The following is a 71,721-nucleotide window of genomic DNA, read 5'->3' as shown; positions in this document are numbered from 1 at the left end:
GGTTTTTTGCAGGGTACTATGATTCAGAAGAATGAGGAGGCTGAAAGAAGAAATATTTATATTTGCAACCATTGTGTTAAGCTTTGGAAGTTTAGTAGAGGTGTAAAACTATACTTAGGAAAAAAATGGTGGGCAGATAAACTGAAAGCCTGACTTTACTGAGAAGATTGCAATTTATTGCATGGATTGCTTTATTTAAAACAAAACCTTGAAGGATTTATTCTTTCCTTTAGGAATTCCTTGAGAGTCTGGTAGCCATTACTGTGGCTCCCTTTTTTTAGTTCCTTCTTTTCCCTTCTCTGTGCTTTCTCCCCCTTCCTCTGTTGCCTCCCCCCAATCTACATTCCTTTGTGTTAGCAGTGATGATGGCAGTTCTAGTCACCTCCTGTGGTTTGATAGATTATTCCCTTTAGAATCATGGTGTACTTAAAACTTTCCAAACACAATTCTTTCCTTGCTCCTCCACTTTTTTGATGCTGGCTTTGAGTTTTGTTCTAAAAATTTGTCCTCTGTGGTTCTGCTTTGAGTTGCCTTAAAAACAAGTAAGAAGCCTTTAGTGGAAAATATTAGTATTTATGTTATGATTTACATTTCTTTTTGTGTTTGTTGATGGTCATAATATAAACAGAAATTTGTGTTTTGGCAACAGGGAGCTTCTCTCTCCCCTGCAAGCTCACAAGTTCTCTGCTTTCTTTTTAGACAAAACTTTGCTTGCTTTAAACTGTAAGTTTTATTTTTGTTAAATAACCTTCTTGGACTTTTTTATTACTACATTCTTGAGATCTGGTAGTTACCAGATGTTGCAGGTACTCTGTTTTTAAATGTGAGATATTCTTGTCCACTGTGCAATTATCCCCAACTTTTACTTTAGATATTGTAAGTAACAAAACCTTATGGGGGGGGTGAAACTACTCACAAAAACCTGTGGAGGGCTTTATGAGCGCTCCTGAAGGAAGGGTTCATCAGCACAAGGAAGCCCTGTTCAATTCTAGGGAAGAAGTTCATGGCTGGAAATGCAGGCGCTTGAAGTCAGTGCAGTGTCTGATACTTTCTTGATAGGTAAATTTTAATCTCTTGACTCTGCACGCCTGTGAGGGAGTCCCTTACATGGGCAATGTGCTTTTTGGTTGTCATAAAGTTTGTGTCCTTAAAGAGGTCTTAGCACTGAAATACTGCAGCCCAGTGATGAGTCTTAAAAAAAAAAATCACCTTCACTTTGTTGGTTTCTCTTAATTGTAAACAGTCTGTTAGGGGAATTGAGACAGTCATATTTTCAGAAAATGGTTTTCTTTAAGGATTTTCTTCTCACTCAAGAGGAGGCCTGTAAAAAAAAAGGGGGTGTGGCATATTTTTAACTCCTTTCTAGGCTGCTCTACATTTTTTTTGTGATGATCCAGCTGGATATTTTGGTACTGTTAAGTATAGAGAAACCTGAAATCAAGGTAACTGTCAACTCTTAACATAGCCCTTTCTACATTTGGTGCTGTTTTGGCTTTTTAGATTGTTTTGGGGAATAATATCATTAGCAAGCTGGCAAGAAGCTGCTCAGCTAACTGCTAATGCTTTGCAGTGGGTGTAAATAACTTCTGAAGGCCACGTTGCTGCTAATTTTTAGGTTGAGGGGAGGAAGTAGGCAGGGTTGTTACTAAATACATTATCTGGGTTATGGCTCTCAGTTTACTGACAGCACTTTTTTTAAGCAAGCAGTTGAATATTGTGCTTTAAGGTAATAGGAGATGTTTCAATTAGGATATTTACTGAGTTATGAAAACAAAATTGATATAATTGGCTTTCTTCTGCTTGCATTTGTGTGTATTCTGGTAAAATGCAACTGCCTTGTTTTGCAGGTTGGGTGTTAACAGTAAGATTAAGGGTTCTGATCAGCTGGAGTTCACATCATTGCTCTGAACCCGATATGACAAAATTGTTCTAGGTTTCTGTGAGAATTAAACTGTAGGAAAGCACTGGGGAGAATTGTCAGTGATGTATCAGGCCCAGAGCTTGGGACATCCAGTGCCAGTGATGGCATCTGCTCTCCAGTGTGTGTGTGGGTCTGTGCAGAGAGCCAAGGGTGTGAAATCTGACTGGATTTGGCCTGGAGCTTTCATTACAAGTGTCATTTGCAAAACTGATTCTGTGTACCAAGGCCTACATGTCATTGTGGGGAGGGCATTTGAGCTGCAAGAAAGCTGTTTCTGCATTTGCTGAGCTTCAGAATTGAAACACCCACCTGGTACAGGAAATAGTTGAGGAAATAACTGCAGCATCACTGTCTATACCTTTACTTTTGTGCTTTAGCCTGAGATCTATGATGCTGGAAGACAGGATCTGAATTCCATTTTTTTAAAGGAATATCTGTTTCTCCTTAAGATTCCCCTCATCCAGCCACCCTTGTCAACCAACTTGCTGTTTATTTGTTAAATCACTCCAGTTTTCTTGGGTTATGAAAGATCACATTTTTAACTTGCCCAGTTCTGCATTAAAGTGAAGGTATTAAAAATTAAGGAAAATGTGTGATGTCATAATAAGACCTAATATAACAGGGCTATGGCTTTTCTTCTACTGTCACCTCCCCTTTAGCCATTAATAGGAATAATAGAAACTTCTGTTGGTGTTATATTAACTTTAGGTCCCTAATTTGCATCTCAAATAACATTGTGAACAGCATTAATGCCTTTGAGGGCTTTGGGAGGTTTTTTAATTTGTAGGGTAAATGTATTTTTTAACCTAATTGGGCAGTTCAGATTATTATTGCAGTGTGTTTAATTTTTGCTCTGCACAGCTTGTGTTGGTGTCAGTGGCTCTAAATCATTCCTTCAGTGCTATGCACATGTGTTATGTTTCACCTTCTTAATTGTGGCTTCAGATTTTGTCTTGGTAAAGTATTCATCCATCTCATACAGTTACTGCTAGATGCTGTATGATATTTTTCTTCTTTATTCTACCCTCAAAAGTTTGTTTAGAATGAAAATTCTTCTTTTAAAGGTTTTTTCCCTTTAACTCCCCCTGGTTCCCCAATGAAAAATGCACTTCTCTGTCTTCCTTCAAGGTTTCTGTTGATCTGACCTCTGGTTTTAGAGGGATGAAAATTTATCGTATTTAAGGGGGCAAGTGACAAAAGCTGTGTGTCAAACCCTGTGGCATTATCAGCTGCCACTTTCCAAAAGTACACAGAATATGGAAGAGGTTAAAGTTTGGAGCCTCAGGTGTGATGTAGGTTACGAAACAGAATTGTGGGAACATAGCTGAGACAGGATGAGGGGTCTGGATCTGGGGGTTCTGCCTTCTGCAGCTTAGCATTTCCTAGTCAATGTGTAAATGGCTATTGAGGTTGTAGGTGCTTTTTGTATCATGTGATGTTTTCATAACATAGGAAACTTCTGATCTGTGGGCTGTTTGAGTGTGTGATGTATTGATTTTTTTAAGTGCTGGTCTCCATTTAGATACCTGAGACCTATTTGTATGTTTGTACAGTGTTTTTGATGAACTGGCAGTTAAAGTTCCAATCCTAGTTTCAAAAAAAAAAGAAACTTCTTTGCCCAATTATCCCAGTGTTATAGTAGTGGCAAATAATTCATTGCTGTCTGTTGGAATGGAGAGTAGTGGTGTGTGAGCATGCCTCCAGACTACTAGTGCTTCAGAGTGTCATTTGATGCAGTATTTAGTAAATGGGAGGAGAGAGGGGTAATGAAAACATCATTCAAGAACTACTTACATGAATTGAATAAAGTACAGCATGTGTTTCTTGTAGTGGGAAGGGGGTAAGGAACAAGAACCCAGCACTTCATGTTTTCATTTCTTGAAAATGGAACATGAAATGAAACAACAGAGTTGAACCTTGATGAATTGGAGATGTGCAAGTAACTTGGAGGCTAAACTGGAGTGCTGCTGCCTGTTGTAAGTGGTTACCAGAGAGGCTACCAAAGGTTGAGAGACAACAGGGGCGTTGCTGGTTTGGAGATTGTGCTGGCACTGGAACGTGAGCCAGCATGTTCCAGTGCCAGCCTGGTACTTGGCCTGTTCCCTTCTCAGGAGGCACACTAGTCTGCTTGAGCTTGGCTGCATATGTGCCTGCTGACTTCATCCTTTTCTTCCATTAGCACCCCATCTTGACCAGACTTTTCTGGTTCAATATTTGGATAAGAAATTGCTGAACTGCAGGAGGGTAAGGTGGACTGCTCTTCTGTTTCCATGCTTCACAAATCAGAAGAATGTCCTTTAATAAAGCAAGAAAGTACCTGGGTAAATACTTGTAGTACCAAACTATTGCAGAGGATGAAAAAGGATAGTACTTAGTCTTGTTTTATGCTTTTTAGGTGGCCTGTTTATGCTTGAGCTCTTAAGAGTTAATTCCTCTGTGCTTTAGTGACTTTGGATTTTGCAGTTTCAATGTGAACTCTGGCTGTAGCTAATGCTCTTTGCTTCAACTCCCCATCTGTAAAAAGCTGCATATCTTAATTTTTGTTTGGGAGTATTTGTCTGCTTTGTGCAGCATTTTCCATCCTCAGGAAGTCCTAACCCAGCCTGAGGCAGTGGGTGTAAAAGGTGCATGCACATGTTTGTGTGACAGTGCCTTGACACCACATCAGTGAAAGTCATTACATCACCCTGCTGGCTTGTTAGAAGGCAAAGCACGCCTGTCTTTCTGAAGTAATAGGCTTCTGACTTCTCTTGGTCACAAGAAAGATGCAGCAGGGTACTGCAATATTGCTGAAACTTGCATGCTGCCAGAGGAGGGGATTTATTTCTGTGTGGGGCAGGTGTGACTTTCCTTGGTAATAATACAATAACCTGATTGTGCAAATCCTGGAGTTTTAATTTGAAAAATCAGAAAAGTAGCTTCTAGTTCATTGAAACTCAAAAAACGTTGTAGGAGGATAAGCAAAAACATTACAGGGGCTTGAAACTGAGTTTGTCATTTAAAAAAAGAGTAGGCCTGTGAAAGGTGTAGGCTGGTAGTGAGTCTCCTGCCCCATACTACAATTGCACATCTAATGTGATTCATAACAGAAGCCTGAGCAACTCTTCTTTCTCCTTAGTCCAGTGCTTTGCTGTCCTCAGTATTAAAACTTGTTCTGAATATGAAACCAGACATCTTCCTTACTGCAGGTCAAGCTTATTGCCTAATTCCCTGGACATAAGGGACGGCTATTCCTTCCCCTGTAGTAAGTAATCTTTAAAAAATATTTGAACTGTTCTTTGCAATGTTCCCGTTTCCTTGTGTCTTGCCCTCCACCCTTGTGATACTTTTGTCCTAAATAAAAGTAGTGTATTCAGGTCTTCCTGAGAGGTCATGATTTTTCAGCTCTGATCATTCCTGTTGTTCTCTCAAGTTAGCTCACGTTGTGTTTCAAGTGTGGTGCTCAAAACCTAAGTCTGTAGTGCAGCTGAGACTTTCTGTGTTGAGTGGAGTGAAAAAATGGCTCCATGTGCCCTGGAGCTGATATTCCTGTTTATGCATCCCCATACACTGGACTTTTTGACACCAACTTAACACTCATTTCAAGGTCTGCCTGTTGATCCCACCTAGCTCACAGATTTCTTCTAAAGAACTTGCCTTTCTGTTTGTTCATTTAATCCTGCCTGAGCATGCCTTTCAGAACTCACTTGTATCCTATTATTACTTGCAGAACAGTTTTCAAACTTGTCAAAGTTATGCAGGATTTTAAGGCTGTCTTGCAGTCCTTCCTGCTGTTCTCCTACATATAACAAGGCTCCTGTGCCAGCAGCAGATCATGGGAAGCACAGGAATGGAACTGAGCGGGGTTCCTGCTCTGTGTTCTCCCATGCACCACTGGCAGCTGCTCTCTGGCTGATTGTCCCCAAGGACTGCCTTTGCTTACCTTCCAGCAGCACGAGGCTGTAAAATGTAGGTGTGTGAGCTCGCAGGTTCTTCCCTGTCCCTAAACCCTGTTACACTGATGTCCCAGTGAACCAGGTGGGTGCTGCACACCTGTAGTGCTTAAGAAAGATTCCCACTCTTCCCAGAGGTTGTACTTAAATATGGGGGAATTAAAGACTCATGACATGAATTTTGACCTTTTTTCTTAATGCAGGCATAGAATGAAGACAGGCCTAACCTCAAACCGATGTCCAAACCCTTGCTTGTTTGTTTTGTTGGAAGAAAACCCCAACCATGTCCTGGTTCTGTCTGTATTTAAATATATCACATAACAGCCTGAATCTAGTACCTTGCAAATAATTTCAGTTGTTGCAGAGTCACTGAAGTCATCTGTAGTGAGAGTTCTTTGAAGCTCTCCATTCTTGAGATGAAATTGCTCTTTCATTGCAAGCTGTATGTTGAAGGGTAAGCTCCACTACTTGGAACAGCTTTTCTTTAGAGTATTTCTCTTGGATTTGTATTGGTATTTTTGACATCTCTATGCAATTTTCTCTGTTTGAAATCTTAGTTCTCATATTATCTCCCCTGTCAAACTTGATGCACATAATAAATCTTGTGCTGCATAGAAATGGATTTTTCTGAGCCCTGTCTGTTGGGGTTGTTTGACACAGTTCTGTAAGTGCTGTTTGTTGTTTTTTCCCCAGCACCCCTTTCTCTAAGCTTTCTTTACATCTCTGTCATTCAGTAATTCCTTTAGACTTGCTCTTATCATTGCCTTATTTATAGTCCCTGCATGTGTAGCAGTTTATTCTCATCACACAGATGTATTTGAGTGTAGTTAGAAGTTTTATTGTGCCTGGCTACAGGCTGGAATAATGAGTCTTCCAGCAGTTCTTTCCACTGGATGCTCTAAGGAGATGGACAGATACACTTTGAAACCATGCTGCAGTGTTCAACTGAGCAGATGTTTAGAAAGTCTGATGGCCCTATGCTAAAGATATTGAATGTTTGTTAGATGGGATTACCTCAGTGACCCCTCTGCACCCACAAAATGTTACCAGAGCAGTAAGGCAGCATCACCTGGTGTTGGGAAGTTAAAAGCAATGTGGATGGTGAAATTTGTGCAGAGTGTACTTTAGGTTAATAGTTGTTTTATAAGTATTACAGACCTTAAACAGGATTATGGGACAGCTATGTTCAGAAAAGCTCTTTCAAGGTGTGTTCATGGCTGTGGCAGGTTTTTCTGTATAAAGTGTGATACTCCAATTTTACTAACATAGTTGACTGCAAAATTCCATGTGTTCTTGAGATTAAACTTTATAGGCCTGTTAAATAATACAGTCTTAAACTGTGGAACTAGTTTGGGGGTACTTTCCCTTTGTCCTTTTCTCACTGCTGAGCACAAGCTGATCAAATAATACCAAACCTGTTTCTGAATTCTAAACTGGCTGTTGAGCTGAGCCAAACTGCCATGAAGTAAATGCCCGTTGCACCTGCAGAAAAGGCTGCAGCTGTCAGAAGCTTGTTTATCACTTCAGTACTTCTTGAGTCCAGGTGCTCAGCCAGTGACTTCCCCTAACACAGTTGTTTGTTTCAGATCTTCAGCAGAAAAGATGTTACTGCTTTATGCATATCATAGTGTGCTTAACCTTTGCATGTGTGAAGATACCAGGAACCCAGGTGTAATTTCAGAGGTTTATTTTAAAGGAAGCTTAGATGGGTTACGCTTTTTGTTAGCATTGAAAGGTCATTTGAAAGACTGCATCTCTTACTGTTGACTTCATCAGATAAATCTTTGCTGTTTTGTGCTTCAGCTTGGTTACCAAAGTTGGTCTTGTCAGAATTCTGTCATCTGTAAAGGTACCTGCCCAACTGGGAGGTCCCATTTCTCTTCCAACACTCTTGGTCCTGTCCTCGTTTGCACAGCTACTGTCTGTGAATGTTATGTGCTCGACTTGCCAGGTGACTTACCTGCTGCCATTCAAAGCTGCTAAATTTCTGTCCCAGTCAGGGAAGATTAAAAGTGAAGGCCTTCCTCAACACTCGTTTTTCTACTGGCATTTTTGTGCTCAAATAAAATAGTTATTTTGGTTTATACTGACTGAAGTATGGTCTATAGTATTTGTGTACTAATTGGCACCTTGTACCTGTTTGCTTCCTGTACCAGGGGCATGGTTTTACATTAAGGCTTCATAGCCCATCCTCTGTGAGTGAACTTTGTAATTTGGAGTTCTGGTGACTTCTGTGAATCCCCTTTAACAAGCAGATCTTTCTGTAGAATTTGCTTGTAGAAGTAACGAGCTGTTTGTTGAACATCAGGTAGTGTTGAGGTAGTACACAGAAAATACCGAGCTTCTCCGTCAAGCAAAGGTGACCTTCCAGTATTTAAAGAAAAAACAATCATACTAATGTAGCTAAAATAGTTCACTTTTTTTCCTTCTGACATGGTGTAACTTTGTCTCATGAAATTTCATTAGTTGATGTAATTGTTACAAACTCTTTTTCTAAGTACCTACTGGGATGTCTTGACCTTGATTTGTGTCTTGACCTGTAACACAGTGTTTCCTGAATCCAGCTGTTCAGTGTGCTGCTCAAGGCTGACTGCGTTGAGACAAAGTAGTTACCTGGCTTTTCAAATAGTCTAGTCAACTAGTAAGAGCTGCATAGCTCAACTGAACTAATTTTTATTGAAGTACCTTTAATAGGTCTGGAAAGAGGGATGTCCCTGGTGACACTTGAAGTAATGTCTGAATTGAATGCTGAAAGCACACACAGTATTGATGTGTACTGCCTTTGTCTTTGTATTTCATTCCATTATTTTAATGGGCTTTAATTTGTGGTCTGCTCATACTTGGGTCATTTGTGGACTCAGAGCTCACATGTAGAGCAGATTATACATAGTGCAGATCCCTTCAGAGACTTCACCATTCAAAAGCTCGTGGTATGTGCAAAACACAAGTTGAAAACCAACTATTAAGTTGATAGAAGCTATAGTTTAGCAAAGTAAAGAGCAACAACAATAAATTCTTTAAACTACCACTCAGTTTTGCTATTTGTAGTGTGATACCAAGACCTCTTTATTTAAAAGAAAATTTTTGCTATTTGAAAGCTGTGTGGTACCTGGGTTCTATTTTCTGGATTCTAATGGATCTAGTAACTAGATGGGTGTTGTAGAACTTGGCATCTTTGTGTGCCCCCTCTTGAGGTGGTATCTCCTGCCACACGAATTAGGGTTTCTTCAGTGACAAGTTGCAGATGGTGAGCCATGATAGAGAACAAGTTTGGGCTGTGAGATGGAACTTGGTTGTCAGCTACACACCATATTTCCTATCTGTTCAATGCATTTCCATGCTCTTTCCACACAGATAATGTAGCAGCAAGCTTTAACTATTTTGTGCAAGCCTGCATAGTCTTTTACTGTTGTGTAAACTCTTCCTGTAATTTGCTTTCTTTATACTTTAAGGTTTTATATGAAAATATGTAAACAGTGTACTTGTGAACTGCTAAAATAGGGGTACACACATCCATATGCTCACTCAGTATAGTTGCACAGTGATCTTCTTCCAATGTTGAGACAAAGACATGCTTTTGTTAAACTGCTAAATTGGGCTTAGTACTTTGTCATGAGAAGGAAATATTACTCATACTATGAAAAATAAGTACAGTGAGGCTTGGAGAAATGTGCTTCGTGTTGCTGTAAGCATTGAGATGTATGGGTATTTACGGAATACTGCTCAGAACTTGAGCAGTTCTAAATTTAGTGCTATCTGCAGTTCACCAGCTGTACTATTTACTGAAGAATATTTGGACTACCATAGGTTCCTCATTTTTAATTTCCACAGTTGTATGCAAGCTAATGAAGGGAGACTTCCCTGTGTGCAGATTATATAGCTCATTAGATCCCTGAAATGCCATGAAGTAGCATCTTAGCGTAAGTGTTTTTCACCTGGCCTGAGGCCTCCAGCAAGAACATTTCACACTTGGGATCATAAAAACAAACTTACTAGTTGGGCTTTTTATTTTAAACAAGCCAACCAGATGTCTGGAACTCCTCAGAATGAACCTGAAGGCAAACAGGAGGAGGTTTATTAGCTGTGTGTGTTTTGGGAGCAGGATGTATGGAAGAGATCTGTATAATCCCTCAGCTCCAAGCCCATAGGCTTTGGTAATAGAGCAGTACTTCAGTGCTGGTGTTATTCCATTCTTTCACAGGGAAGCAGGATGTGTGTGGGGTAATCATTGTCACTGCCATACAAGTTAAGGGTCAGTGCTATGTTTTTTTCTGCCCTGGGTATTTTTAAAGTCTACTCATGTGTCTGTTTTACTTCTCAGTTTTAAGGGCAAACACTAAGCAAAAGTAGGTGATACTAATTTTTCCCCCCTCTGGCTTTTCTAACTGCTGGAATGAAGCAAATATATTGGTAGTAGGGCCAGTTGATCTATTTTTTTCATTCTTCAAGCCTTATTAAAGAAAAAAATCTCATGGGTCTTGTACAGTCTAGATCACTTGCTTAGTGAAAGTCTGGTAGATTTCTCCAAAAACTAATATTATCAGTTTAAATTACTATTTGATCTGAATTTTGTGTCTTACTGGAGTCTTAGTTTATGAAGTAAATACTTCCATTGGTTTTAAATAGCATATTTATAAAAGCAGTATGTGGCGGTGGAAGTAATTCATGTAGGACCTGAGCTTTGAGCTTTTAGTAGTATTCACTGAAAGTTACAGTAAAAAGGTGGAGATTTCCTACTAGGTTCTGTTCTGAATTGCCCAAACAGGCAATAGCTCTTGGTTTGAGTAGTGTAGTCTTGAAATAATGACTGTTAGCTCATTTAGTTCATAATTACTGCAAAAGCCAAGGGCTTGGTGTTCATGTGTTCAAGCCTCAGTAGATCAGAGTTCTGGTCCTCAACATTGCATCATAGCCTTGGGCTTTCTGCAGTAGGGCTGAGGAGAAAGAGTCCAAATCTCACATTGCAGGGAGATGACTGGTCATGGGCCAGCACTGATAGCTCATTCGAATGGAACTCCAGAGTAGATGTAAATATTCTTCAGCAAAAATAATGAAAACCTTGCCTTGTCACTGTGGTGAATTATTTTAGGAAAGAGCATAAGTAACATAAGCATCTTGGAACAGCATCTTTGTACAGCATCAGACACAAGGCACAGCTCATCTGTTGTCCTGTCTGACAAAGATACTTTAAAAGATGCAGGATGACTTGTCTGCGATATGAGTATTTGGTCTGAAAGACAGGTTTAAACCTGAGAGTCTGACTTCTTACTGATATGAGTTGGCAACAAAAAATGCTTTAACCTCTGGCTGAGTTGAGTTCTTAGCCCTAGTTTTCTGTAGTGATATATTCCCTGCTTTAATTAGGTATGACCTGTAAAAGGTCTCTTGAGCTTACTTCACCACTTCTGTTGCTTTGAGAAGTGTACTTTATAAACTGTGACAAAGGTTTAACATTGCCTATCTCCACCATTCTTTTTCCTTTCTGGAAGGTGACTCTCATCTGGTTTTAAATGAAACCCAAACTACTGACAGTAACTTGAGAAGTAAAAGGAGGTATAATTATTACAGACAATAGTTCATCGTATAAAATAATTTGGTTCTAAATCAAAATGTATTAAATTATTTTAGGTTTTTGTTTTGTATGTGTTCTTCAGCCAAGCTGGGTGAATTGCATAGCTAAGGATGGGAAACCGTCCTTAATTTTGGTAATACCAAAGTATTGCCTTTGACCTCTTTCCAGCATATCACCTGTCTTTTTAAAGTAAAGTGGAATCCAGAGGCTGTGGGTGATGGTTGAGGCTTCCCTTCCTTCTCATAGGAGCTCTTGGATCTGAAGTGTGGGAGATGGAGTAGAAGTGAGTGTGTAGGATGCAGCTTTATTTTAGTAGCAGTTTATATTTTGTCTCAGCTGCCTCAGTGACCATTTGGTGTTAGTGATGATGGTTTAGGGTCAAAACAGTGAAATTCTGGGCTCAGTAGTGATTTTCTGCATTTGAGGTAAGCGGATCTAATATTTAGTCTCATCTGTCTCTGGAGGCATTAACAGCCCAAACCCTAATTTTTAACCTCAGAGTGGTGGTGATCTGTAGTCCTGCCTTGTACATTAGGTGATGTGTATTCTTCAGCTGACAGTTTTAAGCTCTTGATATTCCTTGTGCTTCCAGAGCCTGTGGAATATGTGAAATCTGTCTCCAGTGGCCATAAGTTGATGTAAAGGATGTCTTCTAGCCTATTCTTCTTGTTCCTTCTTGGCATTCTGTGCTGGAGTTGTGTCAACCTGAATCCAAGCTTGAACACTTCACAATACTGAAGTTTCCTTCTAATGAAAACTGGTTTATGAAAGCACTGCGTGGAGAAAGAGAAGAGGTTCTATAACTCATGAAATCTGCTTTCAGTCCTTTTAGAGAAACTCTAAATTGCAAATGTTGAAACTGGGTTCTTTGGTTTGTTTGTTCAGAGTTCTAGAATGTGTAGAGTGTGGTGTTAAGGCTTTGTTTTGTCACCTCTGGACTCTTCAGAGAGAACCGCTACAATTTAAACAGAATTTAGATGGTTGTGAACCAGTTTCTACAGAATACAAGCTAGGATTATAAACACTCCTCTTTGTCCCTTTTGGTCAGAAACAGTTATTCTAATGCACTGTTAAAAACCTCTTGGTAAAGAACCTCAGAAAATAAAGGGGTGCTAATTAATGGCATTGAGAGGACTCCTGAAATATAATATGTTGGAAATTGAGGTGTCCCCTTTTAGTACCAATTCCCTAAAATGTGGATTGATAATTTTATAGCTGTAGGAAACTTTCTGATTAAAACAGATTTGCGGAATAGCCACACCGCAGATTAATGCTGGAAAGAATAGAATCCAAATAATTCTCTTTTAAGTGCCTGCTCTCTACAACTTTTCTGGGCTAAAAGTTATTAATAATAGACTTATGTTGTAAGGAATGCTTAGCCTCTCTATGAACTTCTTAGCACTGTAGAAAATATCTATTTTTAGAAATAGAATATTCTCTTCCCTTTGGAAGTTGGAATTTTGCATTGCAGGAAACCAGACATTTTGTAGCTTTTTGTCAGATGGCATAAAGTATTAGCTTAGCAGTTTCTGAAAAGCTGGTCTTCCAACTTGGAGTTGCTTTGAGCATAAGTGGGATGGGACAGATGATGATCTGTTAAAACTTGATCAGTTTTATGTGGTGTTTCAATTTTGAAGTGCTTCTTCTTGGGTGCTGCAGAAAGTGCAAGGAGGCAAAAAAATCACATCACCTTTTATCTAGAGTCTAGTAGCAAAATCATCTAGATCTGGAGTTAGTACTGCTGCAGTGATTAGCTCCTTTGGCTTGCTGAAGCAGAGATAATATTTTTAAGGACCTACTTTATCCGAATTGGAATTTTGACTCCAGCTAATCCTTTTCTTCTGCTGGGAGCAAGCTAAGTGCATGTATGGGATTGTTGGTAAGAAAGGTTCCATGCAGCACTCAGAGCAAAGAGTAGGAAATAATATGAAGTAACAGAGGGAGCAACCCTCTGTGTTCTCACAGGTCATTTTAATGCCGTAGGCAGAAAAATAATGGAACAGTGATCACCATGAAACACCTACATTTGTGTTATGGGGAAATAATCTAAAAATCTTGTGATCTCTTCTTCTTTATCCAAGATAGAACTTCCAGAAACAGAGAAGAAATTGTTAGAAGTGTTTCAAACAAATGTAAATTTTCCCATTGAGATGAGCTGTTGCTGGAACATTTTGTCCTGCAGGATGCAGAGGAGGAGGAGGAGTGGGCTGGAAATGAGTCTGGCTGCCTTACTTTCTTAGAGCCAAGGAGAATTTTTTTTTTTGGGTTGGCTTTGTGTTCTTCATCAGGATTCTTCATCTCTTTGAAAGTAGCTTGTCAAACTGAATGAGCTTCTGACATCCTTTAATTGACTGGGAGGTTGGATAATATGTATTTTTAGTAGCCTTCCCCAAAAAAGACACTAATGATGTCACTGAGAAGATAGAGAATTTGTGACATGAGCACTTCTGTTCTATTGCCACTGTTAATTTTGGCAGAGATTTTACAAGTCATTACTACTTGTAGCTAAACTTTTAAAGAAATAAACCCTTTCTCCTTTAGTAGTACTATAGAAATATAATAACGAATCTTTACTTTTCTCAGCCTTCAGGATGAATAGAAAAGAACTTTAAATCAGAGACAGTGGTGATGCTGATTCCATCACAGCTCATTCTCTAGCTTTGAGGAATGTTAGCTTTGGCTTGTATTATTCCTTTTGATTAGTCTACCTTTCAATAACAAACAAACAAAAAAAAAACATAGCTTCTCTTCCTCCCCCACCTCTCACCTCTGTCCCTCAGCTCAAGATCATAGGAAGATTAAGTCTCTCCTAGGACAGAGACTGAGTAACATCTTTTGTTATGTGTGTTTATCTTGGAGGTCTCAGCTTGCTCACTGTCCTACCTAATCAGGCTCCACAAAGGATGGTGTGCTCAGGGAAAGATGGCCATAATCTTGTAGGACTCCATCCAACTTGGAGCTCCAAGGCCTATTGTTATCAGCTCAAGGCTTGGAGGATGCTCCTGTTTGAACTGGCAGCCCCTGGCTCTGCTGCTGCCTGTGGTGACAGCAGAGGTGTGTTACTTGTGCGCTGTGCTTCCAGGCTCTCTGGAGGCTGGGGCAGGACTGGATAGTGCCAAGATCTCTGCCATGAGGCAGCTGAAAACATGTAAATTCAGCAGCATCCTCATTGCCCTAACAAGGATGGTCAAATGGTTCATGTTACTGAAAATCCAATTAGTGTGAAGTGCTGAGGAGTTTGAGAGGGATTCAGCCTGATAAGCATAAAGAGTACGATAAGGAGAGACTGAAAAATAAACCTGGCTGCCTTTTACCAGCTCTAGAAAAATAGCATGATGGAAAAAGTACATAAAATAAACAGTTTGCTCTACTCTCGCTGTGGATCCATTAAATACATACCACTAAACCCTCAAAAAATAGAAAATTGGGTGAGGAGCTTCTCTCTAAGAGGTACTGAGGGACAAAAAGCTTATAAATACATAACAAAGATTTAAAATGACCACACCTGAGTCAAGCCATTCTGAAGACTCTCTTGTCTCCTGGCAGCCAATACTAATTAGCAAAGATGAGGGAAGCAATTCCTTGTAGAGTGTACATAGCTCAACCAGAGTGAACCGAGCGTTTGGTCTCTGAGTTAAGGTGCTGAGGCTGCAGGGAGGATTTCAGATCCCTTTTAGCTGCTAAGTTTGACCAATCAAAGGAGTACAAATTGGGAAAGGAAGATGGGAGCAAAACATGTTCAAACCATGCTTCAGGAGGAGATGCCTAATTTCTAATTAAAGAAGAATCTGCGTGGCTCAGTGTAGGAAATGCTGATGTCAACTGGCTTTCTTGTGTGGGGAATTTATTTTCTTTCTGATGCTGTGGTTGGATAGGTACTTGGACAAGCAGTGTCAGCATCCCACAGTGTTCCTAGACAAGCATTTGTGTCCAGTTCATGGCAAACCAGGCTGGGGAGCTGATCCAGCTGGAAACAGCATTTCCCAGTAACAAAAGGAAGTGTTTTGGTTTCATCCAGCTATAAAAATTCCTTGATCTAGTTCTCTGTGATGAGCAGAAGCACTTGTGCTGGCACACTGCTGTGGGCCACAAATAGCCAGAGAAGAGAATGTGTTGGCAGTTGTGATGGCAGCTGAGGTACATCAAACTGCAGCCTAGAATGGCTTTCAGTGGTAGGAGTGTGATGGTGACATTTCGGTGGTAGGAGTGTGTTGGTGACATTTTGACCACTTGAAACATTTGTTGTGTCATCCTTTATGAGAACTGCCCAGTAAGAACAGATTTCTGGTGTAAAACAGCTAATACCAATGTACTGATCAAGCACGTTCAAGAAGGGTGAGAAGGGAATTCACTTGTGAAGTGATCTTCTGATTGGAACTACACCCCCTGCTATCAGGGTTGTGCTTCATATTGAGAAATGGAGTTGACTTGTGATGGGGGAGCAGGAGAAAGTGGGAGCAGATAGATGAAGGTTTTTTGGGCTAACAGCACCTTTCATCCCTGCCCCATACTAAAAAATGAAACTTTGTCAATGGAGCAGGTCTCCATTTGAAAAATTATTGTATGAGCGGCTAAAGTGAATTTTTTTTTTTTTGGGGGGGGAGAGGGAGGTTCCACAGTGCCTGTATTTTGGAGCTGATTGGGTTCCATGCTGTCGGAAAGGGCCTGAATGGTTGCAGTGCCCAAATACTCTTCTCAGTAGCTGGTAAGATTTATGAATGTGAATAACTGCAATTCAGCATGATTCTGAAAGTGCTATGCTTCTGTGATTTCATTTGCTTTCCCTTTACCCTTGGATTCAATTGGTCCATTAACTGAAATCTAATGTCATTCTGTCTAGTCTCTCCTCATTTTAGCTTGTATTAAGCTGACTTAAAATTGCAGTGAGACATTTGAAGATTGGAAGTACTAAGCAAAATATAATTAACTGATTACAGATCAGTTTTTCTCCCATCTTTGGTAGTTTTACTGGATTTTGATTTTTTTTTTCCTTGAGGGAAATAAAACCCCACAATTTCTTCTATTGCCCTTCTTAATAGAAGTAACTATACCTGTGTTGAACTTTTCAGCTGATTCTTAATAGTAGCCTCTTAGTAGTGGAAACATTCATCCTAAACATGGATCTGAAAGTCTTTGCACCGGTTATGAATGATTTCAGTTGGTTTTCAATCTGTAAAGGAGCAACATCTGACCTCCAGTCAGCCTTTCTTGTGACTTCTATTCTGGATTTCCAGATTTACTTCAAACTCCACCAGGTTTAAAAAGGGCACAGCAATGTTGGATTGTGTTGCTCCAGATACTGCTGTGTTCACATGCTTGCCCTCAAACTTGGCTTCAATATTTCATGAACCACAGTTTGCTTTGATTGCTCACATTAAACAGTGTATGTGCCACCTTTACCAGTGAGTGTATGAACTTGTTAATATTTGACCTGGTGTGATTTCAGAACAAGATGTAAATATTTCGAGTTGTGTGCTTTCCTGAAAGATAGGACACATGAAGTAAAAACAGACCAGTTGAATTTCCAGCTATCTGTGTAGCATTATTTGTGGTGGAAGAGCATTTCTAAGCATTCTATCTTACAGCAAAAAGAAAGATATAGATAGATATAGGAACATGGCCAAAAGCTGGGCAGAAGTTACGTTTATGGGACAAGCTGTCAGGCTGAGGGAGGCTGGTGTGTAGCAGACTGCTGTGAAGGTAAAATAGTGCATGGTTAGCATATGAAAATAATATTTGAGGATGTACTTAAAGGCAACAGGTTTAAAATATAGTCTAACATCACCATTACTAATATTAATGTCTTAGTTTTAAGTGGGTTTAACTTGACTCATAGCCTCAAGTTGCTTTTTTTTCCTTGCTACTACTGGTTATTTAAACAGCTAATTAGTAGTGTAGAAGAGGCAATATTTTATGGAAATGTTATTTAAAAATAATTTTCTGCCTTTTTTTAACTGTAGATTTAAAATTAAGAAATGTAAGTAAGCTTATGGCCCTGGTAGCATCAATGTTCCTTCACAAAGTCTCATGTTTAAATTTGGAAATACCTCTGTGAAGATCTCTTTCTACTTTATATTCCATAAGTGGTTCCTGAACACGCTTGGCCAGCTTAAATCATCAAGAATGGTTAATGCAGGTCACTAGAGAGAGAAAATATGTAGAGGATGTTTAAGATAAAAAGAGGTAGCTGATGCACCTAGTGCTTTTGATTTGGATGACTGCTCACAGAATAAAGATATCAAAGCTGTTATCTGTGATACTTTTATGTGTATGGGAATCTGTCCTGGTTACCAGATCTGGTGTTTGCGACAGGTAACAATTATGTAACCTTTAAAGAAAACTGAAAAAAATGCAGGGCAGGATATTAAAAGTGGCTGAGGGTTTAAAAAGTGGGTATAGAGTTTGTTACCCACTGCTTCACTTTTCTTTTCAAGAGGTGATTAGTGATGAAAAAATACAGTAGAATGCTTTAACATGCCAAGTAGTGTTAAATGCAGTACAGTATGGTGGGTAAGTGCCTGTGTCATGTGCTGTTCTAATATACCTGGCTTAGGCTTTCCCTCTGCCTTGGATTAAACTCCTAGGTAGAAGCAGTTCAGTAGCAGGAAACAGCCAAATAGTGTACTCTGATCTGCACCATTACTGAGTGAAATTTTAATCAGTGAAATCTCAAATAGGAGTATACTTTCATGAGTTGAGATGCATAATCTGAAATGCCAGGCCATCAGCATTGGTCACAAAATGATATATTTACATGAGGGACTAGTCCAAATAAGAGTTGTGTTATTACAATACTTATGATGTATGCAAGAATTTTTGACTTCTTCCTTTTTTCTAATCCAATTTTACAGGAAACTAGACATGATACACTGACAGCATTTGGAAATAAACTTTGGCAGTAAGATGGAAGCAAAAATCTCAAGATTCTAGACCAAAACAGAAATGGCTCATGAGTATTGAAAGAAGAGACTGAAGAGCCTCCAGCACTTGTGTGAGCAGTGGAAAAGGAACAACTACCATGGTAACACTAATAACAGAAAAGCTGCAGAACCAGAGCTTGGATGATCTGACCTGTAAAACATACAATATTAATCTGGTAAGGATCTGCCAAAAGAACATGAAATAAATATGAAATGCCAAGTAACTCACAACTGCATAACAAATTGAAGAATGCAGATCAGCCAGAATTCAGCTATTTAAGTTAGGACTGGTTTGCAAGGTTGGGTGAGAGTTGTAATGGGAAGGAAAAGTCGATCTACAGTGTTTAGTCCATTTTTGAAGTGATGCTTTTTTACTTTAATGATTTTTTTAACCTTGCTACTTCGTTGTAAATAGCAAAAAGCCAGTTCTCTTCATGAAAGTGTTCTAATGACTGAAAAGGATTATCCAAGCTTCTTAGGATTCCTTTTTACTAGCAAAATGCACACGTACTTTTATGGGTTGAAGTTTCCTTCACCCCATACAGACCAGGTGCTTGATAGTTTTATATCTGACAAGAGTATTTATTTATAAAAATCCTTGACTGCCATGTAGGTAACTATCAGCACTGGGCAGTAGGAAAACAGCTCATCAAGTAAATACAGTTAAACTAAAAGTCAGGTTACTACCAGACTCTTGTTGATGCTAGTAGAGTGGATCCTGGCCTTTTCAGTGTCTCAGATGCCTTGTGCTCTGAAAAACTTTAGTTTTTGGTGTTATTCTTGCTGGTTTAATCTGAGTACATTGTATGGTTCAAGCATGCAATTCAGGCATGAAGAAATCTATTCTCTTCACATCTCTCTTGTGAATGAAATAGCTACTCCAGAGTGAGTAATGCAGAACAGTCTCTTGTCAGTTCTAGGTGCCTACCTGAGAACCCTGAAACCATGTTCTGTATGGAATGCACTAATTTTGTTTTACTGACTTTGATTACAGAGGCATCCTTCTGTAGGATAAACTTTAGTGTTCAGTGGGACACAAAATTACTTGACTAAATGTCAAGGTGTTGTTCAACACTAGTTCTGTTACTTTTTAAAATAATAGAAAAATCAAATACTGGACCTGAAGTATGTCAGTTACTTTTAAATTCTCTGTATTGTAACTTACTTAAACAACTGAACTGCTTCCTTATGGATTTCAAGAGCCCAAAGCAGGTGAAGCATACCTTGAATGTGGTGGAATTTGTGCACAAGCACCTGCAATTCTCATGTATGCAGTTCCTTGTCCAGTAAGGGTATGTAACAGTAGACATTAATTAAGCAGTTTTATTTCAAAACTGTAGTATGTCCATTTAGAGTTCTTCCAATAATTGATTTTACTTTTATTTCACCTTCCCCTTAAATATGTGCTGTTCTTGAAAGGCAGATTTAAGGTGTTGAAATGATGTTAACTCTCAGGAGAAGTGCATACTTCACTTGCATTTATTTTGTCTGGTTTGATGAAGCATTTGGGCTGTGCATCTTGTAGGAGAATCTGCTGTACCTGTGAACTGACAAAGTAATTTTAAACTAAACTCTGAGGCTTAATTTTGGGCCAATAATGACTTAGAGCCAGTAGCAGTGTTTAGTGACAAACATGTAGCAGCACCTTGTAATTTCCAGTCTTTTTACCAAGAGTCACTGAAGGTTTTGGACCACAGACCTCTAATAGCAGAGAAGGGCTTATTACTGCTTTTACACTGTGTGGAGTCTGCACAGGAGTGTGTTGGCTGTAAGGCTGTAACGTGTTGTAGGTTGGTTGGTTTTTAGTCCTCTCCTTATCTGGACTTACAATAAAGCATGAAAAAGAACAAGTAGAGTGGAAAATGGCACATGATGTCTCATCAGTTGTTTCGTCCCCAGCCTTCTCCTGTTCCTCTCCTCCTTTTTATCTGTCAAGTAATTGGTTTTGTAAGTATTTTAGTTCTTACAGAAAATAGGTTCTGAGGACAGGATCAAGTTCTGTTTGTACACAATGGCACCCTGAAAAAGTGTGGAAATTGCATAGTGAGGTGTGGAAATAAAGAAGCAAGTGTGAATAAAAGTGTGCAAGTAGGTTGCTCCCTACTAAAAAGGACTCATGGAAGCAAATAATGACTTCCTGACTAAAATGTGAACCTAAGATGATAAAAAGTGTGCTTTTTCCACTGGTGAAGGCAAATGCTAAATGTTACTAAGAGAAAAAGACTGCTGGTGATAGTCTGGTATCACTTCTAGCACATTTAGGCTTTTTGGCAAGAAGTTGAGGTTAATGCTGTAGTTTCTTCTAATAGCAGTAGCAGTTTGGAGCAATTCTGAAGTGATCTTGGCTGCACCTTTTGTTACTTGTGCTGGCACAAAGTTCTGTGACACCATGTGGTGACCCTCATTGTGAGCTGATTGAGGATTAAGACCAACTTTTCTTGCCTGGGTTAATGTAGTTAAACGTTATCAGTTTTGTGATATCTTTCACTGTGCATCTGCACAAGTGTCTGGGCACAAGTAGATAAAATAGCTGGGGAAAAGCTATTCTATTATACAGCTCATGAATGAGGGTTATAAAAGCAAAAAGAATAGCTCTTTCAAAGCTATGTACTGTGTAGCCGAACTGGCACAAAGACAACATGTATAGGACATAGTACACTTTTTCATTTGTGTAAGCTGTGTGGTGACCAAGTACCTCTTTTATGTTGTAAAATACTGGCTGCAGCTTTTTACTGCTCTGTTAAATGACATGCTAATTTTCCAAGCTGGTGTAATTCAGCCCAGGGCATGCTCAGTGATGTTGTACAGCCTTGTCCTGCACCTGCCTTCCAGAAAATGACTGGGGTGGCTTGCTGTAGAAGCAGGAAGGTTGTCCCAAGCTTTTTTGCTCAGTTTGGGTACTGTAGCTCACAAGGTAGTGTCCCTGGTTGCTCAACTCTACCTCACAAAAGAGGTGTGAAGTTCTCGGAGCACATTGTGGCTTTCATGGGTTGACAGCAGCACTAAATCAAATAGTTGGTCTCTAGTCCCTTGAATCTCAGAACTTTCATAGAGCTCAGAAGTCTAGGATTTTTCTGTATTCTGACTAAACTTGTACCTTTTTCATATTGCTGTATAGAATCTCATGTTAGTTTGTGCAGTAACAGCATATGAGCTGTAAGACTTCAGGGTGTGATATTAAGTAGGAAACATTAGCAGTGCCAGTCAAGGATTTGTGAAAGGAACAAGTTTTACTGTAAAACCACTCCAGGCATGTTGGGGTTTCATTATTTTTAATTTTTGAGGCTTTTTTATAGTGAAAGATGTAGAATTAGACTCTTCCTCAGAGGAAAAGCCACTGGTTAGACTACTTGACTTAATCACTTCTTTGCATCCTGAGAAAAGGTCGAAGTATTCCTCCTCATTATTTCATACCCACTCATATTTGGAGGATATTTGGTAGAGAAATGGAGGTCTGACATGGCCCATTTAAATGGAGTCACATCTGTATGGTGGTGGTTAAATTAGTATTTGAATGATAAACAATGGCTTCCCTGTGGTTTGGAAAGGATACTGGTAAATTGGAGGAACTCAAATATACTTGGAAACTGGAAAAAATGCCTTGAAATTAAAGCCATTAATGTTAAAAGTATGAAGATGTCATTTTGAGTATAATGAGGAGGGATAGCACAAGCTGTGAAGTCCTTAATGCAGTACATTGGAGTGTAGAAGAATAGCCAGAATTGGTTTTGTTACAGTTGGTTTCTGCTAGCAAAGAGCACTTAAAATTAGTGATGCAAATTGTAATTAGTTGTCAGCCTCACTTGCACAGCTCTTCCACTCACTCAGTTCAGACTAGGTGTCTTTTCAAGTGAGTATTTTAATGAAATAACAGCTGTTAAGATTCAGAAAACCAACTGAAACTTGCAGCACTGTCCTAAATGTTTCCTTTCCTTTTGAGCGTGATCTCTCCCAGATGCACAAAAGAGATTCTATTTGTGAACAAGCATTTCAAAGTAGATCCACTTCTTGGCATGAAGCAAACAATTCTAACCGCAGGTGAAACTTGTCGTTTCATTGTTTTACATGGCTATCTTAAAATATGTCATTATTTCCCTAATAAATTCTCCAGAGGCATGAGATCTTGGTGGATGTTTTAACATCTGTTCAAAAAGCAGTAGTTGCAAAATGGATGTGTTTCCTCTTCAGGAAAGTGACCATTGAATAATTTGGCCTTATTCTAAGAAGATTTCCTTCACACAAAGGGTAGCAGACTTCCCTATCAAGGTTCTTAGCAATTGCAAGCTCTTTTCAGGCATAAGCACAAAATAAAGTATTAATTGAGGAAGCTTCAGGTAGCTCCTAGCACAAAAGGAATGAGTGAGGGGGTAGAGTGTGGCCAGCCCAGGAGAGCTGATAAACTGGTTCAGTGCTCTGTTACAGTAATATCTAGTGGGACTTGTGCCATGTGCTGTATAGATAAAAAAAATCCTCCCTCCTATAAAGAATTTACAGCCTGACAGGGTCTTCTCAAGTTTGGGCTTCCAGATGTGGTTAAAATACACCAACAGACACTGTTTCCAAGTATTTTTGTTTCAGTTATAGAAAGCCAAGCATATGTTGTAAAGGAGATTTGTTACTTACTGTCCTCTTAGTCACTCAAACCTTATTTCAGTGCCTTGAGCTTTTGCTGGAAATAGTGCAGCTTACTCTTCCTTTCAGCATGTGATGTCACATGTCATGTTCTTACAGTTTTTGGTCTGAATCTCCAAAGAATTAGCAAAGAAATTTTTTTTGTGACTTAGCAGGATTCTGTGTAAAAGATCCCACGTTGCAGAGGAGATATGTCTGCTTTGTCATGGAACTGAGCACTGACTTCTCCGGAACCTGGTCAGAAATAGCTGTAAGGACAAGGTTACTGTCTGAGTTAGAGAACATTGCAGTTAGAGAACACTGCAGTTCTCTGAAGGACAAATAGTCTGTTTGTATGTGATCCTGCTTGTTCCATGGTCCCCCTGAAAAATTATTTCAGTGCTCTGCAGTTGTCAAAGATAAAGTAGTTTAGTGTCTAACTGATGGACAAGGCTTTTTCAGGTGGTAGAAGTACAGGTAATCAAATAACTTGGGCATTCATGAACAGAACCTTGTTAAAGATGCATTTGCCTGAAATCTGTAAAAACCAAGTAGGATTGTCCTTGAGGTTCTTTTCCTTATAAGCATTGAATATCTTGGCCTGTCTGAATAAATAGTCTTTTAAACATCTCTAACTATTATTCCCATATTAACTCATTATTTTCATCTGGCTCAGAATAAATCAGCTGTAAGACTTTTTGACACAGAATTTTGTTACAAAACCACATTTTCTGTGGCTTCTGTATGATAGTTGAATAGGTTGGTACTGCCTTTTATTTGGGAAATGATGGAAAGGAAGAATTTGTTGGAAGACCTTATCCATTCCATGTCTTGTCCATTTCCCCTTCAGGGACAGCTGATATGTAACTAATGTTACCTTAATGTGCTCCTGTGTTTCACATGAAGCTGGTACCTGATTCAAGTAAACGGGGGTGCTGGCTTTTTAAATGTGAATTCTATGGAACTGGCAAGTTGCGGACTTCAAATGGTGTGAATTGGACTAATTAACAGCAGATCCAATGGAGATTTAAACTTGGAGTTCTGCTGTTTACTCAGAGTAGCTTCTTTAAAAGGAGGTTACACATCCATCTACAGATGCGTTTACAAAGTAAAAATAAAATGGTTTGTCTCATATGCAGATACTAATAAAAAATAAGATTAATAATCATTGCTGTCCTATCCTTTAATTTGTTCTTTCTTACCTGTGAAACAATAACACCAAGGGAATATTACCACAGCTCAGTGTTTGTCTCTGTGGGGCTTAAGGATATGAAGTTGTCACTAGCACTATGTGCTGCTGTACAGAAAAAAAAAAGAAAAAGCTTTGTAGCCCAAGGATGTTTGTTTAAAAATTGACTTTGTATCTGGAAAGGAAGTGTATGTACAATGCTATCTTCTTTGGCTGTACACAAAGAACAATGTTCACATAAAGTGTGTTGCTGTTTTTTAAAGCAATCTTCCTCTCCATCCTGAGGTGGTGGTGGGGGAGTGAATAATGACCCTTGGGTTGATGGAGCTATGAGCCATTTATTTATAGCTCCTTTATAGGATGCTGGATTTGCAAGGTCTGTGCTTTGTCTGAAAAATCTAGACCATTAAGAATGCCTTTGTAGTAATATTTTTTGTTAAATTAGTTACAAACTTGTCTTTCTGTGTAGATACTACTGATGAGGCTTAATTGAAAGCCTTTGCACATAGACCATGTTTTAAGCATGGCTGTTAATTTGTTTTCCACCAATAAGCTGAGATTTAAAAAGCAGTCAGTCTGCTAAAGATGTTATGATGATAGGAAAGATATTTTTCAATGGCTTTTCTACTTGGAAGAAGTAAAAAAAAATTCACTGCATTGATTATAAGAAAATGTAAAATACTAATAAAGCCTGATTGCAGCAGTGTCCATGGTGGTGAACTTCAAGTCCTTGTATATTTAATTTAGATAAAGCTATTCCTGTCCCTTAGTTGAAGATAAAGTGTTTTGCCTTCCAGCCTTAAGATTGAAAATGGAAACCCAACTGCCAGATTGTAATTTCCTCTCTGCTGAAATGAGAACTGGATCAAAGCTCTTTCATTAAGGATGAATTATCACTCTTAATTTTCCAGTTTATTCGCATGGGCTAATGTTGTAACTCTTGAAACAGTTTGATACTTAGCAATATATCAGAAAACAATTCAAATAATTTGGTGCCAGAGGCTTATTTATAAAGATCAGCTGTTCAGGAATTTCTTCAAATTACATTGGAAAACCCCATCTTCTAAAGGCATTATTAACTGCACATATAGGAAAACTAAAAACTGCATGCAGTTTCCTTGAAGTGAATGCTGACTCTTTCCACAGTTAAAACTTCTTTTTTTCTGATTGATTTCAGTACTCATCTGAGAAGCTGAACAAAAGTGGCAGCTTGTTCCCTTTCGAAATCAATGGTAAGTTCTTCAGAAACCTTAGCTGTGTTTTACTGAGGTAATTGGTATAGCAAGCAGCCTTTCTTTTGTAAATAAGGTGAGGGGGATGGAGCATGCTGCTGTAGAGCCTGCTGGTTTAAGCTGGTCTTTGAACAATACTGGGAATAGCTGGTTGTTAATTTTGTACTTGTGATCTGCTTTGCATAGTAAAAAGCCCTTGTAACACTTTTTTTTCTTGTTCAATATCTGCCTTGGTGTGCAGAAGCACACTATTGCTGTTTCTCATGTTAAACATCTTCAGATTCCTCAGCTAGTAGAAATCTTTGTACACGTTATTATATTCTTTGCCACACAGACCATCCACCATGATGCAAAACAGCAGTTGAAGTCTAGTGCCCTCATAGAAGTGTTATTTGCTTCTATTCCCCCTTGGTCCTATTAGAATAAGTTTCATCTAGCAAAAACAAGAGGTCCAGTTATTGATATGTGAACTTTGTACTGCCTTATTAAGGGGTGGAGTTGAAATTTTGCATTTTATGTTTTCTCTGAGCAAGGAGGACTTTTATTTGCTCAGTGGGATTCCTCATAAAACGTGAATCTTGGTTTGTGAGAAGTTTCAAATGGTGCTTTGTTTAAATATCACAACCAACTAGGCAGGTATCCTGGTGGGAGTCTGTTACAGACCACCCGACCAGGATGAAGAGAGGCAGACAAAATACTCTGTAAGCAGCTGGGAGAAGCCTCACAATTGCTAGTCCTTGTTGTCATGGGGGACTTCAATTTACCAGATGTCTGCTGGAAATACAATACAGCAGAGAGGAAGCAGTCCAGGAGGTTCCTGGACTTCGCGGAAAAAAACTCCCTGATGCAGCTGATGAGTGAGCTCAGCCAGGGGAGATACCCTGGTGGTTTTAAACAGGGAAGGACTGGTGGATGATGTGGTGATCAGAGGCTGCCTGGGGTGTTTGATCCTTGGGGAAAGAAAGAGGCAGGGTTTAGGAGAACTGCCACCTTGAACTTCTGGAGGGCAGACTTCAGCCTGTGTAGGAGGCTGGTTGGCAGAATCCCTTGGGAGGCAGTCCTGAATGACAAAGGAGTCCAGGAATGCTGGATGTGCTTTAAGAAGGAAATGTTAAAGGTGCAGGAGCAGGCTATCCCATGTGCTGAAAGATCAGCCAGTGGGGAAGATTATTGGCCTGATTGAACAGAGAGCGTTGGCTGGAGCTCAAGGCTAAGAAAAGAAGCCAGGAGAGTTGACCTTTGGAGGGAGGGGAAGGGAACTCAGGAGGACTATAAGGATGTCAGGTTATGCAGGGAGACAATTGGAAGGGCCAGAGTTCAACAAGAAGCTAATCTGGCTACGGCCATAAAACAATAAAAAATGTTTCTATAAATGCATCAGCAACAAAAGGAGGGCTAAGGAGAATCTCCATCCTTTACTGGATGCAAGGAGGATATAGGGACAAAAGATGATGAAAAGCTGGGGTGCTTAATGCCTTCTTTGCCTCAGTCTGTAACAATAAGACCAGTTGTTCTCTGGGTACTCAGCCCCTTGAGGTGGAAGACAGGGATGAGGAGCATCCATAATCCAAGGGGAAATGGCCAGACATCTCCTACATCACCTAGACCCACACAGGTCTGTGGGGCTGGATGGGATCCACCCAAGAGGACTGAGGGAGTCATGGATGGGCTCACTGAGCCACTCTGTCATTTATCAGCAGTCCTGGCTCCCTGGGGAGGTCCCAGGTGACTGGAGGTCACCAAATGTGACACTCATCTACCAGAAGGGCCTGAAGGAGGATCTGGGAGCTACAATCCTGTCAGTCTGGGCTTTATGAAAGGCAGGTCCTGCTTGACCAACCCAATCTTCTCTAACAAGATGATCTGTCTTGTGCATGAGGGAAAGGCTTCTCCCAAATAACAGGTGACAGGACAAGAGGAAACAGTCTCAAATTGCACCAGGGGAGGGCTAGATTGGATGTTGGGAAAAATTTCTTCACTGGAAGGGTTGTCAAGTATGGAAACTGGCTGCCCAGGGCAGTGGTGGAGTCACCATCCCTACAGGTATTTAAAATACATGTAGATGTGGCACTTCGGACATGGTTTAGTGGTGGACTTGGCAGATTTAAGTTAATGGTTGGACTCTGATCTTAGAGCTGTTTTCCAGAGTAAATTATTAGGTACTTTTGCCATGTAAACAATGAAAACAAATTGACTTTTTTTTAACATTATACTTTTAAATAAGTCTCCTAGCCTGGAAGTTTTAAAAAATCAGGTGAGTCCCAGCTAGGAAATTATCCTACAGTAGATGCTAGGAGTTTCATGCATTAGCTGGACCCCATTGTGTTGGCTCTTTTACTTGCATTGAATTATGGATGGTCTCTGCCTTGAAGAGCTTGCATGCTTAAGGCAAAGCACAGTATGTGGTTGTACCCATCTGAAAGAATGGAGGAGGAAGGACAGAGGAATTCTAATAAAACATGTTTGAATAGGCCAGCTGTCTGCACAGTTAAATGATTTTGAGACAATAGGGTGTTCTTTAAATAAGATCCAAATAAACAGGATAATCCATGACATACTTTGGGCATGGAACATGTACAACTATTTGGGTTTGCAACTTTTAAAGCTACTCAGCAAGTCATTTAGCTGTGTATTACTCTAAAACTTAGTTTAGAAAATCAACCATAAGAATATACTAGTATTCAGTGTTTAGGCTCTATCTAGGTTCTTAAAATAGGTGTATGGGAATAAATGGGTATTTTAAATGTTCTTTCTTTAAAGCCAGGATAAGTGAAACTTATTTGGCTAATTGGTTTAAATTAGCAAATTTTCTAACCAAGCATGAAGCACTGTTAGCTGGCCAACAGTTTTGCTGCTTTTCAATTTGCAAATCCAAAGTCTGCTGTAGTTCTTCTTACACTTCATTGTATAATGTGGAGGAACAGCTGTAAAATGTGCAGAATGTTCTCAAAGAAACGCTTCACAAAAGAGAGAGAGGCTGCACTGGCAGACTGCTTTTAACCCAGCGTTGCCACTTCAGATGAGAAGTTGTGCACTATGTCTGCATTCACAGTAAGACTTGCAGGAGGTTCTTAAGGGATACTTTATGCATTAAATTAAGATTTGGAGTTTTTTCTTATAGTCAGAGTGTAAGGGGGGAAGTAACAGTCTTCAGTCTGATTTAACCTATACTGTTTCTAATTTAAAGTAAAGCTTTTCAGAGCAGAGAATGTGAACACCCTTTGGAAGTTTTCTTTAATAAGGTGTTTCTAATAGAAAAGCATAAGAGCTAAATGAATAACAGCAGTCTGAAGTGATTATCCTGCTCTTGAATATAAAAATAAAAAGTTCCCTGATGGCTTCTCATGTTGTTAATCTGTTTTGGTTGTACCTGAGGTTGTTCACAATTCTGTGATTTAATTATAGTGTGTTCTGTGCACTAGAAAACTGTCCTGTTGCTCACTGAAAAAAAAATTGTAGTTATTCAGTGTAAAGGAAAAAGTATTAACAAGGTACATATATGTTGGAATGCCTAGATTGGTTCCTGATTAAATACTTTGGTCTTTGTGTTTTTGAATTTTCTCCTTTTTTTTGTGTGAAATTTTGATTAGGAACTGGGTATTTATGGCTCATCGTTCTAAAGATGATTTTGATGGCTTTACATTAAACTGGGTTTAACACAAATTGTTCTTTTCTCCTTTCATCTTTCACCTGTTTTTTTTTTTTTTTTTTTTTTTTTTTTTTTTTTTTTTTTTTTTTTTTTGCTTTCAGAAGACAGTCCTTGGAAAGCTTTAAATGGGGGTTACCCAATCCAGCCTGACACAACCAGGAATTCAGCTTACCCTTTCCCAGCGTGCCCGTTCAGCACCAGCGCCGCCAGCAATGGCGGCCTGCCGTGGCAGCAGGAGCCCTCCAACACGTCCATGGTGTCGGGATGGATAAGTGAGTTAAACCTGAACGAGAACTCGGGCCAGCCCCTGGCACCGCCCACCAAGCGCCACTGCAGGTCCCTGTCGGAGCCGGACGAGCTGGCTCGCTGCCGCTCCCCCTGGAAGCCCGGCAGCTCCAAGGTTTGGACTCCTGTGTCAAAGAGACGCTGTAACAGCGGCGGCAGCGCTACCTTGCAGCGCTGCAACAGCCACGGAAGTGCCACCTTGCAGAGAAGCACAAGCATCAGCCTGCCACAAAACATCCTGTCCCTAAACAACGTCTTCACCATCACCAGCTTCAACACCTCTCCAGTACCCAGACCTTCCTCTGCCAGCAGCGGGTTTGTGGACAGCAGCGAGGGCAGCACGAGCTCCAGCACCCGCTGGAATTCCGGAGGCCCTTGTGACTTTAACCCAAGGCGCCGCCTGTCCCTCTCCCAGGAGCACATCACCGAGACAGGGAATCTCTTGCCTTCAGCCAGCAGCACTCCCACCTCCACACCCGAGCTCAGCCGGCGGCAGGGCCTGCTGAGGTGCCGCTCGCAGCCCTGCGTCCTGAACGAAAAGAAAAGCCGGCTGAAGCGCAGACGGGAGGAGGATGTACGATGGAACAGGCCATCGTTAGACTTTTTTAAAATGACACGGGTGAGATTTTACTTTCCTCAGTGTGGGAAGGGAGCTCTTGCAGAAAGGCTGTTTCTAGATCAGTGGCACTAATTTGTAGTTGTTGCAGATTTGCTTGTGCCCTGTCTATCACATTTGGCAGGAGAGCAAAGGTTGCTTGCACTATACCCTAAAGCAACTTAGATTTTGCTTGTGAAGCTCAGTTCCTGAAGTCTGTTCTACTTGATACAGAATGCTGAGAGCTCTGAAAAGATGCTTAAAAGCAGAGGCCACAGAAAAATGGCTTGCTTTTTGAAAAGCAAGGAAGCCACAGGGAATGGAGCAGACATGGTAGCAAAAAGTTGATACCACTGTGTTCCCCAATGCAATGATTTCTGAATAATCTTACTGCAAATCTGTTTGATTAAGCCTTCCCTTGGTTTGAGTAATTCTATGAAGCTAAATAAGAGCAAGCAAAGTCCTGTATAAATGGATTAACTAAAGAAGCTGCAGATAAGCAGTTGGAAAGAGATAGTATTCTAATACGGCAACTGCAGGTGCTCTAGCTCTATGTAGAGGTGTTTTACTCCAGAATTTCATTTGGAATTCTACTTCCCTACTCATGAGAGTACAGGTGCTGATTCATGAACTAGAAAACTTCAGTTCATGCCTATACTTTGTATGTAATACAAATGCATATAACAGAACTAATTTTTTTGGAGTTTCTTGGTCGACAGAGTTGAGCGTTACAGTTCAAAATGTAAAACTGAATCTAACATTATGGCCAGAGAACGCTTTGTGCTTGTGCATAAAACCCTACAGCCTTCAGTAGATACCAGACTTGGAAGGCTTGTGTGATAGTTCTGTTGTGACTAGTGGTGAGGAGACAGCAAAAGTAGCAGCAAAATTGTAAGGAAGGGACATAGTTGTGCACCAGTGTCCCTGGATGTGAGGCACTGTGCCAAAGAAAAGCTGAATAGGACACTGTGTTGGCTAAAACATGCAGTTTGTGGTACCCCAGTATTAGGAGGCTTTACATCAAAATACCAGTAAGATAGATGCTGGAACTGTCTGATGCTAACTAATTTATATCCACTTGGCTAAAAGTCTCTATGATGACAACTGTCCTTCCCTTGTACTTTGGTGAAACTACTTCCTTATATCTTAAAGGATTTTCCTCAGTAAAAATACAGCATTTTTGGTGAAGCTGTGGGGGTAAAGCAATCTGTTTAGTTACTGATAAGGTTGGTAACCAGTTCTGTTCTAGGTATGACTTAGTGTTCTGAGTTTTGGCTAAGATGCAATTTTACTAATTAGCTAATCAGATCTTACCTGTTTCTTTGTGTTAATCACTGTTAGGATTAGTTTGCTAATCTAGACCAGAAGTATTATTGGATTTGCCTTTCAACTGCCTGTGTGGTCTAATGCAGGTTTCTTTATGTAAAATTTAAAGCCTGCCCCTTTTTTTGGCTAGGCTCAATGCTTGCATTCTTCAAGCTATGGAGGTGAGATGCAATATTTCAGGCTACTGAATAGCTTCAGTTGCTCAGATCTTATGCCTTTTAAATAATCCATTTAGCAGTATGTATGGAGGAAACCTGTCACAGCCTATAGGAAGTTTTTTGGCTGTTCAGAGTTGCTGCAGAATTGTATGTGACACTAATATTTAGCCAGTCTTGACTACTTTTTCCTGTAAGACTATTTTGAAGTGATGATTTCTTGATGAGTAGTTTATTCTGCAGTGTCAAGACCTGATGTTTTCTTTCCAGCTCTTTCAGTAGAATCTTCCTATTAAGATACTACTGTGTTCTTAATCAAAGGCACAAACTATGGCTTGGAAATGCATCAATTTCCAAACATGCTAAGCTTTAATGAAAGCATCTGTTAAAAAACAGGGCAAGTACTGGAAACATTTGAAGTAAAAATTGAATTAAGTTTCCAAGAAATATCAGCGCTTTTTTAGAATGTCATCTTGCTTACCCATTTTATTGTTAAAAGTCTTCATATCTTAACTTCTCTGCATGCCCCAAATCCTGGCAGATGTAAATGCTTTGAAATTTACATTGTGGTCTTAAGTGAAATTACTGCTGTGCCAAAATATCATGAGCCAATACTACAGAAGGCTTGTTTTGAAGTGTCACACAAGGTGTCCTTTATCTGCATAGAGCTCAGTGAAGATCAGGACTACCATTAGGGAAAGTTCAGTAAGACCTTCCTTTCATGTATCTTGATGGCTCCTTATTGTTTCCAAAAATACTTTTTCTGTGATTTCAAATTCACTTCCAAGTCAGTTTATGAAAACAAGCGCTTTTAAGGATTTTTGTTTTAAGCTTTACTGCAGATATTCTGATGTTATCAAATCTTTCTAAAAAACTCAACTTACCAAGTACTTGCTGAAAACCAGGTCAGCAGTTAGATAATAGTGCTTGTGGGGAACTTAACAGGGGTCAAATGCAATTTATGATCGACCTGAAGGTGATATATTGGAGCCCAGAACTGCTTGAAGATGAAAGTTTGGGGCTGCAGACATTACTGGCAATGCTCTGGTGTCCTGAGAGGTTTACACAAACACCTGCTAAAGTTGCAGAAGGCTTCTCAGCAAGGAATTCCCTCAAATCGGTATTTATCAGCACTAAAAGATTTATTTACTTCAGCTTGAAGCAAGGGCTCTTATATCTGAATGAAGATCTTGAATAGTTGTGGTCAGGTGAAGCTTTAGAGGCAGAAAGGGATGAAAAGTGTGTTTTGGTTTAATGTGTTTTATTTTCATGTTTTTGGTGTTGATTTTTTTGTTTTGGGCTGTTTTTCATTACTGAACTGGTTTTTTTGGTAGTTGAGTTCTGAAAACATACTTGTTGGTTGTTGCTTCAGTCTCTATTAATTTGATAAATATTAGTGCTAGAAAATCAAAAGTCTAATTTTGAAAGCAAAGTTTCCAGTGTCATTGGCTTTTAAGTTCAGAATTCATTGTTGAGAAAATTCAGATTATTAATTTATCTATGCCAGTCCCTGGCTTCTTCCTTCCACTGTTGCATCTTTATTCTGATTTCTGCCTTTATTTAGAAAAGGTAAAAAAATGGGCAGCTCTGAATACCATAAACTGTTTATTTCTATGTACTTTGACTTTGTTTTATTCTTCCACAGACCTTCACACTTCACTGCACTCCCCCTCTGGTTTAGGTTTTCCATGCCCTCTTGGGAAGGAATATGCCATATCTTCAATTCTCATGGAAAATGCTACATTAATATCCAGTAAAGTGAGTGATTCATGTATCTAGAAGGAGATTGAAGTGTTCAGGCAGATTGCTGTACACGCCTGCGTAGCTCTCACACAGAGCTAAATTCAGAAAGGATCTTTTTCTGGACTAGAAGCTGAAAATTCAAACTTGTGAAACATCAGACCTTCTAGGACATGAAGACAGCTGTAAAAGCAAGTGGAAAAGACTGTAGGAAAAGATAACAAAAGCAATAACTGTTTCCAGCCCCTGAAGGCTCAAAATGACTTTCTCCATTCAGTTTTGTGTGCAAGGAAAGCTGTAGGAGTTGTAGCACAGCAGAATGCGGTGTCTGTGCCCGCTGAGCGTTTCTTCACAGGCACCCAAATGAGAAGCTGGCTGCATGGGCAGTGTCAGCCTTCCTCCATGGCAGCAGACATCCCGTCACCCTGGGGTGTGGAGATGCCTGAGTGTGGCCAAGAGCCTCTCTGGGCTTGTGCTCTCCTGCAGCAAATCTGCTCTGTCTCAGAGGCTGCCACAGAATGAGTCAAGGCGGTGTTTAGACTGCTCACTGCAGTATGAGGAGAGAAATGTTTCTTTACTGAAGTGGAAACTGCTGAGTTTTTTTCCAGTGTTCTGCTTCGTGAGTTATGTCAGTTGATCTGAGGTGCAACAAGGAAAGAGCAGCCAAGAGGTTGCACATGTTCCTTGGTGTGTAAGCAAGTTTTACTGTGACAGTGAGATTTAATTCTGTTTTAGATCAAACAACACACTGTAGTTTGAAGTCTTTCTGGTATTCAACATTCTTGCGTTACTCCTCCCCCAGTGTGGTGGCATGAGGTTCCAGAAAGTAATAATCCTGGTAGCATACTTTAAAATCCCAAACTATTTGTGTTTTCTGTGAAGTGGTGCTTGGTCTGTTTAAATTGTTAATATCAAATACCTGGCTTTATCCACATAAGTTATTGTTTCAGCTATTGAATCCTGGGGCATCTCGTGCATTAATTAATGTTAGACTGAGAAGACAACACAATGGAGAGTTTTTAGGGTCTCTAAACAAACAACTCAGGACTGAAGCTGTAATTTCCTAGTACAAGGTGCTTCTTTTCTTAGAAATGCTTGAAAGTCATCTGGATTTTATACTACTGGATTTTCTTGGTAGTGAAAGAGATCCTAAGTGCCACACCAGGTCAGGTCAAAGCTGCAGCTGGCAGCCTGCCCAGCCAGAACAGCTGCCTTGAGGGATGCAGGAACAAAGCATGTGCAATGTGATACTTCCTCCAGCATGGCCTGGCTCCTGCCAGTGTGCATCTTGGGGGGTTTCAGAGTGTGCATCAGTGGTTCGAACTCTGACAACTACTGATAGAGCTATTTTCTGTTGATAATCAGCTTTTTTAATCCACATCTCGGACCTCCATGGTGTTATGGAGCAGTTTAATTTTTGTAAACATTTCTTCATCACCTGCAATGCCTGAATGCTTGATTTAGTCTTTCTTGAAGTTTCAGCTTGTCAACAGGCAAAACACTTGGATAACGTTGATCCTTAAAGTAAATTGAGCTAAAATTGCTTTATGACTACTGCCTTTATGCTGCAGATAGCAGTGGTGTAATGGCTCTATATAGGAACGAGGGCTTCTCACAGGGTGAGCGTGAGCAAATGAGTGAAATATATAAACTCTGACCAAAACAGCAAAATCAGTATCACTTACATGTGAGAATAAGCAGCAGGACTAGTTGGTGGTGATTTCCACCAACAGCAGTTGGTTGAAACAGCAGTTTAAAAACATATACAAAGCAGAGGTGAATGTTGGGGGTGGATATGTGTCCCTGAAGGGTGGGAGGATAAGGCAGTACTTAATAAAGGGCAGAGCACATCAGCAGTGTTGCAACTGAACTTGGGTCAGGTGGCTGCTGCTTTTATTACAGAGACTTTCCTGGTAACTCCTGACCTCTGTTGTGCAATCTGTACATCCACTTACTTGTTTCACTTTTGTGTGGGCCAGTTTGAAGAAGCCATTGTGAATAGATACAAGGGTGAGCTGTAATACTAATTACTTTATTAAGGTACATATGCCAGGGTAATGAAAATGTGTGGTTGCAATCAGAGCTACCAGGCAATGGCTGGGTTTTGACCTTTGAGATTACTTTAGTATGGGGACAGGTTTATGCATTAGCCATGCTATGACCTCACTAAGTTTAAGCAAAATAAATGTGGAAGCATTCTTCTTGATTCTTTGAATTCTTTTTGTGATTAGTGTAGTGAAGGAGCTGCTCTCTTTTGTTAAGCTCTCTCCCAGGTTGCTGGTTTAGCATGTTCAAGATAAAGAAGTGATATCAAATCCCTCACTAAGCTCACAGGGTGCCTGCCCTGTGAGTCAGGGCTGCACTGGCTGAAGTAGGTTAAGTGCTGGCTCATGAAGTTCATTCAGAATGTGTTCTGGAAATAGTAAACATGTTGCTTTAAATAGCTTGAGATGCTTATGTAAAGCTTGTCTCTCGTAGCCTCCTGTCTAAATGGGAGCAAACAGGTTATTTGGGGTAGATGTAATTCCTGCTTGTGGAGTCAGCAAAGGCTGTTCCGGGCCCTGCACACGAGTGCAGTGTGATTTGGGGAAGGTCTTTAATTACAACTGCAGCATGTAATCACTTAAGCTCTTGTGATTCACTTGCAAGATGTACTACAGCATCTCGTGGTCAGAATGTAGCTCTGGTTTTTCTACCTGTGCCTGACATGTTGCAGTTCAGTGGTGCGCTGATGGTGCAGCGTTGCTCAGATGAAATAGGTGGTCATGTCCTTGCACTATGTGGGTATCTTAGCCTGCAGGGCACCTCAATGCCCTCGGGTTTTGGAATATGGTTTGTGGAAAATACAATACAGATGAGTAATATGTACAGAAGGATTGGGCTGGGGTTGATTGGGATCAATAAAATGGTGGCAAATACAGATGTATAACAGCAGTAGTTTCCCCTTGTATAAGATTGAGACCAAAAACAACAGCTATGAATGAAGCAATTGAGCCAGTAACAGCATTCTAGTTCTTTTTTGAAAATTAATTACCTATTACCAGGGGAGCCTTTAACTTCACATTTGAAAAATAGAACTAATCCTGGCCTACCTTTACTTTGAAAAACACTTCGGGGATTTGTTGTTTTTTCTTTTTTTTCCTTCCTGTAGTGGTAATTTCTGTAAGTGATCATAAACCAAGAAAGCAAAAGATAACATAATTTGTATTTAAAATATCAACATTGTAGCAAAATTGCCCAGCTAAGTAAAACAGTGGTTTAAATCCATTTTGTGTAATTCTAGGCATAAACATAATTTATAGCTGGAAATAAATTGTGAGCAATGGACCTCAAGGAGAATTTTTCTACTCTTTGCCCATGCAGCGTCCCCCTTTGTGCAGGAGGCTAAATACTTCAATATTTCAATGTGGTTTTTCTTTAAGAATAATTTTGTGTTGGAGAACAAATGTCTAGATGACAATGAGTACAGTAAGATGCTTGCAGGTTTTCTAAGCTTCAGTAAAGTTAAGATAAACTGCTATGCCTGCAGGAGTTTGAACAATGAAGTGAAAGTTGGCTCCAATGTGCTAGAGATTGGTCAAGCTATATTTGTTTGATATAAATCAGTTAAGAGGCTGGAGAATTGCTGAGATCAGGAAGAAATTCTCTTTGGAGAGGAACAGGTATGTGGAAGGTAGGAGCAGTTTGTAGAGATGCCTCCTCCTGTGGCGTTTACTTCTTGAGCAAACTTCAGTGATGGCCGGTGGCAGTCTCAGCACCACTCACTGCTGGAAAAGCACAGATATTCCTGAGCTCTGTACCTCTCTACACAGCAGATGTCTAATAAATTTCCAAGTATTTTGACTTAGACTGTGTGTTAAACTTGCCTCTGTGAAGTTAAGCAATATGCATCTGCTATGTACTGTGATGAAACCTCCCATAATCTCAAATTAAATAAAATGTGTACAGCAGTTTAAATCAAATTGTGTGAGTAGCTATTTACATTTGGCTATCAATCTGTAAAAAACAATTGTGGAAATCAAGGCTGAGGAAAGATGTCCTAAATCATCCTGTCTCAATTCTCTGTTCATGCATGCTTACTTCCCACAATATTTATTTTTCTAGTATTTGGTCCACTGTAGCCTTTCAAATGCCTCCAGGGATGTGGTTGCCTTAGCAGATAAAAGAGTCTTGTGGGATGCAGAGGCAGTTTTGCCTAAGCTATAAAAGTTATTCAGGCTCACTTAAGATAGTGTCATATATTTTTGGATCTCTTTCCTACTGTCATGATTATATTTCATGGAAATAGAACTTTAATCTTCCTAGTCCTCTAGTTGTTAAAAACATGTGAGATGTCTTAGTCTCCATTTGAGAACAACTTCTGCAGGAGCAAGAGGAGGAATAGCAGATAGTAAATGTGGTACCCAGAGCCTGGGATCCTGTATCCAGCTACACTTCTCTGCCTTGTGAAAAATTTATGAATGACTCTGCTTTTTTGGCCTGGAACAATTTTTTTTTTCATGAGTTAGAGAATTACACATGAGCAGGAGTTTTTACTCTAAGAAATAATAGCCAGGGATGAGAGCTTCTTGCAGAGCTTCAAGGACTTGAGTAGTGCCAGCTGAGGTGTTCAGCTAGATCTCCATTTCCAGTCAAATATTTAGACTATTCCTTTCCCTAGGAGTTAGGTCTCTTAATTTAAACCTCTTCAAAGTACTCCAGTAAAATAGGTTAATGAAATGAATATTGTGTAGAAATTGATGAACCTTTTTCAGTCATCTTAAGCTTTATTTACCCTACTTGTAGAAGGTGTTATACAGATGCTACTTTTTATGTTGAAGTACTTATGTTAGAAATACTTAACTGCTGGTTTCAAAAGGAAAAATAAATTCTTTAACATGTATTGCATCAGAATAAAAAGCCTGTAAGTGGGCTTAAGCTCCAAATATTAAAAAAGAAACCCCAAACAACCAACACAACACCCTTCCCATCACAACTTTATTGTATGCCATTATAAACCAGTATAGCATTCTTCTAAACTTCTTAATCATATGTAGCAGCTAGTGCTTGTCTCTTGCTGTGTCCATTGTTTGAGCAGGAGCTTGTTTAAATAACAGTAATATTTTCAGGGGGGTATGAAACTGTTTTTGGAGTATGCATTTGTGATATAAGTAGTTGACTTAAGCTTAAAGACAGCTTTTTAACCTTGTCAAAAATCTGTGTTTTCCACTGGGCGTTATGTTACTATCTGACAATCAGTTTTGAGTTGGATTTTGTCATTTCAGGCATAGTTGTATGGCTCTTTCATCCTTCTAATCCTAAATAGATGAACTGCACATCTGTTGTGTGAAAGTAACGTAGGAGGTCTCTAAATTTTTCTATTTCAAGAGTGACTTTGTTAGCATCAGTTAAAAGGCTTATCTATAATTACACAGTTCCTATTAACACCGTGGTTCGGTGTTAATGGGAACTGTTCAAAACTGATGTTCATTTTCCATCCCTTCCCAGATGGTTTTTAATGTGACGCGTGTTAAAATCTTTATTTTTAAAACTGGGTATTATACTTAATAATTAGTAAAGCAACACAGCAAAATTAAGCTTTAATTTTTTTAAGTAAGGCACTGTACTAGGTGAAAACAGAAGTACTCTTGTACAAAAAGCTGAGAATTTTGACTAAAATGTGTGTAGCACCAGTGCCTGAGGACAACACTTGTGCCATGGCTGACTTTAGAGGGCCTTTGGGGGAGCAAACATTAGGAGCTTTCTCTGCTGCTGGGGAGGTGTAGAGACTTAAGTGTGGTTTTTAGTTCTTTAATGTGTTGTGACAAATTTTTGTGGAATTGAGAAGAACAGTTTCTTAAAATGAAGAATGGTATCTAATCTATTCCTTTTTTTTTTCCAGAAGGAGGCAAACATTGTCTAAACCTTCCAACATCTGCCTATTAGAAAGGCAGGACAGGTCATAACTTAATTTGACAGTGAATCTTGTAGGACTTAAGATCCCAGATGGTGTCAATGGTGTGTAGCTACTGAACTGACTTGTCTGAGCTTTTCATGTACAACTTGTGGGCTCTATCCAAGTAACATGTAACTCAGCTCAAAGTGGATTTAATTGTCAGAGACACTGCCCTGTGTAATTCACTTTGCTTTTGAGCAGTCTGTGTGCACCTTTATGGCTGCAGTACATGTGTAGATGGTGGAAGCTCTAAGGACTTCCTGGCAGAGCAGTGCTGCCTTTAGAGTGTAGTTATTGCAGGAGGGAGATGTAGGAGACTCTAGCAGCAGACTGGGGTGATGAGTTTGGGTGCTCTATGCTTGATGGTTCAGCATCAATTAAACTGAGAGGGATGCTTGAGTTTCAAGGCTTTTAGTATTTTTGATTTTCCTTAAAATAAAAAATTTAAACTCAAGTAGAAGCATCTGATAGCAATTAATGTTTGCTCTATCAATTTCTTGAACGTAACAGTTCAGATAATTCTACAACAGAATCAAGCTAGAGAAAAGGGCATGTGTAATTAAATATGAAATGAGATGTGAAGTTTCTGCTTCTCAACTTCCTCCCAGTTCTTTTTGAATCTGGGATGTAATTGAGACTGCCCCTGCCCCATCCAACAAAGTGTTTATTGGGAACTTGAATTAAATTTTTCAGGTAAGAACTATAGGTGAAAAAAAAGTAACTTAAACTGTATCCTTTTTTGTTGTGAATTAGACCTTCATCACTTGTTGCTTTAGTTTTCTTGTGTTTTATGTAGATGAAGATGTGCTAACTGTGAAACACTTCACAACCTCTGTGTAATTTTTAGTTTGGGCTCTCCAGCTACTTGAATTTTTGTTGTTTTAAGGATGTTCTTAAGCAAATGGCAGTGTGCAAGGCACTGGTATGAGGCATTATCTTCCCTGAAGCTGTGTTTTCCTGTGGTCACTCTGCAGCATGTTAATGTCGTACATGCTTTGAAATTATGGAGGGTTTGGTTCTAGAAACCACTTTAGCATTTGTTTTTCCCTTCCTCACTCCCCTCCCCTTGCCACCCCTGTGGTTTGAGTTTTGTATGAGGAGGACTCAGAGGAAGGGAAGCTAAATTCCTTTTCCTTGTTTTCATCTTTCAAATACAATGGTGATTACAATGTCTGTATGAAACAGGCATTATATTTTGGTAATAATGTTTTGTCTCAAAGTGAGTGAGTCATCTTCTGACTGCCAGGCTTCAGAATATGACAGTCCTTAAGAACTTTCCATATGAGGAAGTACTAACAGATTTGTGGGATGGCTAATGAATCATGGATAATTAGTGTCCTGGTCCTGCTAAGCTTTAGCATCTGACAGGTATTTTTACTTTCATTGGGGTGGTTTAGAGAAACATTCTCTACCCAGTTTATAATTTGATCTAATATGTGAAACCTTTAAATGCTAGCTTTTTATATCGTGGTACAAAAATGATATGAATTGATCTCACAGGTTTACCTTCTGTGTTTATTTGCTTAGCTCTTGTGAGCATATTTAGGGCATCACAGATTAAGCTATGATCTATTAAAAATGAAACTGTAGTCTATTAAAAAGTAATTATTGTTATAGTGAGAGGGACAAGTGATATATTTTGCCTGTATTGGTGTGTGTGTGTGTAGGGCTAGCTTCATACTGATTTAGAGGCTATGGAGTTTCCTTGATATATCAAAGACTGTGTATTTTTAGCTTAGTTCAAAGTACTATAAATAATTACTTCAGTAAGCTAGAGGTTTCCAGTTGCCAGTATTTGGCTTCTTCTGAGAATAGCCTAGGGCACTTCACTGTCAGAGCTCACACTTGTGGGAGAGTCCTGCCCATAGCATTTGGTATCCTGTGAACATCAGTGGTCCCCAAATCCCTGCTATTTCAGTGCATCTGATGTTGTTTGTGTATAGCTCTGTGCCTGGTACAAAACTAGTGAAATTCCTTTGGTTATTGATGATTTTTTGACACTAGAGCTGTTAGTCCTTGTTCCTTGGACAAGGAACAGCCATTTTTGAGAAGGAAGACCTTTCAAAATAGGTGTTGTAGAACAAGGAAGCTTTTCCTAAGAGCTCCAGGGTATATCTGAGGCTTCTTGTATAGACTTATGGGAGTAACTGTTCATACTGATGGCAGATCCTTCAGGCAGGACCAGCAGGACCTGTCCCAATACCTTCAGCTTCTACAAGGCTTGAATTTAAACACACTTTTAATTTTTCCAGTCCTGTTTAGTAAATAGGCCCAGTTAACTGAGACTTGATGTACTCTAGTATCAATGTAAGTACCCGAGGATTAATCTGCAGTTTGCAAAGTGGGAGATAATGTCAGACTTAAATTTGATGCTTTTACCTCTTCCTGCCATGAACAAGATGAAGATCTAGGTAGCTTAAATAAGGGGAGGGAAGAGGGATGGGAATTGCTATCCATCTAGGACTCCATTTCAGATGCATCTAAGCTTGGCTAATCCAGATTTTGTGTAATTCCCCCCTTCATTGTGATGAAAAAAGGTCCTTTACTTCTAGCTGTAATTTCTAATTAGTGGAATCCTTAATTCATTAGAGAAAACTTTTTTAAGTTTAGCAGTGTTAGAGGGGGAACATATTTTTTCCAGTCTTGCTCCTTAAAATGATCTTGCTGTCATGAACAGATTTAAGTTTTCTGTGCTGAAACATAACTGATAACTACATTCCAAACCGGAGTTACATGGGTCATAAAGTTTGTCAAGAAGTGGCCTTGTGGGGTTTTTCTAACCACAGCAGAGTATTTTCTTGACCTAGTTATTTTTCAAAGACAGATGACTGTTTTTCTTACCTTAAACATTGTTGCCTGAAAGGGTTATTCTGGTTTGACACAGAGTTTGGAGAACCTTGAGTCTCTGCCTCTGATACTGTTGAATTTGGATGCTATTCTGCCCAGCTGTGTTCTTAAAAAAAAGTAAGATTCTTGAACTTGGAAAAGCTCCTTCAGTAACAGGCCTTGAAAAAGGAAGCCTTTGTCTGCACATAAGGCTTTTTCCTCTAGGGTGAATCTTACATGGTACAAACCTAAAGTATGGAACTGTTCTACTGGGAGTCAATATTTTTTTTTAGATGGCATTTAAGCATCCTTAAAAAAAAGGCATGTTTTTGTTTACTGGGAATTGGCAACCCAACATGATGTCTGCTGGCTAATTTCACATGGTCTAAAAACTTTTTTCCTCCTAAATGTTGCCAGCTTCTTTCCCTATTACTGTATCTGTGTGTTCCTGTGTGTGCTTATTTTTTATAAGGATGTTATGGACTATTACTTGCTACTGTAAGCTCTTTCTTTTGGAGGAAGGACAGCAGAACTGAATGTTGGAAGTGAGACTGATTTTTTTGTCTATTACTGTGTGAGAACAGGACATGTGCAGAATTAAATAGTTTACATAGCTTGCCACTCCTCAGGTTCTGCTTCATGTACATTGCTGTTCTGAGAGTCTCTTTGGCTTTGTTCTGAGTTATTTTTGCAGCTCTGCTCTGCTGCTTTCTGTTTAGGGATTTTTTTTCAAGTTCTTTGGTCTGGTGTCAAAATCCTGTTTAGATCCTTGTGGAGAATAATTGTCCAGAAAACCAGCTGTCCTTCATGGTGCTGAGCATCACTAAGTCCTGCTCCATTTTCATTATGGCAGTAGGGAATATTCTATGACTTGCAGCAGAAAGATCCAGTGGAACTGAGTTCTGCTGATCCTCTTGTGTGGTGGCATGACCCACAGTTAGTCCTGTATAAATACACTGAGCTATTCTTAGGCTACTGCAGAAGCTGCCTTACACAAAACATTCCCTGACTAGGTAGGCTCGGGATCCAGTGACCCTGATGTGTGCTGGATGTTGTAGCCATGGCATATCTGGGAGCCTGGGCTGAGAGTATCCAGCGCCTGTGAAGCCATGTTAACTCACTCAAACATCTCCCTGTCCCCTCTTTGCTCTCAGACACACAGGACATCCTTCTGCTAATGTGATCAACTCTTTTTATGGCTTTTATTTTTTTAGTGAATCTGCTTCTGCAATCAATGACTGTGGTTTTGAATCTTTAACATTACCATATTAAATTGAAATCCACTTAGCATAGTTCTGGCTTTTTCAGAATGTGTATTAAGACCGAAAAAGCCAGAACTATGCTAAGTGGATTCTGAAAAATATGAAGACCTCTGGGGAACCATGAGACAAGTTGCATGTGTGGCAGTCAGCAGCTAGAGGATGGTGGCAAAAGGGTGAAAACTGCCCAAAAGGTCTGCTCTCAAACAGAATTTGAGGGATATCTTTTTTTTTTTTTTTTCATTGCCACTGTCAGCAGTTTGGTAGTCTGGAAGTTAGTACCTTAAAGCTATGGGTTAAATAAAGCATGCTAGTGTACTTGAGGAGGGGCTGCCAGAGTTTGAGGGGGAAGGAAGGAGTGTCCTCTGCAACCTTTTTAGTGTATGCTCTAGGTCTATGAATAGCTCTCAGTGCCTGTCTCTTCCAATTATTAATTCCCTGAGCAGTGCTATTTGTAAAGCTGATGTTCTTGAGATGGCCTTTGGTTTCAAATGTCTGTTTAGGCATAAATGCTATTTTTTCCTTCAGGTATGAGTCTACTGATACATGCTGGATCTTCTCCTTTAGGAGTTCCTCATGCACCTGTGAAATAACTTCAGTTAAGATTCCTGTTCTCCTGAGTAGTGATGAAACCGAATGCCAGTTACACAAATCAAAAATCAATGTACTGCCATGTTCACTGCAAGTAATAGTGGCAATATGAGGGGTTTCTCTGTCCTACAGCGTAACTTGTGGGAGAAGCGGGAACTGTGACCTAAACAGAAAGGAGATTCAAACTAGTGCTACAACATATTGTCTGCAGAGTGTAACAAGTGACAGGTTTGGGACACTTTGAGTTTCTTCTCTGTTTATCTAAAAACAAAACAACCTTTTTTTGCTTTGCTATCTTACAGGAGATGTTGCAAGCAGTACTGCTTGGCTGATTTAGCTGCTGTCATACTGGGGTGGTTTTTTTCTTCTGTTGTGATGAAGTCTTTCCCTTGCTGTGAAACAGACTTCATCATGTCTTCTATGGGGGATCATTTCATCTGTAGTCATTTAGACTGAGGGTCAAGTCCAGTTTTGTAATGATAATATGGTTTGTAATGCATATTAGTGGCTTTACCTTTGGGTTACAGCAGAAATAACTTCATCCTTGAAGTTCATGTTTGGAAACTGTAAACCAAAGGATTACAGAGAGGAAATGAAGGAGGGGCAGGATGTTGAAATGCATTTGTAGTGAACAGTCGTACTTGTAATAACCTCTAATCTGTAAGAACAAACCTCAGTGGAACTGTTACTGAACTATGAGTGCTGCTGTTAACTCCCTCTGCTTTAAACCTCCTTCCCCTTCTACATGTCAATTCCAAAGCAGTCATATTTAAGCTCTCTAATGTGACTCATACCTGCTTCTGAGTTTTTTGCTTCTCTCCATCTGAAAAGGTTTTGTGTACACAGAGTAAGGCTACTTTCACTCTTCACTGGCCAGTTTGTGGTCAAAATTTTTTTCTGTGATCTATTGAAATATGTCCTGAGATTTATGATGAACTTGTTCTTGTGTAACATTCCCCACCCTGCTAGTTTCTCTTCCTTAACCTTCTTCGTTAGGCTTACATACTGTGAAAGCATCGATTTCCAAGAAGTACTAACTGTCAGAGGTATAGCCAAGCTGAAGTCTCTTGTTGAGATTACACAGATTCCTGGGCTTCAATATCCTATAAAAATCAAGTGAGCATCACAGAAGTTACTGTGGTTTGTTGCATTTTACTTTAGGATTAGCACATGAGCACCATCTAAGATGGATTTCAATTGGAGCTAGATTTCATTGTTGATTCACAACATGGTTGGTTTATGTTAGAAAACTGCCACGAAGAAGGTTGTGAGTGATTTCTTAAACTCATGGCTGATCATATTGTGTGTTTGTGCCCTGGAGCTGGTTCTTTAGCTCTTCCTTCTGATCCCTGTGCAGTGTGCCTGCTTCGAGAAAGTTACTGTTGATTGTCTCTTTTGCCATGCTAAGTATTAAACCAGGCTCTGCTGAAGCAGACTGTGAACCTTGCCTACCTCTGACTAGTATTTTTTTTTATTTGCTTTTATTCTCTCTCCTTTTACGGCTGTTTTGTGTTGGTGACTGCAGTCACTTGTTTTTCTTGTCCTGCTCTGACCCTTCCAACTGATTAATTCCTCGTGATGTAGTTTGATGGTGTGACCATGTGCTTTTCTATAAATGTGCCCATGATATCATTTCAATCAAGTTCATGAATATTCCAGCCTTCCCTTATGTGGCTGATGCCACTCAGCTTGCACTCATGAAGTATGTTAATATAATGAATTCTTTGGGGCGTATTTTTTTCCTTTTTTAAAGCAGTCTTCAGATGCATTGTCACAAAGATGCATTGCCACCTCCATCTTTGAGTTGTTGTTTTGTGTGTTTAGATTTTTTGCTCTGTATGAGGGTCTCAGTATTGCTGCACTGTCTTGCAGAACTCATAAGTGATGATTTACCTGGTCATGGAAGACAACATTAGAGTTGGGAGCAAATTGGTGTGCCATACTTGAGATAAACATACCAGTGCTCTTAATACAGAAGAAATACAGTTCTTAGAAAACTGTCTGATCATGATGCAGAAGAAACAATTATTCTCCTCTGGACTTGTCTTTCTGTGTACTTTCCTGGAGTAAGCAATTGAGGTTCAATGTTGAGTTTTTTTTTTTTTTTTGTAGGCAGTGCAAGTTTGTTGCTGTTAGGGCCTTTAGTACAGACTATAACTTGACTTTTTATGCCAAGTGCTGTGTCATAGCATGGTTTTGAATAACTCACTCTTTCCTTTTGGGACAAGGTGTAACTTCCAAGAGCAGTTGTGTCATGCTGCTGTTCTGGGCTCCTTTGGACTGAAGTCTGGTCACTCGGCTCCCTTGCCTGTCTTATGTGGAAGAGTCTTTTAACTTGCTTTAATTATGTCAGTAAGGGAAAGTAGAATGTGACATTCACTGCTCTGCTGAGTGGGCTGTGTGATCTCCTCAGCTCTAAGGGCATGAAGATATGCCAGGGCAGAGGTTTTTCTCTGGAATTATATTCTGGTTTAAGGTCTGTTTGGATGGTAGAAAGTGGGCATGTGCAATAAAACCAAACTGGTAATTCAGATACAGTTCAGAGGCTTTTGAAAACTTTCTCAAGTCTCCACCCAAGAAACTTCCTGTGAGATCAGTGCACACAAGAACGTAAGAAAGTACTAGGTTTAAACTGAATTAGTGGAGAAGACTCATCTTCTGTGGGGTTTTTGATGTTCAAAAAGACTTTTTAAATTCAGTGTGGTATATAAACATATTAGGGAAAATAACTTGCTTCAAACTTGTATCTGTAAGCCTACTCAAGTGTAATGACTGCTGGGGATTGTTAGTGAAGGAAGAAAATTGGCTTCCAACAAATGCAGCTGCAATCCTGATGTGAAATGAGCTTTTGTTGCAGAAATTACAAGGGTGAGGACTTGTGTGTGTGTGTGTAGGGGAGAATTTCCATTTTGAAATGAGAATGGTTTAAGTTTGCAAAAAGCAAGCGGAGTGTTGTCTTTTTTAGAAGAATTACCCAGGAATAGGCAGTGCCAAGAAGCCTCTAAAATCTGGAGATTTTTTTGTTATGGTTGAAGGGAGAGGGCAACAGGAAGGTCACTCAGTGCTGGTAGGCAGTCCTCTCACGTGGATTTTGAGTGTTTTTGGAATCTATGTGGGGGTTTACCAGCATTCAGGTGGTCAGTTGTGTAAGGTTTTTACTGTGCATTTTGAAGTAAAAGATTACAGAATTCTTGTTGAATGAAAAAAATTATTTATAGCAGAAGCTAGTACAGTTACTTTTGGGTAAGTCTAGAGAAAACCAGGATTAAAACTAAATTTCTTTCAAATCTTGCTAGTTTTTTCATATCCAAATGTTTGGAGTTGTCCAACTTTCTATGCAAGCAGAGATGAAAAAATGATTTATTTTAACATGCTGTCCTTTAGGTCCTGGAGTCTTTGGTTTTCTTAGTTTTTGAATAATTCTCTAAACTGATTCACTTTTATTTATATAAATGATTAATTTATGTGTAGCAGAAGGAGCTGGTTTCACATTTACTCTTGAGATCAAGATTGAAAGTGTCAGTTTGGAGTGAAAAGCACTGCTTGTATTTGGGCAATGCAGGATGGAGTTAGGACTCATGTTGTTTTGGTATCAGGAGGTGTTGCAGCCTTTTTCTGTAGGTGATTTGCTGTTGTCATGGTTATAGTTTGTCTGCATAGTTCCCAGTGTTGGAGATCCCACCACAGAGTTTGAGGTTGCTTTGCCACGTGAACACATCTGCTGTGTTGTGTATCTGACTTTCAGGAAAATACTTTGATCAGACATCATCTGTCTGGTTTAAAAATGCAATTAAATAGTTCAAATAAATATTTTCATTAGCTAGGAAATAAGGTGGTACCTTGGAGATTAGGTCTGTTGTAATAATTAAATTATAGAGACCAAAATAAAGCTCCTGAACAGGAGTTCTTAACTCTGACATGCAGTAGAAGGTAAAAAGGGATTAAATAAAATTTCTAAAGTCATCAACTGGATAACTAGTAGTTAGGTCCCTTTGTGTTAAACTTAATTTTGCTATGTCAAAAGATGTATCTTGCTGACAGGATGTTTTTAAAAACCTAGAGTGGCTAAAATGCTCTGACTTCAACAATAAAATGGTAGAAATGTGAAGAGCTTGTCTTAGCCCAAGCCTTTTGGAGTCCTAGCTGCAGCACCCTGTGTGGAACAGGAGCCTGGGTAGTTTTCCATTAGTTGTTCTTGTTGCAATACTGGTGTGACACACTTCATCCGCCCAACAGCCTTTTTAAAGAATCTTGAACTTGCAGTAGTTAAAAAATAACTTGGTTCATTCAGTGCTCTGTGAAATGACTGTTCCATCGATCCGGATGTTTGCTCAACAGCATTTCCATTTTAACTGCCTTCCTATGCTTTTGAGAAAATAGCAAATGCATCCTCAGTTCTTAAATGCAACTGTTTCTGCTTCCAGTACTGCTGAGCAGCCAGCAGTGTGCTGATAACTCAATTATTAATGTGGCAACCTTTTAAACTTCAACCAAGTGACTAAGTACTCAAGTACTCAAATTAGGTACAGAAACTGATAAACTGATGTAAACTAAAGCAGTTTCAACAACTGCTTTGTCAAGTGTAACTGAAACATTTTAGAGCTAATCTTGGCAGTTCTTTTTGGGTTTTTTTGATCCAAAAGAATATCCTTTCTTACAGACATTATAAAGAAGGATGATTGGGCAGACAAAAATGCAGAGTACTTTGGAAACTGGGAAAGGAGAGAGGATCAACTCATTGAACTTTTTTTGCAGATGTTTGTAAAAATTTGTCTGACCTAGGATCCTTGCTTCCAGCTGCATGAAATGCAGTGTACTCATCTGAGCTGCATGAAATGCAGTGTACTCATCTGAACTGCATATGTTTATTTAAACTATGCTTTATTAATGCAAGGTATACAGGATGATTTGACAAGGGTTATCTTCAGTCTGTCAAACATGTTTCTCCTGTAGTAGGGAAACACCCTCTGGTTTTAATTTGAAAACAGCACTAACGTTTTTTCACGTGAATTACTTTGCAGTATTACCAAAGGAAGCCTGGACTTAAATTTTTTTCTTTTCCTAATCATACTACAAATTTGACAACTCGCTACTTTGAGGGGACAAATTGTAGGAAGGCCCCATGTATGAGTTGAGGCTTGCTTATGTCAGCAGTTACCAAGTGAGAAGGGTGTGAGGTGTGAAGGACAATGACTGTTGTAGAATAGCTGAATGCAGACACTCTTCTCTTAGTGTAGTGCCTGTTCCCAGTTCATTCTTTGTAAATGCAAACCCTTAATTTCAGTTTTCCCCTAAAATAGAAGGGGGCATATCTTGGTATTTTGGGGGTTGCAAAAGTGGGCATTCTTAGAAGATTTTTTTGAACATGAAGTATCTCCAGCACAGAAGTGCTTTCATGATGTGCTTCAGTGGGATAAAATATTGAGCTGTATTTTGGAGGCCTGTTGAAAATTTTTAGCATTCACTATTTGCAGCACCCTAGTGTTCCAGGTATCATTGCACAGTGTGCCTTGATCAGAAATATCAAAGTGTTGAAATTCTACTTGCAGATTTTTTTTTGTATGTATTACATTTTTCAAAGGACACAATGTTCTAGTGCAATAGAACAACATCCTCTGTCTGTCAGTGGAAGGGGAAGGAGAAGTGGCAGATCTCACTCTTGGGTGCATCTTTAGGTCTGCATTAGAACCAAGGCCTGGCTCAGTGTGTCCCTTCTAGGGTCACTGGTGCTTCACAGCGGTCACTGCTGCCTGCTGTAGGTCGAGTCTCTCCTCCTTCCACCTTACCCAGCAAGGATGCACGTAGCAGGGGGCTGCAATACCACACTTACTAACATTTCTAGCTCTCTGCTGTAGAAGCTGCCTTCCCTCAGCCAAGCCTGAATAGTGAAACCAGAAGATATGTAGCCTATGTGGTCCTTTTTCTCATGCAAGATGTAGACTAATTTGTCACAACTCAAAAATTCTGTATATGATTGCTTGGGCCTCTAAAGGTTTTACAAATGCAGAGTTTAAAAGAGCTCAACCAGAGGCTGAGCAATTTAAGCTCTGCAAAGATACTGTCCTTCTGGGAAAGGGTTTTGCATATTCCCAGTGTTCTTCAGGTGTGGCTTTTGATACTGCATGAGACTTTTTTCCTTTGTCTCGTTATATTTTAACTATCTCAGTTTTCAGTTCTGTTTTACGTTGATCAGCATGTGCTTTGCTGGTCTTCTAGACTAATTCACATGACCAGTAAAGATCAGGAGAACTTTGGGGTCTTGGCAGTATTGGAACAAGAATAATGTGGGACTGAAAGTTTTCTGAACTTCAGCTAATGCTGGGTAACTCCATCTCAGCCAGTGTGTTGAAAATTGTCCATTTTAAAAGATGAATGTTACAAAGTTTGAACTCATAGGTTGAAATAAGTGATGTGAAGTAGTGTTATGATGTACAAATAGTATGAAAGATCTTAAAACACATATGACAGGTGCTTGTGGCTTAACTGTCATGTCCTATTTTGTAGAGCTTCAAGGTTACTTGTAACTGCTGTAGTGTGTGCTGAAGAGTGGCAGAAATCAGATGTGCTTGAAGCATAGTCAACATAGAGCCTCACTGAAATTCTTCATTAGTGCACAAAACCAAAATTGATCCAGAGGCTGAGACTCCTGATGTGCTACAAACCCCTCAAATATAAACTTTGTGTGGGGTTTTTTTTCACTTCTCTCCTTTCAGCATTTAGCTAAGAGTTTACTTATGCATAATAGCTTGCCTAGCAGGTTTTGTAGGGTTTTTTTTGTTTTGTTTTGTTTTTTTTTTCTTTTTTTTTTTTTTTTGAGAATCTTATTCTTCATACTTGTTTTAAGGATACTTTCCTGAATAAAAATATGGACTTGAGGGTTTCAGGGATTTCAGAGTATGCTGTCCTGAAGTGCATTGCACAGGCCATTGTGTTAAACATTTAATATTATTTTGGTTGTGTAACTCTTGTAACTTGAGCCTGTGTTACTATAGAACCAAAAATTTTTTTTAGTTGAATTTCCAAGGCTTGTTAAAATTGTGTGTCCCAGAGCAATAAACTTGCTTTTTTCAATTTTGAAAAGCTCACATAGTTGGCACAGTAAGGTGTGTTTTCAGGGCATGCAAGTGTGCAGTTGGATTGGTAAATGGCCCTTAAGCTTGTTAAATAGAAGTACTTTGTCAGGTGAGTAGGAGTGTAATAATGGAATTTATTATGAACAGAAATACTTAACTTTGCAGTGGAGTGTGTTCACTTCCAGACTCACCTCAGACTTATAACTAAAGTATATATATGCTCCATGATGAAAAATACTCTTCTCTGGTATTCATATTCTTAAACTTTTCCATTCTTAAAGAACTCTATTCTGTTCTTTCTGAGTTCAAATAACCCCAGAGTTCAAATAACCCTAAGAAGAAATGAGAATTTTCTGTCCTTTCTGTTACTGAGCCTAAGGTCCTTTAACAGCAGAAAGCCTGGATCCTGAGTAGTTAGGTGGTAATTAATAATCTTGAATGGCTTCCGTATACTGGAAAGAACTTAATCTTTTGAGCCACCAATAAACTTAGACATCCAAACTGTCTGGCTGTTTTCATATCCTTTGGACAGAACCCTGGTTTAAATTCAGCTTATTTTACCTCTGTTCTGTGGTGGTTGAGCTCTGCAGGAGGTGTCCTCTCCCTGCAAGAGTGGGCAGCAGAAAGAATTCAGTTTCAAGAAAAATGGGTCCTCAAGTCTATGGGGTGCCTGCATGTCAAGGATAGTGTTTTTGTTGCATCTTGTAGCGATACAGTCTGATTCAAAAACAATTGGATTAAACTGTAGGGTGTGGTTAATCTGGTAAATATGTTATTCTCTGTTGGATGGGGGAAGGAGGAGTCATTTGTAATGCATACTTGCAATACCTGAAGTATGTATCCACTTCTTAAAACTTAACTAAAGAGTTGGAGTCCCAGCTTTAGCTTGAGTAGAGTACAACACAAACTGGTTCAGATGGCCTGCAGACGTTGGTAGTGGACACAAGCCAGTGTGTGCTTGTGTAAATACAGCCATTGTAGGAAATGGTGAACTGTTGGATATTGTCAGGGAATTTTGTGTACCTGTCACGATAAAATGTTTCCTCTAGGAGGAACAAGGGGGATACCACTCCAAATCAGGAGGAGTTAACTCTGAATAAGTTAATGTTAGTGACCTTGCAGGCTAGTATTGATGTGTTTGTTCTGACTAGTGTCTGGAGACAAAGATTTGTTTGTGGCTGCTTACAGAGCACATACACAATTCATTTATATATTAAAAGGCCTTTCTGTACTTTTTTCACTGTGCTCTGCCATTGGAGGCCTTGGCATGGAAACATGTTGCTGAATAATGATCATCATGAGGATTGAAGTAATACTGTTCAAAATGCTAAGCAGTGGTAACGAACTTATTGAGGTTTAAAAATTACATGTATTGTATGACTTTTTAAAAGAAGTCACATTTTGTTCAAACTACCTCAGTGCTTTTGGAGCATTATTTTAGAAATTGGAAGTTCAAGACTGGTAAGATCAGACTTTGCTTATAGATTAGCTACTTAAGTAGGGTAAAATACAAATCTCCTAATGGTTCCTGGTTTTTGCCAATATATAAATTAATACAGTTAAAACCAGCTGTAGATCAATTTCACATGGGCTTGATATGCAAGAATATTGACTGAGAGAGGGTTTCAGTGTTGGAGTTATGGATCCCAGTTTCTCAGATCCCTTAGTCATTGGGGTGGAGAGGAGAGATCCCTGAATGGACTAGGATATAAATGGAGTTTGTACAGATTCTTCTGGCTGGCCACGGTTCCTTTCACTGGCACGCAGCCACCCTTCAAATGGATATGGACTTGAGAGTTAATCATGAAGCCCTTTCTTTGTGATCACTGATTTTTAAGGACAGATAACTGTTGTCTTTCCAGGGCCATCTGGTGTGTAAGGGAAGGGTGGATGGACAGATCCTAGTGAGCCTGATGCTGGGTCTTTTTGCCATCATCTTCTCCAGCTGCTTTCTGAGACTGTGATTCATCTGGCCCTATAGTGCTGTCTGAATGCAGTATCGTACTAAATATGCATATGTGCTAGCTAATAAGGTGTCAGCTTTGTAAAAGGAATCAGGTAGGTTACACCTTCCAAATCTTCACAAAAGTGTCTGTTTATGTGCAAGCAAGCATCCTTGCCCCCATGAAAGTTGGATGCGTTGCTATAAGGCTTGCAGCAAGCTGCATTTTTGAAGATTTACAGATCCTCTGATTATATTAGTTTGCTCTCATGTTGTAATATATTTGCAGGTTATGCAACAGCCTTAGGGAATTGAACTACAAGTTGTAATCTTAGTTTTTGCTCTTAAACATACTTGGCAATAAATCTTAAGTTTATTGCGGCAGTTACTGTATGCGCTGGCTTTTGTCCATGTGCTTTGTGTGACCACTCAAAAGTACTGCAGACTGATCCTGTCCTTGGAATGGCTTTTATTGAGCTTTCTCAGCTGAGGCAGACTGTCCTGTGAGAGGTGTTCTCTCCAAGCAGCCCGGGTTTGGAGCTTTTTTTCCCCTGGAGAGGGACAGAGCACTTGTCACATGAGTGGGGAGCTTTGGCAGATGGGACACAGTGGTTGCTGCTGGGGCTTGTGGAGAGGCTTCTCAGCAGGAGCAGACTTCACCATCCTGGCTCTGATCCTGGGAATGGCCTGTCCATGTGTTGTGCTGCCAAGGAGCCTTTCCATGTACCTGGCAGTTTGTTGTACTTGCTGTTAGAAGTGCTGTGTCCTGTTTCCTCCACTGGGGAAAAGAAAAAAAAAAAAGCAGTGAAGTGGAAGAAAACATCCCAGGGGCTGCTGGGTGGGCAGCACTGTTGTATTTCCTTCACACTGAAATTATTGTTGCATAATGCCAGTGCCAAGTGAATGTTCTATTAATAATACTGATTGCTTGAAGTTTCAAAGCCCTCAAGACTTTGTTGGAACTCATTATAGTGGTTGCATGTTTCTGGTGTGCATTTGCAGAATTTAATTTTGACCTATGTACTACATGCTGGGAGATTTTTTTTGTTTTGACTTCTGCTGCACACAGTCTGCTTCCTAGGAATGCTTGACCTGTGCTGGAAGGCCTAGGAAACCAGCTTGCAACCCTTATTGCTGCTGCCCTTTGTAACAAGTAAGAACTCTATGAGCTCATCTTTTATTTGAGTTTTCTACCTTGGACTACAGTAAAATTTCTTAATCTGACACAATTAACAGTGAAGCTTTTGAATATTTGTGATACTGTTTGGGTGAAAACAAAACTTTTGTGAGCCAGGAGGGTAAGATGAATATATTCCTGCTATCAAGTGCATTTCTGAGAACTTAATCTGCATGAAGTACCCAAAGCCTTGATTCTCTCCGAGTTCAAGGGACCAGCAATCCCTTCATCCTGTCCCTTGTCATGCTGCAGAGGCCACCAGTGTTGTCACATTCTAAAGGCAGAATATCAATCTAAACTCAAAGAGGTAATTTGAGGTTTGGGGGAGCTTTTGAGTGGGTAACAGCTGCAGCTTGAAACTCATCTCTGAAACAAGGTGCTTGCAGCAGCTGCTTATGATTTCTCTCCCCCTCTAACAGCAGCCTGGCCTGGCAGAATGTACTTGTGACAAAAAAAAAATAAAAAAATTGTGTTTAATGAGGGTGAAACTTGGCAACTATGTCCCCAAAAAGCACTGCCAGGAGTTGTGAACCACTTTTCAGATGGCTTAATGCAGTTAATGATCAGTTGTTTCTTTCTAGATAGTAACCTCCTTTGTGTGAAGCACATTGCCCCTTACATTAAAAAAATCTGCTCAGTTCTGTGAAGACAACATATATAGTGTTACATCAGCCCAACACTGTCCTTAGTCAGCAGGTTTGATTTCCAGAACATGATTAGAAGGATTGCTGCACAATGAATATTCTGAGTGATCCTAACTCATATTTCAGTTTAGACTCTGTGGATTCTTTTAAATGGGCAAGGAAGAGGGAACTGGACAAATGTGTATGCTCTTGCCTAAGCAAGGGAACAAGCTAGAAAAACAGATGGTGCTAAAAATAGTTTATTACCAACGTCTAAATATGGCTCTGTGATTTCCCCCCCCCCCTTATAAATAATGCAGCTATAAATCCTGCTAGGTATCAATAAGTATTGAATTAACTCCAAACTGCTGAGTGTTACAGAACCTTTTGGCAGCTTTCCAAGCTTGGTGTTGCCCTTCATTCACAGGATCAACATTTAATTCCTTAACAGGGGAAACCTGAAGAATTCATCCTCTTTGAATGGAAACATAGACACAGGGAGCTTGAATGAGTGGCTCCAGGCTCAGGCATCCCATTGCAATGGAAGGGGAGCTGTGCTTGATGAGTTTCTGCTAGGTCGCAGCCAGGATGAATCTCCTCCTTTCTTTTCTGCAACGCATGAACAATCAAAGGCTCCTTTTTAATCTATTGTTGCCATGGAGGGCGTCCATTTAAAGTTCAAATTCCAGCAGGCTTGGGAAGAAGGAAAGGAGATAGGAGTAGGCTGGGCTGGGAGATGATAGGCAAGCATCAAAAGTGAGCTGAAGACAAGCCAGCACTTTGTCCTGTGACAGGACAGACCAGGCTGGGGGTACTTGGTTTTGAATGGATGCCTGGAAGTTTTTTGGAGCAGTGAATGAAACGCTGCTGAGGTAGCAGGCACAGACAGCATCTGGCGTTTTGCTTTCTTTGCCTCGGCAGAGCGGCTCACAATGTGAAATTAGGCCCGAAATGGCATTTAATGAAGTGAGCCCTTGTGCTGGAGGTTCCCTGTGCTCTGACAGTGAGGGAGTATAAGCCCTGAGGAGAGTGAAGAAAAGGAAATCTCATTAAGGATGGAGGTTTTCCCCCCTCTTTTGTGAATGGATTCTGTAACAAATGTCTTGCAGATCCCCAGAGCTGCTCATCACCGTGCTGCTCTGCCATACCTGCAGTCAGCTCTGCATGTATGTTTATGGTGCTTTCCTGTAAGCAACTTGCTGAGAAGAAGAGGAGGCAGCTCAATATCTGCTGCAGAGTTGCTTTTTCTTTCTTGCAAGTTCCTGTATGTACAATAAGTATTTGTTGCTGAAAGAGCTAATGAGTACCAGACCAGCTGCATTTGACATTATGAGAAAAGAAAGAGGCCATCTATTGACTCCCATGCCAGGTTTCAGCCAGCTGTGGATATTTCTTTTTTAATTATTACTTATCCCATCAGAAAATTGGATTATGCTAAAATGATTGGTGATGTTGTTTGGAAAACAGTACAACACTGAGTTAAGAGCTATGGTTCAGTGTTAAATATAGAGTACTTATAGTTAATGTGCCTAAGCTGCACCAGAGGGTTTGAGAAGAGGTGAGAGCACTTTTCTCAGGTTTTATTATCTGGGTTTTGGCAGGTGGCAGAAGAATGTTATTTTTTTCCTGTGCTCTAAATTGCAAGAGATGATGGCTAGCAGAAGTGTTGAGTAGTGTTTAATCATTGATATGGGAACTTTTTTCCAGATTTTTTGGCAAAAAAATAAAATCCCAGTATAATTTCTAAAATTTATTAGAAAAAGAAGTTGTACATCTTTGAATTTAACTCAGGGCAATTCAGGAAGAGGGTTCTTTAAATATTTATTATTTTTGTAATAACATGTTAATCAAATTAATAGATTAGTACATTTTTGTGCTACTTGAATGCAAGGACTTAACTCTGAAATGAGACTTTGTTCTTCCATACTCTGTTAACTGTTGTGAAACTTCCCTTGCTTTTTGACAGTCACTTTCTGACTTGATGCATCATCATCTAAAAGAGACTTTAAACCAAGTTGCTTCATCTGAGGCTCTTTTTTGCAGGGAAGTTTATTAAAATCACTTGGAAAAGTCTTAAACTTAACTGTCACTTGGTCTTTTGTTAGACTTGCATTGATATATTCCTGCTGCATGTATGCACTGGTGCATAGTTGTGGTAAAAGCAGAAGAGATATCTTGAATCTCTGAAAATGAGCTGATGAGAATTTCTCTGCATCACTTAGTGATGTCAACTTTTCCATTGGGATGGGAAATAATGACTTGTTACATGTTTTTTTCAAGTGCATAAAAGTTGAAGAGAAGTTTCTTCTGTTAAGTTGCTGGTAGATGCAACTTCTAATGGAATATAGTTAATAAGGAGATGCTTTCTGCATAAGTGATCTGGGAGGTGATGATTTAGTGTTAAGGTGAGCTGCAGATAATCAAATAACTCATCTGTTTCTATATTTGAAAGTACTAATTTATTTTTATTCTAATGACATGTGCTTTGCACTAAAACTTGAGTATTATCAGAAAAGGAATTTTAAATAAATGAGACTTCTGATGAGTTTCCTGATTTCAGTTTTCATTGTATTAGTAACCATGTGACTAAAATTCAAAAGGCCTTTATGGTATGCTAGGAAGTTTGCAAGCTGGGGTAGCATAAACAGATCCTCATCTTTAAAACAAAGCACATGTTGCAATTGAATGTACAGTTTTTTTTTTTTTTTAATGTTGCAGCTTTTTCATGCAAACTCTGGGTTTAGTACACAACAGAGGAAAACTGAGGCTATGCAGTGAGAGGTTGAGCTCAGTTTTAGTTTTACCTCAGTGTTTTGGGAATATGGGTGTTAACTCTGCCTAACACAAGTTGTGTATACTTTGCTTCTCCTCTGACTTGGTATGATGGGTTTTAAAACATGTATTCCACTGAAGGATAAAGGACCACATATATGGTTTCCTGAATTTTTAAAAAAACATACTGAGCATCAACTGCTGACATGTTGTCAGCTTTGGTATTTGAACCAATAAACAAACTTGTCGGAATTTTATTTATCAAACAGAATTTTTAGTACAAGTTGACTAAGTATTAAAAATATATAGCAGTCTTGTCACTTCATGTCAGGATCACTTCCTGAACCACATTATTTCTAAAATGTTCAAATAGTCCAAAATCAGATACTGAGCTAGGAAAATGCAGTCATTGCACCATTCACCTTCAATCTCTGGTACTAATTCTTAAACAAATTCATTGTGTTCAATTTAACTTGTCCCTGGAAATAATTAGTGGTAAAGGTCCACCTACAGTTTGAATTAATGCTCCTGGAAGAGTTTACTGTTAAACTGTGGATTTTGCATTGAGCTGAGCAAAAGATTGATAGCAGCATTTGTGCTTTGTCTGTGTGTCTGTGCCTGTGTGTCCCTCTGTACACTTGCATAGCAAGATCTTAGAGCTTTGTTTTGGACAAGTATTTCTGTAGTGAAAAACTGGTTTGAAGAAGAGGAAACTGTTCCCAAGCTGATGGGGTAGTTCTCCCATTTTTTCACCATCCCCCTCCCCTGGCAGAAGTGAACTTTATGGCCCAATTATGGAATCCCTTAAAATGCTAGTTATGATGGAGTTCCAGCATAACGTAATAATATAGGTGAGTCTGACATCTGTCAGTAACTAATGAGGGCAGCTCTGGGATCAGGATTTGGGGTTTGCTGTTCTAATTTCTCCTAAGTTTGACCCATCACATCAGCTTAATATTGTACCTGAGGATAAAAATAAAATCAAAAGAGAGCATGCAGGAATTTTAAGAGAAGTTAGTGCATGGATGTATGCTGCAGCAGTCGGTGCATATGTGATTCAGTTGTTTAAGTAATTGTTTGCAGCTCATAGCAAAGTCAAGAAGGAATAAGACCTTGGCTAAACTTCTCAGGAATAGAACTTCTCTATAAAAATAGATGACACATAAATGGCAGGAAATGAAGCCAATATGGCCATGTTTTGAAGCCACAAAGGTCAAATCCTGTCCTGTGTTACTCCAGTGCATAATCAGTCAACTTAAACCTTGTTACTTGAGAGCAGAGTTTGGCATGGCAAAGCAAACTTTGAAATGTCACTTTTTATTTGGAGTTTCATGGAAGCACAGGTAGAGCTTTTTCTCTTTGTGTCTAAATGTACCTAGTTAGAAACTGAGAAACTTACTAAAACTGCTGGGATTGGAGGTGACTTTTTTGTTTATGTTGTTTCAGAGCTGATTGTAGTCTGTTAATTCTTCTGTCAGAGGAATAATACATCAGAAGGCTTTGACTACCCAGGGTGGTCTTTGTTTTTGGATCCTGAATGCTGAACACTGAGAGATGGTACTGCAAGCAATCATAGTCTTGTTAAGCTGTTTTCTTGTGCTGCTCCTTTTGTGCCTGTGTTTCTGTTTGGAGATGTGTGTGTAGTTCATGTTAATGATGTGTGTGTGCCTTCTTATTTCCCAGTCTAAAATGTGGAAAAATAGATGCATCTTTCACCTGTATTAATTAGATTTGGTTTAACTAAGTCTTCATAAAATTATTTTGTCATATTACTATGGAAGATGATAATACACAGTTTAAGTCATTTCTTGCTTCTGCAGCCTGTTTTCTTTGTGAAAGGAAAGGTAATAGTTCTTGAATAGGAAAAGAGGGAACAACTCTGGCAAAGCATGAATCACTTCTGCTGGGAGAGAGCATGTGCTCACATTGTTTCCCTCTGTGTCCTTCTCCTACAAAACCAGATGTGTTTATCGTCCCTGTATGCACACAAGTGGTGCAGCTGTTTGTTCATCACACCATTGCTCATTAGTGCTGTTGGCTGATTGGATTTGCCAGACCAAAGCCTCTGGAGCTTATGCAGCTCAAGTAGAGGCCCAATTCCATATTGTCCAGCTCTTCAGTCTGTCCATAAGGTAAATAAATGCACTATCCATAATAGAGATGTGCTTAGGGTCAAGCAGCGAGTAGTAAAATAATCTGGATAAAGCTGTGCAATGACAATGGTTTAGCTTAAGGCAGAAGAACTTCTGTGGTACTGCAGAGACCCCTGACTGCAGCTGTTGCTGAAGCAAGACCAGAGCAAGAACCCATCATCCGGGCCCTTTCCCTGCTCTTTCAGTGCCCTTTGGAATAACTTTCTCTGGTGCTTCTTTGTCTTTGAAGAAAGCTCTGTTTTAATGCATGGGTGCATTTCAGATGAGCACTGCTGCTGTATCTAGGAATTGTCCTCTTTGGCTTAAACCTCCTTCTCCCTGGCCCAAGCCTTGTACTGTATTATGCAGCTGAACAAAGCAGAGCCACTGTGTTCCCCTTTGGCACTGTATTGATTATTAGTCACTTCAGAAGAGTTAAATCCTCTGTGTGAGCCCCCTCTGCTGAAGCTAATGGCATAATTCATAGCATCTGTAGGTGCCTGCTGGACTGCTCCTAAGAATAGCTGAAACTTTCTGTGCTTAATTACATGCAGGTGAAATAGGTAGGCCTGATGTTTGTAGAGTGCAATTCCACATTCTTACAATAAAAGCTTGCATGATTTATACTTAAACAGGGAAGGTAAAAGGTTGCTGTTCACAAATCCACTGAATTAGAAAATCTAAGAGGTTAACATCTTGATTAAAATTCCATACTGTAAACTTTTAGAAATGTGGTTTAATGTTGGTTTGGGCTTTATAAAAGGGAAAATTGCTAGATATGTTCACCCTCTCCATGCTAGCACTAGAGTTGAATCATATTCTTGACAGTATTACATTAAGTACTGCATTAACTTGCTTAGCTTTCAATTTGTCTTTAAAAGCAAACAAAAGTTAACCCTGAGATGAATGGTCCCGAACCTGTAGAAGCTGCTAAACCCCAGCACGGAGTTTCCTGCACTAAATTGCCCCATCTGACCAAAATTTAATTTTTAAAGGAATAACTACAAAATTACTTTAGTGGCTTGGCTGCTTAAATCCAGTTTAAACACTTTTAGGCTGACAAACTTTTCTTTAATCAGCTTAAATTCCTTAGTTTCTTATATTACTTAATGTTGGGACTTCCCTGAGTGCATGTACTCTGTAAGCCACGAGAGGGGTGAGCTGATAGCTCTGAGGGGGGCTGGGGATGCTCTCAGTTGTTCAGATCATCTTTGCAAACCACTAAAAGGAAAAGATGCTTTGCTTGAGAGGGTGTTTAGTTTGAGTGTGAAATTTACTATTGTATGGGCAGTGCCCATGATGGATGATTTCTGAGTTTGGGGCAAGGGGGAGTAGGTATTTGGACTGAACTCAATCCATGCTATTTGTAATCCCTGATGTATTTGGGATCTGCCATGCCTCCAACTTGACTGTTTGGATTGTGGTGTGATAGCAGTGATGTTGACTGGGTCCTACAAGTTTCCTAGCTAGGTGAGTAGGCTGCTTTACAGCTCTGAAGGCTGCAGTGCCTGAGTTCTGAGATCCCCTCACTGGTGCTGGGGGCCCTGTGTGGGTGCAGTGATGTTCAGTCAGCGACCTGGACCCCGATTTCCCCTCTTGTCCCCCAGGCTTTGTGCATTTTATTTTTTTTCCACTTGGAGACTTTAACTGTTCCAGTGGTTTCTCTCAGTTACTTGACACAATGAGCAGCCTTGTATTCTGGCATATCTGGGCATAATTAGATAAATTCAGCATTTCACCTAAGTATTTCTTTATCATACTATTTTTTTCAACTAATAGCACTAAATAGAAAGCCAAATTAAATCACAGGTTCTTGTAGCTTATAAACAAAACTTACAGGGATACTGTGGCACAGTTTAGAATTTGAGCATAAATATCTAGGCCAAGAAATAGATCAACTTTCATGGTAGACTACACCAGAAAACTGCACACTTAAATCTAGAACAGTCTGGCTAGTGGGAGATGAAAGCGTGTTACATCATGATGCTGTTTAGCATCTGATGTGAAATGAGTTGATGGCAGTTTCCTTCCCTCCCTGGGCACCTACATCTAAAAAAATTGAAATAATCTTTGAAGATACAGCAGAGACAAAGCACTGAACAATTGTCATTTCAAGTCGTAGCCATATTGCTGTCAGCTTGTGTTGATTTTTAACTGGGTCTTTGGCATTACAAATAGAGTTTTACCTTATTTGACTACAAGAATTGCAGCGGTAATTCTTTCTCTGCTGGAAGGAATGGTTATTATAGTTCAGTGTCTAATTACATGGCAGAATGTTAGAGGCTGTTTGCTCTTTCTCATTCATATCCAGTATTCCAGTTCTTTTCTGATTACTAGCTGTAGATGATGACATAAACATTGACTTTTTAATATATAAAAGACCATGTCAAATTTCCAGGAAAATGATGGATAACTGCAGACCTAAAAAAAGAGAACAGCATCTTTGGTTCCCAAATCAGTTTGAACAGAGTTGATTTTGCCCATGAAGGTGTCAGGAATTTTCTTGGGATTTGATGGTTTCCACATAATACATAAAGGGAAATGTTTTTGTTCATGACTTGTTTTTTAACCTGGTGCAAGAAAAATAATTATGGGTCTTTTGATTTACTTTAAATGCATAACTTAAAAATCTGCAGTGGTTTTGGACCTGAAGTATTTTCCTAGGCATCTGAATTATAAAATGTATTTCTACACCTTTTAATTTCTTGTTTGAACAGGGAGAGATTCTTTCCTCCTTAACTTGGGTGTTTAACTTAGAGTGCATTAGCAAGCCTCAAGCACATAACATCATGGAGAATACTATGTTGTTTTCCTCCTGTCAGCACCACTTTGTACCAGTGAAGCAGCATTTCTACTCAGCTGCAAGTTTCTTGATAGCAAAGGTTATCTGCAAACACTGGAGTGTTCACAAAATGCTCAGTGCAATTCAACTCAGAAAAGTCAGAGTCAAATGTCAAGAGATTTACTCTACAGAAAGATTAATAGCTTGTTACATAAACACAGCATTTTTTTTTTATTTTTCACTTCATGCATAGTAGAAGATGCAGGGATTAGGACTGTGATGGGATATTTTTTAATCTGTACAACAAGATGACATTTTTGATAGTTTACAGTAGATATGTTTACTGTACATTAGTCTACTGTACATATCTCCAATTTGAATTGTCACAGGTGAAGGTATTAATGTAATAAGGTGCATGAAGTGAAAATTTGGTTTACAGGAGGGAGGGACACCCTTCACCTCTGTGTGTGGTTGGGAGTGATGTCAGCCAGGTGATGGTTTGTTCTATGTGATTGAGACCTGCTCAGCACCAGGCTCTTGTGTCAGTTCTTGCAAAGTCCTTCCTCAAGCCTCCCCCTTAGCTTCACTGAATGGAATCTCTTCAAATAACAAATTTGCATCATGGATGGGCTTTGTTTTTGCTGAGACTGTGACCTCTTTGGGGACAGGTTGGTGTGAGACACAAAGGCATTGTGCTGTTTGTGGTGCTTCTGATCTGAAGTTTAACTATGAGTTACCATCAGTAAAGGCATTTTTTGTGCCAGTCTCACTAATCTACAGGAAACATAATTCAAGGAAGTGAAGTAAGGGCCCATGAAGCCCTCAAAGAGAGAAGTGCAGCCCATCTAACTTGCCCCATCTCCATCAACTGGCTAGATACAGGGAAGGAACAAAAAAGCCACATGTTGCTCCATGCTTGTGTTCTGCTCCCTCAGTGTTTTGCTCTTGGATTAGGTGCTGATACTCCAGGAAATTCCAGAATGTCTCATCATGAGGACCACTGCAGCATCCATGTATTTCATATTACTGGTAGAGAGACCTTAACAGTCAATAAATCCCGTGTGTCAGTCTTAAAGCAGCATCTCCTGTGCCATTGCAGGCAGAAGTCTCAGGAAGGGACAGGAAGTAAGCCAAATAACCAGTCTGATTAGTCTGAACTCCCTCTCTGCCTAAGCCTGTGCCTTCAGGGAGCAGCCCATCCCGCGGTGATAACTGGTGCTGAGAGGGCAATAGGATGGGCTGAGGGCTTGTGGTGGTTTCAGGCTTCCTCTGCTCCTCAGTGTGTGCCAGCTGCTGCAGCTGCACCTCTTCAGAGCAGCTGGATCTTCACCCCCATTCAAAGCCGAGGGGTGGACTTGGAGGATGATGGGGACTTGGGGGAGAAGCATGAGAACTGCTGCTCCCATTATACGCTAGGTTTTCATGCACATAAATGTCTTATTTTTTCCCTTGACTACTGTAGCAAATGCTCTAGTTTTGTTAGTAAAACAAAACCAACCTTTTTATTGCTTCTTATATTTGCAAAGTGATGTATTATGGGTTTCTGAAGTGAAGTTTAATAAAGAGTACAGACATTAGCTTCCTTTCAAGCTGCTCTGGGCCTTTCTTGTTTTCTTTGTATGGCAAGGGTCTAGAGAGATTTCTTTTATTTCCTTCTCCACCATTGTTTTTGGTACAAAGTTGGGGTTTTTTCCTTAATATTCAGACATTTTATCGCCTCACTTCTTTTAAAACTCTGAGGGTTTTTTTTTCCCTTTTTTTCCATCACACAAAAGAATACTTCTAGCTGATTGAGTTCTATCCATTGCCAACTGTGGACTCTTTTGTCTTGCTAGTCCAGCATCCTTTATAAAATGAGGACCATTGAGCAAGTACTCGCAGGCTCCCCACTGAGCACAATTGTTCTTGAAAGGTGTGGTACTGTACCAGTGTAACACGGAAAGCTGCAGTTCAGAGAGCCTGAATGCATTGCAATTTCTACCTTTTGCTTTGTGAAAGGAGCTGGATTGTGCTGCGAGATAATAAATCCACCTATTTTTAGTTTGGTGAGGTTGTGACAAGTGGGTGAACAAAGAACCAGTTGAATGCACTTGCTGTTGTGTTGAGACCGGCTAAAAGTTCCCATTCAAGTGGTTTCAGCACAGTACAGCTAACAGGCAATTTTCCATTTATGTACACAAACCTTCTAGAAAGGCAGCTATGTGGTTGGATTAATTTCTAGCAGTAAATTGAATAAAAGATATTTTGAAGGGGGACTCAGGAATTCCTTTCTAAAGCACTGAAAGCAGAACTTTCAAAGCTTTTCTTTTTTTGGTTCCTTTCCCTCCCTGTTCCTACTATAAGTTTAAAGAACTGAAAATATTGCCCCCTATATGGAGATAGAGCACATCTTGTGTTTTTCAAAGCAGTGAGGTAGACTTAGGATTAAAATATACTTTAATGTTTTTTTACTTTAAAAATATTCTGGTTTGCTTTTAAGTAAATACGAGATAAATTTGTACCTGTTAGTCATAGAAAGAAACTCAAATGTTCTCAAATGTTTCTTCTTGAATAAAATGTAAGTGAGCTATACAGAAGCATTTTGAAAACAGGAATGTGTATTATACTGAAGCTGTTTTCACAGGGGTGTGAAATTTGAAAATAGAAATCTTTTTGATCATGCAAGGTTATTTATCTTGTTGGTGTTAGTCACTTGCAAAACTGGATATGGGCTTTTACCACAGCTAACAAAGACTTTGAATTCCTGCTGACAGAAATATGATCAGCAGTATTTTTTTTTTTCCTGAGAGCTCATCGTTGGAGTTACATAAATCAGCTCCTAGGTGAGGTCTTGTTTGTCTGTTCAAACAAACTAGATTATCCCTTATAGCTCTTTGTCTGGAAATGTATGACTTGTTAATTAATTGTCTGATATGTGTTATGAGATATGGAAGCTGTTTGAGCAGGGGAGGAGCAAAACAAAGCTCTGATCATAGAGAAATATGTTGCATTGGTGTGTTAAATGTGGTGCAGGCTCAGGAATGCTGCTGCAGTGCCTTCCCTATGGAGGGCTACCAGTGATGGGGCCACCATCCCATCCCAGTGCTGCTGGTCACCCTCAGCCTGCCTGTGCTGTGTCTGAGCTCCAAACCTTGAGTGCTCTCCTTTTTACCTTTACCTGAACTTTCCCTCCAGTGAACTTTCTGTGTAGACTTGATGTAAGTATGTCCAAGGAGCTCTGTGACCTTGCAGCATGGCAGTGGGATTGTCTGCAAGGGGTTCCACATATAACATCGGCCTAAGGGATCAGGCTAATCCCCTCCCCCTGATGAGGTGATCCTCGTTTAACCAGCTGTATATAGACAAGGCTAATTCAACTTTCTTCTGAATTTGTGAAGTTTTGTTTAAAAAATACCCAAAGATACTGGTAAACCCCCTTATGTGGTGCTGGTGTGCATTGATGGAGTAGGAACCCTTACGCTGTTGTCTGGAAGAGCATCTGGAATACAGCATACTAGGAATGTTGCAATGTTCCCATTTCAAATAAACAAATATGAAATACTTAAGAAATGACAAATTTGGGGAGGAAGCTGGAAATGGGTGTGAAAGTTGGTCCTATTCCCTGTGGATCTCCTTGTAATGCAATGATTGCTGTCTGTGAGACTGGAGTCACTTAACCAGTGAGAGACTGAAAATGAGTGTGACATTATTCTGTCGTGCACCACCTCTCTGAGGAGCCCTGGTTATTTCACCTTCCTCTTACTTGGTGCTTGCATGAGGCACCATTTGGAAGTTTCTCACTTGTTAAAATTTAGGTGCTGCTCTCTGTATATTTGTTTTTTTCTTAAATGCTCTCCCTGGATTCTAGCCAAGGATCCCTTACATCTCCATGAGGAGCTTAGGCATTTTTCTTTATCTCTGGTACAGAGGTAGCACATTTACTGAGTGTTTATTTTCTTTTGCTGTTGTACAAATAAAGATGAGTGCCCCTCTAGTTTTAATATCCTTTGAATTTAAACAGGATTTCTCCTGAGCTCTTGTTCAGACAGTACCCAGCTGAAAGACAAACTAAGCTGACTCTGGAACAAGATGCTCCCAGTAGAGGCTTGGGTTTCTTCTGTTTGAGATTACCCAAATGTGCCAGTTGTCCTGGCAGTCTCACTGAGGTGACGCCTGAGGGCTCATTGTCTGCAGGGGAAATTAATTGATGACCAGGCTGCAGTGCAGCTGTCTGACCTAAATGCTGGTGTCACCAAATGCTCTGCTCTGGATTTGCCAGAAACCCAACACAGCAAATTGGGTGGGTGTCTCTCTTTCCTCATGTAGTTGACCAAGGGTGGGTTTTTGGCTCTTCCTGCATAAAAAAGGGGACTGTTTTTCTCACAGATGGGAATCTAGGCAAAATATCCATGCAAAGCCTGACTGTGTAGTGAGTAAATACTATTCTTCCTCTTTCTTCATGCCTCTCATTTCAAGGATTACTTTAAACACGTGGCACTCTTGAGTGCATACACTCAAACCATTCAAGAATTTCAAGAATTTATTCTGTTCCTCCTGTCCAGTCATGTTTAATATAGTCATGGTTTCTCTCTCTTTTTTTTTTTTTTTATTGCAGACTTTAAAAAATTCCAAAAGTCTTTGCTCCCTTGACTATGAAGATGATGATGATGACGACACACAAATGAAGACAATTGTGTCATCCCCATGTGACTCAAATGATCTTATGAACATCATCACCCCTGGCTCCAGCCCGATGAAAGAGCAGCTGGATGAAGGGAGGCACCACGGGTCGTGCCAACGTAGCTTCAAAACGAGGGATTATAAGAAAGCGGACGCGGTGTGTGAAAGCGACGAGGACACGAGTGATTGTGAGAGCACTGAAGAAGGAATCTTCCCTCTAGACTGTGGGGACTTGGACCTAGAGCAGATTGAAAACAACTGAGATGCCAAGTTGTGTGCTAGAATCAGAGTTGTTCTAAATTAAAGTGATAGAGGATTACCTTTGCCATGCATAATCCATGTCCCTGAATCTCTGTATTGCCTATCTTTGGGCTTGTGTTAGAAGAAATGTTTCAGGTGGGGGAAAAACGTGAACCATTGTTACCTGTTTAGTCTATTGGTCAATATGTGGATGACAACAACAACAAAAAAGTAGGAGGTTAAATGTTATTTTGAACATTAAGGAATAATTTTGATTAAAAATTTCCTAACAAATATTTTGCATTTTTATGGCTTTTACAGTTCTGGAGAAAAAGCATCTCTATTTTGAAACGAATTTTCAGAAGGGCATTCTATAAAACTAAATCTGTCTACAGTGATTCTGGTGCGGGTCTATGTTGCTTTTGTTAAAGAGCTTAATGTGAAAAGTGAATTGCATAATGAAATTGGTAATAAACCTTCAGATAGAACTCTTAAATATCTGGTTGACAACTGGTCCAAAATATTTAACTGCCATCTTTGACAGTGTCTGGTTAAAAAACAACTTCATAACATGTACAAATGTTCTTTTCATACATTCAGGACTTTTTTGATCAAAATATGGTAGTGACCTTAAAGGTTAACATTTTTCATTATTTTACTACTTGAATTGTTTTCTAGCCTGAAGCAATGCTAATTTAGGTGGGCTAAAACTGCAAGTAGCTGCCCACCTACTTGGTCATTATGTTTTCTGTGTTTCAAAAGAATGTACAACAAGAGCACTTGAACTTTTAGACAGGGACTTTGTAATGATCAATTCCCCAGGAGGTGATCCCTTCAGCAATACTAGAAGGAAAATAGTCCTTGAATTAAATAAAATGACATTTTGCTTTGCACTTGTGTCTGTTTATGGATTTTACTGATGAAAAATGTGGTAGATTCTGTAATGGGGTATTTATGTGTGGAATTTGGTGGAGGGGAAGGGCAGATTTCTGGTCATCTGAAACAAAAGTGACATCAGGTTTGTCTGGAGAGCTGCAAAATAACTCATGCTGGATCCCAAAAGTGTCTCAATGATTACATACACTGGAATCATCTCAAGTGTCATGCTGCACTCATTGCAGCCTATTGCAACACATACTTATTTTTTTAGTTCAGCTACAATAAGGAACTTCTTTGACAAGGGGTAAATTAATCTCAAAATGGTTCAGTGGGGTAAGAAAAGGAAACCCAGATAATGGCATTTGAGTCCATCATGTTAGTGTGCTTAAATGAGCCAACTCCTACTGGAACATAAAACCAAAATACAGCAACCACTCAGCTAATGGAATATGATTAAAATACAAAAAAAATATCTTGATGGATGTGCCAAAGGCTGTGGCAAGGTAGGATACAGGATCCAGCCATGTGGTTAGGGTCAGCCTTTCATCATAAAGGGATTGGCCCTTAATTACAGAACAAGCACACATAACTCAGAATCGAAACAAAAATTTAAAATTCAGTGAGATGCTCTAAAATTTTTTCTTTTACATCTCCCACTGCAAGTGGCTGTGGTCTGTGCTATTGGTACTGGCATGTGTGCGTAGTGAGGTGCAAGAACACTGCAGAGACTTGCCAGGTTCTTGGTGTGTTCCTGCATATTTTGTGGGAGCAGTGAAGCTGCTCTCTGTTCATGAAAATCATTCTCCTTTTTCTAGATGAATAAATAAAGGAGTTGCTGTTGGAGCAGAGACTTGAGTTCCTTCAGAAGCTCCTGTTGGGAATGTTTCACCCTACAGATGCTTGCTGTGGGGCAGCACAGAGCAGACAGGTGCTGGCACATACAGCCATTTGGAATAATCCTATGTGTTGGAGGATCACTGCTCCTGGTGCTTCCTCCAGAAACAGCGAGTGAGGTACAGCCAGTTCCCCTCACTGTGGATGGGGAAAGTGCTGCGGTGTGGTGATGGGCAGTGAACAGCCCAGCTCACTCCTGGACTGCAGTTGCTGGCTGCAGAACTGCTTTTCCTCTCTGAGTGCTCTTAATTGAGCAATAGAGGTAAGTAAAAGTGAATCAGCTTTAATGCAGGATTGTAGCAAAGGCCAATCGTGCAACTGGGATCACTTAAAAGCTAATTTACCTATTTGAAAGCACTAGTTAAAAGTGTAATGGCATGGAATGAGCAACCTAATGTGGCAATCCATTTAGCTCTTCCTCCCCCAAGGAAGACAAGCTTCTGGAAGAAGTAAAAGAAGAAAATGCCTCAGAGGACACAGATAGAAGGAGGTTAAGATGTGCACTGTCAATGAAAAAATAAGATCTGAAGCTATCAATAAGATGGTGATAAAGCAAAGGCAAGGGTAGACAGCCACATAATATTTGTTCTAGTTTTTAAATACAGCCTGCCTGTGGTGTTGATGAATTGCTTTTGTAGGTGTGCTGTTTTCAGTCAACACAAAGCCACATTCCTACCCCATCCTTAGAGTAGGAAGGGGTTTCCCAAGGGAAGTTAGAGATACATTTGCTCATGGTAACACAGGACTCAGTCTCCTGCTAAACCAGCTGTTAAAACTCTAAATAGCCCTTTCATGGAAGCAAACAGAAAGGAGTGGATTTGGATACTGAAGAATGAATTTCATGACAGTAGGAAGTAATAATTATCTAGTTTAGGCTTGTGTTAGTCGGTGACAGGAAAATAAGCAGTTGAACAGCTGTGCAGTGACACTGGCAAATGAAGAAATCTGCTGGAAGGAATCTGTGCACTTTGTCTGCACATTCCAGTGTAATCCCCCATGAGAACCAACAGCAAAAGGAATTGTTGGTTGAAACTTCCTTCAGATGGGGCAGGCTTGGACTTTCATCCACCCCATGAGATCAGAAGTCCTGCTATAAAACAAAATCACAGATGATGAACATGGCACCTTTGCACTTGCTTATAGGATGGTGTAGGGGCTGTTGGGCAAACAGAGGATGGTTTGCAAGATGGAAAAGTGGTTTCAGGGACTGAATTGTGCTTGGAAGCAGCTGAGTGGGCTGTAAGCAGCTCTGCTCTGGGAGTGGTTTCCTTCCATCTTGCACCCAGTGTCAGAACGGAAGGCTGTGTTGCGTGGGGCTGAGGGAGTTGCTCTAGGTCACTTATCTTTCATTTTTATTACAACCTGGATAACAAAGTAGTATGCACATTAAATCTACAGTCAACAGGAAACTGGACAGATGTGAAAGATAAGATAGCATTAGAATTCAAAATAATCTTGTAGAAATGGTTGCAGCAGGGAGGAGATGGTGGGGAAAGACAAGATCCTTTTTAGCAAGGCACTAAATTTAGGTAGGGTAAAGCAACTGCACAAATTCAGAGTTGTGACAGCTTGTAAGCACTGTTTCAGATAAAGCTGATCCTACTGGTGGTGGAAAAGCTTCAGGCTGGGGTTCATAAATGGTAGTGCATTTGGTGAGATTCAAGATAATCCTGTACTCTAGAGGTGCAACTTGAGACATTGCACATAGGGCAGGAAATGGCAGTGGAGAGTGCTGTGACTGATACCTTGAAAATGTGGGAAAAGGCACTTGTGAGGATGCAGTGGAAGGACTGAGCTTGGAATCAAACGGTAGATGGGGCTTAAATTGTAGCTAGGATGAGTGGTAGTTTTTTCTAAGGCTAAATATATTAAAAAAAAAGGGTAGGGAGCCACTGAACAGATGTGTGGGGAGCCAGTAGTAGCCGTTCCATAAATGGAGATCTGTTAAGAGCAAGCATCTGTCAGCAGCAATAGCTTTGTCACAGCTTGCTTTGGGGCAGGGGACATGGCTAGCTGACTTTTCACGGTGCTTTTCCTCTGGATCCTGTCCTGTTTTCCTCTGGATCTGTGCAGCATGCATCTCCAAGCAAGCCTTGATGTTCCAAGGTAAAAAACTGCTGGAGGAAGAGGAGGTGAAAATAAGGTGGGAAGGAGAGCACTCTGGAGCAGAAAGAAAGGAGCTCCCATGCATGCAGCTGGGATCTGTGGATCCTGCTCAGTGCTGACATTGTTAGAATATAGGCCTCTATGGTGTAATGTTGGGCTAAATCATCTCTCAGAAAAACATAAATATGTATTTTTGTGTATGCAGGTCCATTCTGAAGGGTGGTGCCTAGTGAATTTACTTTGCTTTCAAATCATGGGTGAAGTTGCTGCTTACCTGTTGGTGTAAAGATGGCCTCTGCCATTCCTCTGGAAACCCACAAGTTTGTTGGAAAGCCCTCAATGGAGGTTGGCAGATGCCAGAATATTTTTTTTCAATCTGTTCACTGTGTTTACTTAGCAAAGGACACATTGTTTGTTTTCAAAAGTACCCGAGTCTAGATCTGTGTGCTTGCAATTGGGCTCTCACAGCAGGGCTCATCCTTTCATTAGGAATCATCCAGTGCTGCTCAGCAGATCACCTGGGATGTTTGCTTCAAGGTCTTGTCATTAGAAGAGGTGACACTGCTGCGCTGGTGGCATGTGTTACACATGCTCACCTTACCTGGACCTGGTCCGGGAACTGCAGGCTGACACTTCCAAAACATCTCTGCACCTTTTCATCACCATTATAAAGGGATGAGCATCAAATAGTTGGGATCTGGGGC

At 39.8% G+C, this 71,721-nt stretch overlaps 1 protein-coding gene across 2 annotated transcripts; it reads left to right on the top strand.

The window, feature by feature from the left end:
• The first annotated feature begins 18,234 nt into the window (after positions 1–18,234).
• On the top strand, positions 18,235–68,031 carry FAM53A (family with sequence similarity 53 member A). 2 transcript variants are annotated; one of them, XM_068188461.1, is made up of 4 exons: positions 18,235–18,521; positions 25,323–25,377; positions 29,131–29,930; positions 66,834–68,031. In XM_068188461.1, exons 1-4 carry the CDS (start codon positions 18,444–18,446, stop codon positions 67,158–67,160), a joined length of 1,260 nt encoding a protein of 419 aa, XP_068044562.1. In that variant the 5' UTR covers positions 18,235–18,443; the 3' UTR covers positions 67,161–68,031. The 2 variants fall into 2 exon arrangements, with proteins under 2 accessions (XP_068044562.1, XP_068044561.1); XM_068188460.1 differs by having other exon boundaries at positions 29,128–29,930.
• The last annotated feature ends 3,690 nt before the right edge of the window (positions 68,032–71,721 follow it).

This window comes from Anomalospiza imberbis, chromosome 4 (assembly GCF_031753505.1).
Source record: "Anomalospiza imberbis isolate Cuckoo-Finch-1a 21T00152 chromosome 4, ASM3175350v1, whole genome shotgun sequence".
NCBI lineage: Eukaryota > Metazoa > Chordata > Aves > Passeriformes > Viduidae > Anomalospiza > Anomalospiza imberbis.
The sequence above is the reverse complement of the archived record's forward strand: the minus strand, read 5'-3'. Positions and strand labels throughout refer to the sequence as shown.

Bases quoted from the DNA above. Each gene is read 5' to 3' on its own strand.
- FAM53A (XM_068188460.1), top strand. From the start codon at position 18,444: ATGGTAACACTAATAACAGAAAAGCTGCAGAACCAGAGCTTGGATGAT. The intron at 18,522-25,322 runs GTAAGGATCTGC...GATTGATTTCAG, and splicing joins AAACATACAATATTAATCTG to TACTCATCTGAGAAGCTGAA. The intron at 29,931-66,833 runs GTGAGATTTTAC...TTTTTATTGCAG, and splicing joins ACTTTTTTAAAATGACACGG to ACTTTAAAAAATTCCAAAAG.